Source organism: Nothobranchius furzeri, chromosome 5, assembly GCF_043380555.1.
Source record: "Nothobranchius furzeri strain GRZ-AD chromosome 5, NfurGRZ-RIMD1, whole genome shotgun sequence".
NCBI lineage: Eukaryota > Metazoa > Chordata > Actinopteri > Cyprinodontiformes > Nothobranchiidae > Nothobranchius > Nothobranchius furzeri.
This window is the reverse complement of record NC_091745.1, coordinates 76,964,767-77,028,700: the sequence shown is the minus strand read 5'-3', so window position 1 is coordinate 77,028,700 and position 63,934 is coordinate 76,964,767. Positions and strand designations below refer to the sequence as shown.

At 44.7% G+C, this 63,934-nt stretch overlaps 1 protein-coding gene across 2 annotated transcripts; it reads left to right on the top strand.

The window, feature by feature from the left end:
- The first annotated feature begins 4,789 nt into the window (after window positions 1–4,789).
- On the top strand, window positions 4,790–41,879 carry pitpnc1b (phosphatidylinositol transfer protein cytoplasmic 1b). Of its 2 annotated transcripts, none has more exons than XM_015950365.3 (10): window positions 4,790–5,566; window positions 17,066–17,214; window positions 23,488–23,576; window positions 23,744–23,751; window positions 23,868–23,939; window positions 31,005–31,097; window positions 37,049–37,204; window positions 37,644–37,707; window positions 37,867–37,953; window positions 39,717–41,879. In XM_015950365.3, the coding sequence occupies exons 1-10, from the start codon at window positions 5,519–5,521 to the stop codon at window positions 39,872–39,874; spliced, it is 924 nt and encodes a 307-aa protein (XP_015805851.1). In that variant the 5' UTR covers window positions 4,790–5,518; the 3' UTR covers window positions 39,875–41,879. The 2 variants fall into 2 exon arrangements, with proteins under 2 accessions (XP_015805851.1, XP_070407265.1); XM_070551164.1 differs by lacking the exon at window positions 39,717–41,879 and adding an exon at window positions 38,299–39,039.
- Window positions 41,880–63,934: the final 22,055 nt, after the last annotated feature.

Sequence of the window (63,934 nt, the reverse complement as noted above, 5' to 3'; positions counted from 1 at the left end):
ATGATTGGAAACTTTCCTGGAAGTTTTAGGGCCAAGAAATAAAAAACTTTAAAAAAAGTTTTAATATGAATGTCAATGACAAAACTTTCAGATTTAATTAATTAGATAAATCATCTGACTTCGTTGATAGCTGGTCATCTTTAGCTTAACAAGCCATCCTATATCTGCCCATGACCAATAGGGAAGAGCTCTGTTGTGGAGCAACATCTGTGGTTGACTTTCAGTCTGTGCATGCTATTGGGCAACAAAGAACCGCTACAGATGTTAGTCACGAGTAGGGATGGGTACCTTTGACATTTGAATCGATCCGGTACTAATTACCGGTACCTACGAATCGATACCGGTACTTAACGGTACCAATTTTTGATACTTTTGAGTGCTTATTATTTTAATTATCTTTTATAATTAAATATATATTTTTCTCAATATATAACAATATTTGATAAATATCACGATAAATAACATTCAACTGTTTGTATTTTAACATCGTCCTTGTAGTTTTATAAGCTGATAATTAAACTGAAGCAAGCATCTTTACTGTGAACTAAATTTACTGTGTATCTTCATCCCTTTTGCCGTCCTTTTTCATTTGATTTTTCCTACTGGGAAGTTAGAATTTCCGAGGAGAAAGCGAACGCACCATTAGCTGATAACAATGGTAGCAATGGAAGCTAACATATCAAGCTAACGTTATCTTAAACAGTTTATTTAGCTGCTGGAGCAGATTAAAACGATGATGCCTCACACTTAGATCGTTGTCACTGGTTTCGTCTTCACCCGTCGCATTTAGTAAAGTGAAGCCAAACTTTAGAGCGCGTTCATGTTGTTCTATTTGGAAATTCGGAGTACCGAGGAGAAAGCGAACGCACCATTAGCGAAACGGAAGCTAACAAATCAAGCTAATTGTATGTACCTACCGGAGCAGATTAAGATGAGGATGTCTCACTTAGATCGTTGTCGCTGGTTTCATCATCACCCAGTTACCCATCAAATTTAGTGAAGTGCACCCAAGCTTTAGCCCGCGTTCTCTCTACCATGCTGCTCTGTTTACAACTGGTTCACAGCGACGACAAAACGCTCTTGCGCATGTGCAGCTGTCTTGGCAAGTTCTCGTTATGATGGACGGGTACCGAAACGAGGCACCGTTTCAAATGACGTGAATCGGTGCTCGGTCGGTACTATGGAATTCGGTCGGTACCTTAAAAAGTACCGAATTCGGTACCCATCGCTAGTCACGAGGCAGTCCGCCATAGACCCAAATACAAATAAAGGACCTCTATCTGCTCTTAACTCAAAGGAAATCCCAAGTCTAAATAGTCCAAAGTTGACGCCAAAGCCGTTTCCAACAAGCTGTCTCCATCTTGTTTCACTCCATTGCATCATCCCTCCCAGGAAACCAACAGATCACTTTGACTGGCTCACCAAACCAATAGAGTGCTGTTATTTGTATGACACAACTCAGGCCAATGGTAAGTCTGCTGAGGATCCTGCTGACGGTCTGGATTCCTAGGCTAGGTCATCTTCTTTTAATTCCTAACGGCATCATCTGCAGAGAGAAATAAACAGAACCAAGCCCAACACCCTGTGGAACACCACAACTATTTTATCACTGATTTAAAGAACACGAGAAAATGAAACACTTGAAATTTATCAGATGAATGATTTAAATTTTTAAAGCATGAAACATTAAATAACACAAATAACTAAACTGAACTATTTATTGACTTATTGTAAATAAACAAAACTACAGTCTGTTTAATTTTATGTTGTGATGTTAAAAGTTAACAGTAAATAGATTAAATTTGTCCTAACCACCGGGGTTGATGTAGGCATGTATAGGACTGAACATGGCAGTTTTCTGATGAAAGTACAAATCATAATCCTCCATCTGGGTGATTTAAGGCCAGACGTGGTGTGATACAGCTTTAAAACAAAACATCGTTTATAATCAAAAGGGAGATTTTTCTTATGCTTTTTGAACCCCTGGGGAAATGTTTCTCTGCATTCGATCCATCCCTACATTGGTAAAGATCAGTGGGCTGCAATTTGTATCCCACCCCAACACATTCTCACACTCAAAGCGTCAAAAAATGATGAAGAATGACCAAGCGTTTGTGCCGGAGCGTCACTTTCTGACGGCCGCGGTAAAAACGGATAATTCACTGATATTTAACCTCTAACCTCTAGCAATTTAACATTCCCCTCACCCCCATCCTAACCTTAACCCATCTTGTCGTTCTAAATTTGCCGTTAACCATGTTTGAGAGGAACGATGCAACAAGAAACAAAGTTTTTCATGCGCAAGTGGGTTGAGGTTAAGATGGGGGTGAGGGTAAATAAAGGTCACAGTTCGCTAAAATCTCTGTTTTACCGCGGGCGTCAGAAAGCGACGCTCCGGCACAGCGCGTTGCCTCCCGACGCATTGGGGCTCCCAACGCGTCGGGAACAGACACTTGGTCACCCTTCGTCATTTTTACGCACTTTGGGTGGGAGAATGTGTTGGCGGCCAACTTGGTTCAGCATCTTGCCCAAGGATGCTTCGGTATGTGATCACCCAGAAATGGGAATCGATCCCACGACCTTTCAGACGGGACAACCGCTCCATCCTCTCAGCCATGGTGCCACGCCCCCATTGGAAATCAGCCTGTAGTTTGATGAAATGATGATATCAAGAGATTGTTTTCTCTAGGTCTGTGGTGCCTAAAGCCTGAGTCATGCTTCTCCGTCAGCTCCAACAGGGACAGACACGCACGGACGGAGACGTTTAGCCCTCATACTTCTCCGTCTCCTGGGGAGTGTTGCAAAGCAATTCCCCGCCAGGACAGCAGAGGGCATAGCGCTGTTCTGTGGTATCCTGTCATGTATCGGTCCAAGATCGTGTGTTTATATTGTGTTTTTTTGTATATAAGAGACTTTTTAACACGGACAAATGTGTCCCTCATCCTCCTCCACCTCTTCATGCACTCGCCACCTCTAAACCCACGTTTCCTGTCATTTCCGTCCACAAATAAAATGCTTGCTGCGCATCTTTTCACTCCTCCAGTCACGGGGAATTAAACGTTCCCGTTTTTAGAGTTTTATCGCGAGGTATTCTTCAAGCTCCTCCGTGTCTGCCGCTAGTTATTCTCGGCTCTTGTTATGTTTTTGAGGGCGCAATGGCGGCGGTGTAGATGACAGCGGTGCCCTGACCAATCACAAGCTTGCGTTCTCCGTCTCGACGGACAGATGTTTAGAAAAGAGAGCTCGACTCCGTCCGCCCTTGCGGAGCTCTCCAGCAGGCCCGCAAGGACGGATGATGGTGTTGCGTGTCTCCGCAGTGACGCAGACGCAGAAGCATGACTCGGGCTTAATGCGTTTAAGGCTCAAGGTGTGCTTCTCTGTTTGACTCATTTGCATTTACACACTATCACAGCACCAGTGGATTCAAAACAACTGCTTTAAATATCAAATTAAAGCGGTAAATGCAAATGATGTTTTCTGTGTAATGCATTCAAACAGAGATCACATCGTGCGCTTGTCCACCTCCGTCTCTCCTTCTTCATCTTTATGTCAAACTCTGACTTTGGTTGGTTAAAAAATCTAGAGGATCAATGATTAAGAGTGCAGCAGACCCTTTCTTCTCAACCTTTACAGTAATCAATCAAATCCATTTGATGATTAGTTCCATGAGTCATCCGAGAGCCTCAGCAACCGTTTATTCGCAATCCAATAATCAAAGCAATCAGTGATTCTATTAGCTGCTTAATACACATCTAAGTCCTCACCAGTCGTCCTTTAAACAGCGCCGCTGCGCGAGCTGTCAGAGCCGCGTGAATCTGCGGGAAAATTGAGGCCGAAGCGAGCAACGCACACCTCGGCTCTCTGAAGAGACTTCCCTTTTCCAAACACCGATCTGATAAGATAGCAAAAAACCCCGCAAAGATGAGCGTTGACAGTCTGACACCAGGGTGTGTGTGTGCGTGTGTGTGTGTGTGTGTGTGTGTGTGTGTGTGTGTGTGTGTGTGTGTGTGTGTGTGTGTGTGTGTGTGTGCTCTGTCTTCTCCATCCCCAGTGAGTCGTGGTGGATGGCTGCTTATTCTGAGCCAGGATCCTCTGGAGGTTTCTTCCTGTTAAAAGGGAGTTTTCCTTTCCACTGTCGCTAAATGCTTGCTTAGTATGAGGATTGCTGTATAGTCACTGACACTCGTCAGTGACTTGATGCAATTTGCTGGGTTCCTTATATAGGAAACATTATTTCTGATTGGCTTAATGAACTGACCTGAATAGGAATGTTTATTATGTGAAGTGCCTTGAGACGACTCTTGTCGTGATTTGGCGCTATATAAATAAACTTGAATTGAATTGAATTTCCACCGCTCATTCAGAACAGCGCAGATGATAGCAAAGACATGTGGAGGAGAGAGCTGCTTTGGCCTCGTCTCAAGGTGCAAACCAAGTGAGTTCTGCCCGAGACGATTAATCCAGTGGAGGTTATTGGTTTTGGGCCTCACCGGGCCGACTCAGAGAAACCAAACATCCGCTTCTCTTATTTGATAGCGAGGCAGCGGTAATCGCCCAGCACGGCCTCGTGGATGGACACACGGAAGATATGCTACCACCGCCTCAACTCCACCACTCATTGACTGAAAGTGGATTCAATTAAACCCAGCTGAAGGTCACGAGGTAATACAATGTGAGCAAGTTCTGCGCTGTGCTTCACTGAAGCTCTCTTGGCTCGGATAATGTTTAATCCACAGGCCCACTCGTCGTTCACACACACACACGCACACACACACGCACACAGAGGGAACTGAAAGTGAGCCGTGAAGGAGAGAGGAGCCTGTTGGAGGAAACCCGAACAACGGTGACGCAAAAAGTTTCCTGCTGCCAGGAAAAAGAAAGCTGTTGACAGGATCCTGTGTGAGAGTGAATAACAGATAAAGATCAAAAGCAGGGGAGGTGGTGCAGGTGGAGAGGTACTAAAGTACAGTGGGCGGGGAGCGGATACTATTAGAGGCAAAAAAAGACAAATAAGGAAGGAGCCGGCAAAGGAATTTGTGAGGAACTGAAAGCTGTGGTTCAGGGAGGAGCAGCTCTGCAAAGTTCCACATGAGGAGGAATTAGACAAAGCTCCGACTGGGTCAGCTCGATTTCATTTTTATCTTGGCTCCTTTCCAGTTTGTCCTCAACAAGCAAACAGAAAGTAAAAGGGGGGGAAACGGAGCTATCCGAGGCAGGAAAGGGACGTGGAAGGTGGAAGACGGCAGTTAAGACGTGGAGTCTGAAGGATTAATTGAGGACAAGAAACAAAAAGCAGAGCCTGGCCTCTGAGGACTGAGGAAAGTGAGAAAACAAGAGTGATAGAAGGAGCTGGACTGGACTCCGCGGATCACTGGCATCAGCACACGGGGAAGGAAAGCGCTGAAAGGAGGTCACTGTGGTGAGGGACTGCGTGCCTGAGCTCGTCTGCTATGCAAGCCAGAGACAGCTGGGATAAATAAACTCACGTTCAGGCGCGTCTTCCACGCAGACAAACACAATGTTGATGAAGGAGTATCGCATCTGCATGCCACTGACGGTGGAGGAGGTGAGTGTTTGTCTTTCCCACGCTTCACACACACTCACTCACACGTCCACTCAGGACAGATGGACAAAGTGGGGGTGCATTTAAAGTTGTGGACATGCCTTTTCAAACTTAAAAGATCCAGAGAGCTGCTCCAGGGGGGCTTTGGCACTTTGGATAGTGAGGCGTCGTCTGCAAAGATGAGCGATGACAGCCTGACAGCACCGACACACAACAGCTGATCGGCCTCCTTAAGGTTGGTTTATGCTTGACGCGTCCGCGAGGTCCGCACGGCTCTGCGCGGAAAAGTTGCGTCATTTTAACAACCACGCCCCTCCACCGCATCTCCGCATGGCCCAGAATTTCCGCAACGCGGACCTCGGAAAATTTCTAAAGACGCGGACGGACGGACGGACGCGGAAAAACATGGCGGACCGGCAAGAACTAATATGGCAGAGGTTCGTAAATACAGACATTTGTATGATTCAGCTCTCAGAGATCACCGTGATCAACATGTTGTTAATAATTCTTGGAGAGAAATAGCTCGCACTGTCGGAAAAGACGAGAACGCTGTTAAAAATGCTGGAATGTCATGTTGTAAACAACAGTAATTTCTGCTTCTACTATGGTGTAGTGTTGGATGCATGCCGTACAGCTCCATGCTGCCCCCTACAGTTTGGGAGAATATTGGCTCACCGCAGAGATGAGCCGCACGAACTATAGAAGCTGCGTGTTGTGAAGCGCGTTCCATCCGCGAGCCGCATCACCGTGCGGAAAGTGAATGCGTCAAGCATAAACCAAGCTTTATGCCTCGCTGTCCCCCTCGCTTTTTTTTTATTTTATTTGTTTCGTCCTTGGAGCGCCTCACAAACTCGTCCAACCAGTTCCTGCTGTGGAAAACCTGAGCTCAGACAAAGCCTGCAGATTTATACACAAACAGATCCTGTTAGAGGAAAGAGGCGAGGAGGAAGTAATTCCCTAATGTCCTTCAAAAGGAACGCCCTCACCCCCCAACCCTCACCTCTACCTGGTACCACAACAACGAAAGTGACAAATAGCAGTCCAGAACGGGATGTGCCGTTTCAGCGCAGGACACACATCAACTTGAGCGTGCAGCAAATCCTCTTTCGCCTTGAATGTGCGTGAAGTGAAAACGCAGCTTACTGGAGGATGCATCCAGTGAAAACAGACACCTGAACACGTACCCGTGGTGCCGGTCTTCAGCGGCTGGTTACCCAGCTGCACTCGTCCTGAAGGGATGCGTTTATGAGGGATGCTCATGAGGCAGATGGTTCGCTTCCATCCTCTCAGCAATTACCCAACGTGTCCTCGGGCGACTCCAAGATTCACACACACTTAAGTGTGTTAGTGGAAGATGGCGCTTCATTTATCTTCCAACCTTTAGTCTCACAGTGATCTAGAGTCTGTAAAATGCATTCGACTGCTCTTTGAGTTTTAAAGACTCGCCCCGAGTGAATTTTCTAAAGGTTCTGATCAGTTTTCAGATGACGGCAATCTCCAAAAGGTCATGATGTCATAATTACCCTCATGAACACCACTGTTCACTTTGACTGAACAAACGCTGACAAACTAATTAAACTGTGTGTGGATGAAGACCATACGCTACAGGTGGAACACAAGAAGTAGAGTCGGGCTAAAATGATAAATGGGCTGTATTTGTATAGCACCTTCTAGGGTTCTACAGCCCCCCCAAGGCACTTCGCAACGTCATGCACCAACGCACCCACATTCACACGCTGGTGGTGATGAGCTACCATGTAGCCACAGCTGCCCTGGGATGCACTGACAGAGACGAGGCTGCAGAACGCCAGGCGCCACCAGCAGGCAGGTGGGTTACAACCCGCTCTACCTCCTGAGCTACTGTTGCCACAAACTTCATCTGCGCCAGTAATTCAAATTTAAAGGTGAAACTAATCTATGAGATAGACTCATTTCATGCGAAGCCAGATATGTCAGCCTTTATTTTTAATAACTGTGGTGATTGTGGCTTGCAGCGTATTAAAACCCCACATCTCAAAATCTCAAATAATCAGGGTAACACTTTACTATAAGGTACGCAAACTTGTGCTTCGTTACTAGGTAACGACTAAAGCTTGGGTTTATGCTTGACACATTCACTTTCCACGCGGTGATGCGGCTCGCGGATGGAACGCGCTTCACAACTCGCAGCGTTTATGGTTCGTGCGGCTCGTCTCTGCGGTGAGTCAATATTCTCCCAAACTGTAGGGGGCAGCATGGAGCTCTACGGCATGCATCCAACACTACACCAGAGTAGAAGTAGAAATTACTGTTTACAACGTGGCATTCCAGCATTTTTAACAGCGTCCTCGTCTTTTCCGACAGTGCGAGCTATTTCTCTCCAAGAATTATTAACAACATGTTGATCACGGTGATCTCTGAGAGCTGAATCATACAAATGTCTGTATTTACGAACCTCTGCCATACTAGTTCTTGCCAGTCCGCCATGTTTTTCCGTGTCCGTCCGTCTGCGTGGTTAGAAAATTTCTTAAGTGCGCGGTGCGGAACGTTTGGGCCGTGCGGAGGCGCGGTGGAGGGGCGTGGTTGTTAAAATGACGCAACTTTGCCGTGCGGAGCCGTGCGAACCTCGCGGACGCGTCAAGCATAAACCAAGCTTTAGGGGGTAATGAGTAATGAAGCAGGGGAGAATAGGTAGTTAACCAGTAGTTACTGGTGAAAACGCTCATCAGTCTTGTTTCATGGTCTAATAGGTAATTATCCAGTACTTACTGGTAAACACCCAGCAGTCTTATTCAGACACTAATAGGTAGTTATCTATTCGTGCTTCGTTACTAGTTAACGACTTAGGGGGTAATGAGTAATGAAGCAGGGAAGAATAGGTAGTTTTAGAGTGTTTTTACATGTTGATTTGAAAGTTTATAAATGCAAAAGTTTATTTTTGTGTACTTTTCTGATTATTTAAAAAGTACCCTAAACATTGAACATTTTGTTAGTGATTGATTTGAGCCGGGTACCGCTGTAACCTGCAGGATTTTGGTCACCCATCTCTGGAATATTACCACACACACGATGAAATAAAACGATGTGTGAATGAGCTCAATGTCTTCATGGTAAATGGCCGTGTAACAACACATAAGTAATGGTTAAATATTGAGTAAGTACAGATTAGTTCCTGAGTAGGTACTTGGGAGGGGGCTTCACTTTCCATCATCTCGAGATGGACGGATGCTGACGATGGACGACAAAGTGACAGACGAGTGAAATCAAGATGAAACAGGGATGTTAAATCACTGTGATGTTGCTAATTATCTGCATCCTTCATGAAGTTTACAAAAGAGAGTCCACAGGCACCACATTCATCTGGGATTTGTTCCTTATTGCTTTCATAGATAACTACCTATTAGTCCCTGAATAAGACTGCTGGGTGGTCACTAGGGCTGGGGGTAAACGATTATTTTTAAAACGATTATTCTGACGATTATTTTATCGAATAGTCGACTATTCTAATGACTATTTAGAAAATTAATCTAATGATTATTTTTCTATTGCACAATTAACAAAAACCAGAAAATCTCAAATAAATTCCTCAAAAAAATTGATAAATTCTTACTGTAAGAGAATAAACACTACAGGCCTTCCATTTTGTATAACACTGCGTTTATTGTGTTGTTTGGTTATGTTCTGGTGACGTGTAGAACTTGGGAGTGCAGGCTGCTGCCTGAGAGGTGGTAGAAGATGGAGTGTCTCCATGCTGCTTTGTTTTGGTCACTTATGTGCGGGAGGCGAGTGGTCTTACGGGTTAAACCAAACTCAGGTGATATTTTACACTAAACCGAAAACCCACAACACTCTAAATGTAATAAAAGGGAGATCTACACCACAAAAAAGATGAACTCTAAACCAAAACGTAACAGCTTATCCCAACGCAAGAAGCTGTTAGCGAAGATGCTAACAGTAGCTTTACCAACATTAAGTTCAAGTTACCAAGTTTAAATAAACCAAAAACACCCAGCAGCAAACAGACCAGCACGGAGGAGAGACTGCTACCACCAAAACAGCTCTCCTAATGTCTGAAAGAAGCTCCTTAATGAAGGGAGAAGCGCTCCCAGTGATTTTCTACATCTGCGATAGACATGAAGCAGCGCATCTGACCCCGGAAGTTGTTGTCCGTTGCCGGGAGACGAAGGCGGGCAAAACAGGAAAATAATCTAGTAGTGGACGGACGTTGTTCCGGGTCTTCGGTATTTGGCGGAGATGTTAGTGAAGGCGGAGAAGAGGGCGAACTGGAGGAAAAACAGGCAGATTCCTCCTCTATTTACAAACTCCTGGGGATGCAACAAGTGGGCGCGGTGCGTCGACTACCGGATCTGACGTCGACAAATTTTTAGAATCGAGCCGTCAACTTCGTCGAGGCTTCGCTACAGCCCTAGTGGTCACCAGTAACTACTGGTTAACTACCTATTCTTCCCTGCTTCATTACTTGTTACCCCTAAGTCGTTCCCTAGTAACGAAGCACAATTTTGCGTACCTTATCGTAAAGTGTTACCATAATCAGAATATTGTGAAAAGGTTCAATATTCTAGACTCAAATCAGCTGATGAATCCAGAACAGCTGCAATTACTGAAATCACTGGACTTTTGCTGTGTTCTCCTTAAAATCTACAATAAATAGAGAAAAATGACCACACTTGGTCGGACAGAGGACTGCATGTGGGCCCGTAGCCACAGGTTGAACACATCTCTGTTTCAGCACGGGTCAGTTTCAACAACCACAACATCAAAAGCAGAAAAACAAGCTATCGTTTAGGTGTGCTGAACTCCTGATAGCAATGGTTAACAGGGTTAACTGGAGTGGTTAATATTTAGCATCAACGGCGATGTACTGATCAGCACTTTTCTCTTTGAACGGTTAGGGCTCGTGTAAGTCCTCCCGTTTTATTCGCAGCCACACTGACGCGGTCTCTCTCTTGATATGTTGAGCTATATTTACGCATCTCTAGAATTCATGACAAGCCCAATGCTTTTAGACGAGACTAAAAAAGACAAAAACTGAAGGAGAAAATTCACACCAACATGCCAAAAACTGTCAAGCTGTGACTCACAGCTGCCATTGGGTCCGTGATGAAGATTCAAGCCCCGAAACGTCGTTTTAAACTTTACACTAGAATCTGATGTAGAAAGAATAAAAATTAGATTCAAAAGACATCCAGGGTGTCTTTTATCCCAGCCATAAAGCTATTTGAGTCATTAAGTCCAATGGATACCCAAGGTAAATATTGAATGTTGACATTCCTCTGTAATTGGAACAGGAAGGAGTGTCACACGATGTCAGCAGTGAAGGATGTCGGGCACTTGTCTGCCCTCCTCTTTCTGTCTTTGCTTGCTGCTGCTTGTAATTGAAACTGTGCTTTGGTGCCAAACTGGTGTAGGCCAACTAAATCAACTGCTTTTCAGTGGTGTTTCTCTACAAAAGGTTATTAACCCTCTAAAGGCAAACACATCTAATGGCGGTTTTACCATTAGGCACAGGTCGGCGGACACCTGGGGCCCCCTTATGTTGGGGTCCCCTAGCCCTGACTGCTGGCACCCCTCTGTTAAGTAATTTGCTGCCAGCGTTTCTCACCGTTTTTACTGTTTTTTTAAGAGTGACAGAACGTTGCGCGCTAGGAGAATGTCGACGCCAAAACAATCAAAACAAAGCGGAGACTCACCTCTTACATCAGGAAGAATCCGCGTGTTTCGAGCGTTTTCCGTTCTTTCATAATCAGTTTTTGAATTGTGATCGGCAGATGCTTTTCCGGTTCGCGCCTCACTTTTTTTTACAGCAGCGGCCCAAAAACAATCTCCAAACACATGGATTTTCTGCTTCCTGATCACGTGAAGTGTGACGTATGCGGATGAAGATCGGCTTTAGAGCCGGGATGTTTGCTCTCACGGTGTGGGGGCTCGTCCGACGCCCACACAATAAAAGTATGCAAATGACGACTTCAGTCGTCATTGGCAGTGAATGAGTTAATGCCACAATGGATTACTCCTTTGATACTCGATGCACAAACAGGAAGTGATTGGTAGTCATTCCACTCCAATCCAGTTGGTGGCAGTAATGCACCAAATTGTTGTTTTTCAAGTGCTGTATGACCACAAATAAGAAGAAGAAGAAGAAGAAGAAGAAGAAGAAGAAGAAGAAGAAGAAGAAGAAGAAGAAGAAAGGCGGGAGTATTCGTAACAAACTCGAAGCGGTAGTCAAAACATTTATCATGAAATGGAGTTATCCTAGTGGCTCCAATAGGAGAAAGAAGCAGTTTGCTTTAACCCTCCCACTGTCCTAATGGGTGTGACCCTGCAAGGAAAGTTGACCATTGAGCAGGGTTGATGGTTTATCCCTTGGGTCCACGCGGCAGGGGTGAGGAGTGAGCACCACCTCACCCCTGCCACGTGGACCTCAAAGGATAAATTATCAATCCTGCTCAATGGTCATCTTTCCTCATCGGGTCACACCCATTAGGACAGTGGGAGGGTTAAAAAAGTTTTTATCTTCACTTCCAAAAGGGACATCATTTTTTTATGTAAACTTCAAAAGGAAGCAGAAAAGGAAAGACAATGGAAAATGTTTAAAGGGAGAAAAATATAGACCAAAATGGAAAATAGAAGAAGAAAAAAAGAAAGGCAAAAGCACAGGAGCACTGACAGGAAGAAGAAAGCACTCAAAGGGAGAGAAAGACAGGAAAAAGAGGAGGACTAATAAAAAGTGAAAATAACTCGTGTCAGAAGAGGGGAGAGTTTCGCAAATCCCGTTAAAGATAAGATTGTCGAAAATTTTGTGTAAGGGGGCCCCATGTCTGTGTTCGCCTTGGGCCCCCAAATTGCTAAATCCGCCACTGAACGCATCATATGTATTCTGTATATTACTGGTTTTTAGACCTCTATCTCTTCATCAGGATTTGTACATTCCTCAAACTGCTCCATTAAACTCTGAAGCCTCCTTGTGGGTAGGGATGGGTACCTTTGACATTTGAATCGATCCGGTACTAATTCCCGGTACCTACGAGTCAATACCGGTACTTAACGGTACCAATTTTCGATACTTTTGAGTGTTTATTATTTTAATTCTCTTTTATAATTAAATATATATTTTTCTCAATATATAACCATATTTGATAAATATCACGATAAATAACATACAAGTTTGTATTTTAACATCGTCCTTGTAGTTTTATAAGCTGATAATTAAACTGAAGCAAACATCTTTACTGTGAACTAAATTTACTGTGTATCTTCATTCCTTTTGCCGTCCTTTTTCATTTGATTTTTCCTACTGGGAAGTTAGAATTTCCGAGGAGAAAGCGAACGCACCATTAGCTGATAACAATGGTGGCAATGGAAGCTAACATATCAAGCTAACGTTATCTTTAACAGTTTATTTAGCTGCTGGAGCAGATTAAAACGATGATGCCTCAAACTTAGATCGTTGTCACTGGTTTTACCTTCACCCAATCACCCGTCGCATTTAGTAAAGTAAAGCCAAACTTTAGAGCGCGTTCATGTTCTTCTAGTCGGAAATTCGGAGTTCCGAGGAGAAAGCGAACGCACCATTAGCGAAACGGAAGCTAACAAATCAAGGTAACGTTATCTTAAACATTTTATTTACCTACTGGAGCAGATTAAGATGAGGATGTCTCACTTAGATCGTTGTCTGTCGCTAGTTTCATCACCCAGTTACCCATCACATTTAGTGAAGTGGACCCAAGCTTTAGCGTGCGTTCTTTCTACCATGCTTGCTCTGTTTACAACGGGCTCGCAGGGACCGGCGACATAACGCTCTTGCGCATGCGCAACTGTCTTGGCAGTACCGAAACGAGGCACCGTTTGAAATGACGTGAATCGGTGTTCGGTCGGTTCTATAGAATTCGGTCGGTACCTTAAAAAGTACCGAATTCGGTACTCATCCCTACTTGTGGGAGATCTAAGTACTGCAGGACACATGTGCCAATTATATGTTGTTATTGCTGTTGAAATATTGTTTATTTACCTAATAAAATGTTTGCGTTAGGCATTAAAGGGTTATTGACAGGAATCAGTGAAACACGAGGAGTTTTTGTTTTAGGAATCCTTGAGATAACACGGATTTGGTCGGGTTGAGAGCAACAAGGGTGACGTGACATGTCCAAAGGCTTTGTCCTCTTCAGGCTCACTAAAATAAAAAACTGCTGTCTAATCAGAATCAGCAGCAAAGAACTAAGTCCGCACCCTCGTTGCAACACCAAACATCCACATGACTGATCAGATTCAATTTGCAGAAATGGACATGAGGGAATTTGATTTAAACACAGACAGCGAAGCCCAAAAACCAAGTGTTTAAATAAGGATCCAAAGCTTTATTTTCTTCCATCTTCCTTATTTGGTTTGATTCATTCTTTCACTGTTAATATCCGCTGAAAGGACAGGACTTCATGTCATCATCGTGGTCATTTAGAGCTAATCCTGGAGGCATCTCGCGTGGAACACAGTCATCTTTTCATCAGCGTACGGCAGAACCAGAAACGTTTGGCAGTATTTGATAGAAACTGGACTGGATGAGAGACCTGACGATTATTGTTGGGCTTAGGGTAACCCTAACCAGGGGCGTGTCCAGGGAGTGGCCTGGGGTAAGCCACGCCACCCTTAGAATCTGATTGGCCACTCCAGGTGCCACCCTACCAAGTTCCAGTTTAAATTGACTTTACATTGTCGACAAAAGGCGTGGGTTGTAAACTCCAAAATAGTGTGGTAGCATGCACCTTCAATATTGTTTACAAGCCCAGGCCTACAGAACATTTCTGTAGTATTAATATTATTCATTATTTTTTCATATTTACGTAAATAGTATTTAGAGTCCTACTCAACGCCAGTTGGTGGCAGTAATGCAACAAGAAGTGACTTGCTAACCACCACAAAACTAGAAGATGAAGAGGAAAAAATGGTGATTGTGCAATGTGAAACGCAAAAACTCACTAGAAAGTAAAAAAATAACTAAATTAACGATTTGTGTAAATAAAAATAAGCATAACCATTGGTGCCACCCATGCATAAACAAGCGCCCCACATGGGCCACCCCATTTTAAAAGTCCTGGACACGGCTCTGACCCTAACCTGAGAAGCCTGAGTTAAAGGTTTTCTCAAAGATTCCAGATTATCTAGATTTAGATAAAACACCAAAGAGCCCAAGGGCTTGCTTTACTTTTGTTTCCCCCGGTGCAAAGACAATTATTTTATTATTTCCTGACACAATCACCTAAATCATAGTTTGTTTAATCAAAGCGGTGAGCATAAAATGAGAACACAAGTAAACAATACTTTGCTAAATGCTGAAGTCGTATCAGTACAACCCAAACGTCTAACCCAGATCGGCCATAACTATGTTCTACCTCCAGCAATCCACCGCCCAGGATGTCCTGTGATGTTTGGCACTGGATGTTTCACTCTGACGTATTCCTGGTTGATCCACAGACCCAGTTTGGAATTAGGAAAACATTTTGCTTCCCCTGAGCAGTTTTTGCTCCTGTACTCGTCCTGCTGAGGGAGGGCTGATGAAGCAGCGGGGGGTGGGGGCTGCTTGGTCAGCAACAATGCTAAGACGGGTGACATGTGTCAACAAAACAGGAACATGAATTCAGGACGTCAAGGTTTACCGCTGCTAAATGTTGCATTTTAGCAAGAGGAAGTGTTATTAGACATTCCACAAACCACACATACTGTGGTTCCTCATCTGCAGAGTGACTATTCCACCAACCAGAGGTGAAGTTGTACAAAACCAAGTTATAACACCACTCTTGCTGTGCACTTTATGACCCGAATCCCAAATCTATGAAGGTAGCTGCAGACAAAAGGTCTACGAAAGAGACTTTCAAGAGGGAATATCATGCAAAACTTTCCTTTTGGATCCTTTAGTGCTGCCATGTGAGTCTCTACTGCTTCTATAAACACTCCCAATACGTAAAAAAAAAGGTCTGGTTTTAGGATTTACGGGCCTAAAAAAGCTGTTTTATAAAGTCCCTGTTTGTGATGTCACAAAATACAGGACCACCTCCTTCTTGCTGTAAGAATTTAATATACATATTATTTAATGAGCCATAAGACATAAGATTCCATAGGAAATATGAACTCAATCTTATGGATCGTTGGGTACTTTTAACCAGAAGATTGGGACTTTTTATTGCAGGGATTATGTAACACTTCGTATTCACTCAGAGACAACAGAAAGAGAGTTAAGTTTTAAAAGTTTAAAGATTTATTACTAAACAAAGTAAAACTAGACTAACTTAAACACTAAATGTATGGTGTAACTAAGGTGAATGAGACGGAGAATGGTGTAGTGTGGAATGTTGCTCAGAACCAGCAAATCCGGAGAAACGATTAGTTCTGATGGGAAGTGAAGGTGATGTCTTCGCACTAAGCTTTGGTTAGGAGATTCATAAACACATTCTATGCCATTCTGTCGGTCTATGTACCCTTGGCGGAAGTCCCCGTCTAGATCAGGAAGTGTAGAGGTCCAGCTTGGACCTTTCTGAAGCCGAAGCCTGTAGAACAGCCGCGGCCGCCGGCCAGTCCAGTCTTGAGATACTCATGGGTTACGACAGTTTGTTGGCATCTAGCGAGACCCAAAACGGGGTCGTGATGGTTCAGCTTTTATTCTGAAAGGAACCGTTGCTTGGTTGGAACAGCAACAGATTTTATCCAGCTTGTCGTTGGTTCTTTCGGCTGAAGAGGAAAGTTATGGATTGGCCACTCTGACAACTTCGCTAGAACGCTGTGAACTGGCGTTAAAGATGACGTGGGCATAGTTTTATAATTCGGATGTTTTGGTTTACGGTCGAATGAAAAGAGGACAGATTTACCAAGCACCACCAATACCACGCCTCCGTCAGATCTGGCAGATTCTGACTGGATCAGTAAAAGCAATGTGTCGTCTCTTAATGCTACGTGTGATCAGTCTCTAGTGGAAACATTTCAAGTTATTTTACTCATTATATTCTGTAGGATTATAATATCAAGTAATTTATATTTTCATTTCACAAACTGGGTCACACTTTTGTTATTTACTAACACTTTGTTTGATTAGCTTATTAAAAATAGAGTTCTTTGACAGAGCCCTGAAACGGCGCATTCTGGATGGTACTGAAAATGTCAAGAATTAAAGCAATCTAATCACTAATGTTAGAGGGACTTTTTATAAAGAACTTCATAAACGTGTTTGGTTTAGAAATTAGAACTATTTTAACCTAGGAAAAAAGGTCAGATATGTCCCCTTTAACATGAATATTAATTTTATTGAGGAGAGAGAAAAATAAAAGTCTGGACATTTAAGAAGACCCATGGCAGCAAAGATCTGCTGACTCTTCAGCTTTGATGTGACGAAAGACAGGTCACTCTTGAGAAACTAGAAAGATGATGTCACCGTTTTTCAGTCGTGATTTCTAACCACTTTTTCGCCGTCTCTCCGTGTTTTTCCCACCGTGACCGTCATGATCTTCTCCGTGGTTCCAGTACAGGATTGGGCAGCTCTACATGATCAGCAAGCACAGCTGTGAGGAGAGTGATGGGGGAGACGGGGTGGAGGTGGTGAGGAACGAGCAGGACACTCACCCCCTGCACGGCGTGGGACAGGTGACCGAGAAGAGAATCTACCTCACGAGGTAAGTTCGTCGGCCTTCGTTCAGTCCTGTCCTGAGGTTGTCGGTTCTATCGTTACGATACCTGATGCCGTTTGGACCCTGAAGCTTCGCGTCTGTCCCGGTCTCTGGCTACAACACATGAACACCCATCATGCCCGACTTACGTCACAGTCCTTAGTGTGAGGTTGCAACCTAACATGCTTCTGTTCCCACAGCTCATGATCCAGTAAACCTTTAAGTGCTCTAATTGTGTAAATACAGGCTTTCAGCTGGAGGGGGGGGGGGGGGGGGGGCACCCCTCCACGCCATCATGATGGCGATAATTGCAGGATGCAAGAGAAATTTTTTGCCTCTCATTATTTTCCTTTGCAGCACAGAAATGTTTGTCAGCAGTCAGAGCCTAAACAAACCACCACTCCAAAAGGAGAAAATGATCAAATATTAGTCATGATAATAAAACTTTTACCCAGATTATTAACTGTTTAATCTGATGAACTAAAACGTTGCTACAAAGATAAAAGGTTTATTATACGTCAAGCGTGCTTATTCATTAATAATTACATATTTTAGATACTCAAAAAAATCTGCTGGGTCGCAGCAACATGAAAGATTCAAACCACAACATCGGTCTAGAGTAAACTAAATAGTTTTTATTGGTAAATGTTGAACAACAAAAGTATTTTCTTTTCTTCTGTTTTAGTTTATTCTATTAAGGTTTAGGTATTTGGCAGATGCTTTTATCCAAAGCAAAGGAGCTATATGTACAAATCAAGCCGTTGTGACATCACAAAAGGGGAAATCAGAATAAAAATACCTCTCACCTGTTTGGGCAAGAGGAGCAGTAGCTCTACTCTGAGCCCCTCCCAGATTGCAGAGCTTCTCAGCTTATACAGTCAGGTCCATGAATATTGGGACATGGACACAATGCTAACACTTTTGGCTCTATACACCACCACAATGGACATCTAATGAAATGAACAAGATGTGCTTTAACTGCAGACTGTCAGCTTTTATTTTAGGGTATTTACATCCAAACCAGGTGAACGGTGTAGGAATTACAACAGTTTGCATATGTGCCTCCCACTTGTTAAGGGACCAAAAGTAATGGGACTATTGTCTTCTCAGCTGTTCCATGGCCAGGTGTGTGTTATTCCCTCATTATCCCAATTACAATGAGCAGATAAAAGGTCCAGAGATCATTTCAAGTGATTTGGAATCTGTTGCTGTCAGCTGTCAAGATGAGATCCAAAGAGCTGTCACTATCAGTGAAGCAAGCCATCATTAGGCTGAAAAAACAAAAGAAACCTATCAGAGAGATAGCAAAAACAGTAGGCGTGGCCAAAACAACAGTTTGGAACATTCTCAAAAAGAAGGAACGCACCGGTGAGCTCAGCAACACTAAAAGACCCGGAAGACCACGGAAATCAACTGTGGTGGATGACCGAAGAGTCCTTTCCCTGGTGAAGAAGACGCCCTTCACAACAGTTGGCCAGATCAAGAACACTCTCCAGGAGGTAGGTGCATCTGTGTCAAAGTCAACAATCAAGAGAAGACTCCACCAGTGTGAATACAGAGGCTTCACCACAAGATGTAAACCGTTGGTGAGCCCCAAAAATAGGAAGGCCAGATTAGAGTTTGCCAAACAACATCTTAAAAAGCCTTCACAGTTCTGGAACAACATCCTACGGACAGATGAGACCAAGATCAACTTATACCAGAGTGATGGGAAGAGAAGAGTCTGGAGACGGATCCTAAGCATACCACCTCATCAGTGAAGCATGGTGCTGGAAGTGTCATGGTGTGGGCATGCATGGCTGCCAGTGGAACTGGTTCTCTTGTATTTATTGATGATGTGACTGCTGACAAAAGCAGCACGATGAGTTCTGAAGTGTTTCGGGCGACATTATCTGCTCATATTCAGCCAAATGCCTCAGAACTCATTGGACGACGCTTCACAGTGCAGATGGACAATGACCCAAAGCATACTGCAAAAGCAACCAAAGAGTTTTTGAAGGGAATGAAGTGGACTGTTTTGCAGTGGCCAAGTCAATCACCTGACCTGAATCCGACTGAGCATGCATTTCACTTGCTGAAGACAAAACTGAAGGGAAAATGCCCCAGGAACAAGCAGGAACTGAAGACTGTTGCAGTAGAGGCCTGGCAGAGCATCACCACGGATGAAACCCAACGTCTGGCGATGTCATGTGTTCCAGACTTCAGGCTGTAATTGACTGCAAAGGATTTGCAACCAAGTATTGAAATGTATACGTTTGATTTATGGTTCTTATTCTGTCCCATTACTTTTGGTCCCTTAACAAGTGGGAGGCACACATGCAAACTGTTGTGATTCCTACACCGTTCACCTGGTTTGGATGTAAATACCTCAAATAAAAGCTGACAGTCTGCAGTTAAAGCACATCTTGTTCATTTCATTTGATATCCATAGTGGTGGTGTATAGAGCCAAAAATGTTAGCCTTGTGTCCATGTCCCAATATTGATGGACCTGACTGTAGCAGCCAGAATGGGGTATCTGCGGCCACAAACTTTTTACATCTGAATGACGCTAAGGCCGAAGTAATTGTACTTAGCCCTGGCACGTCTACACGCCCGTGCGATGCTGTGAATCTGGGCCCTTTAGCATCCAACATGAAGACCACCATCCGAAATTTGGGAGTGCAACTGGACTCGGCCCTTAAATTCGACGCGCAAATCAACCAGGTTGTGCGATCGTGTTTTTTTAACTTACGCCGACTAGCCAGAGTTAAGCCCCTGCTGTCCAGAGTATATCTAGAGACTGTCACACATGCTTTTGTTCTTTCAAGGCTCGACTACTGCAGTGCACTGTGTGCCGGCCTTAGTCAGGGTGTGGTAGCACGCTTGCAGTTAGTACAAAACTCAGCCGCTAGGTTCGTGACAGGCACTAGGCGCAGGGAGCATATCACCCCTGTGTTGGCATCCCTTCATTGGCTTCCTGTGCAATACAGGGCAAAATTCAAGGTCTTGGTACTGGCATACAAGGCCTTACGTGGAACTGCTCCAGCATATCTTGGCAACCTTTTGCATAGGCACGCCCCCTCGCGGGCCCTTCGCTCAGCCGGCAGGGAGCTGTTGATCGTTCCACGCACTAAGTGCAGGTCACGGGGGGACCGTGCGTTCTCGGTGTTGGCACCTGCACTTTGGAACCAGTTGCCTTTGGTGGTGCATCAGTCACCCTCATTGGGGGTTTTTAAGACTCGCCTTAAGACCCATTTTTTGTCAAGGCATTTCAGGATTAGCAAATTTTACCCGGTTTCGAAGCCCCGGCCTCTTAATCTTTTTCAGGATTTTATTTTTTGCTTTTACTCTCCTCTTTTAATTGATTTTATGTTGGTTTTACGATTGTTATATTTTATTCTGATGGTTTTAAGTTTTTATTGTGCTGTGTTCAGAACCTTGGGCGTCTGCATTGGTCGCAGAAGGGGCTTTATGAATAAATGAAATGAAATCTGTGGGTGTGACCAGCTCCAACATGCTTTGTTAAAAGTGACAGAACCCTGAAGTGGATCATTCATTTTCAACAACATTTTGATGGATAATTCTTGTCATGTGTCTATCTATGCATGTATGTCTGATCTCAGAATTGTGTGTACTGAAACTCTAATTTCCCTCTGGGATTAATAAAGTATCTTTGAATTTGAATTCCAGAAATTAATGGTAAAACTACAGATTGTCTCTTCAACCATTCAGCGAGAAACACTAATCATTTAAATGATCTCTTTTCTGCTTAAATCACATTTTGTGTTCCTTTTTTATTGCTCCTGTTTTAGAAAGCGGGTCACAACTTAAAACGTTTCCAATGAGCCAAATGGATAAAGGGCCAGGAGGACTAGGGGTATGAAATTACTATGATTACGATCTCATTTTTAGTTCATCAAGTCAAAAGCATGGCTCAGGGCGTCGCATGCCACTCGGCGTTTTTATGCTCAGTGTTTCTAGTTAAGCCTCACATTAGTAGTTTAGTAACTTATCAGAGCTTAATGTCACTCTCAGAGATCTAATCTTGAATCCAACAACTTCATATCAAATCACAGGATTGTTTTACTCTTTAAGCATGTGCAAACAAAGACATAGAAGGCCTTAGTTACGTATTGACCGGACTTAGTGGTTTCAGTGGCATGCTACTAAATTAGTGCGTTTCAAAAGTCAAACAATCATAATTTAACATCAGTATTTTGGGTTTTTTAACCTAAAAGAAAATGGAAGTTTATTTCTTAAAGTCATGTTTTCACCATGTTGTTCACACTTGCATAAATGGTAAAGTTCCCAACAAATTTTTCATTTAGCAAGCTAAATATTTAATTTTGAGTTAAATATTTATTTTCCAAACAAAATATTTAGGTCAAACCTAAATATTTTGTTTGTAAAATTAATATTTTGTTGGGAGCAAAATATTTAGATTACAAACTGAATATTTTGCTCAAAATTAAATATTTATTTTACTAAATAAATATTTAGGTCACCTGCGATGGACTGGTGACCTGTTCAGGGTGTACCCCACTTTCTTGCCCGGAGACTGCTGGAGATTGACACCAGCCCCTCGCGACCCTGCCTGACGGGTGTAGAAAATGGATGGATGGATATTTAGATCCAAGTCAAATATTTATTTTTAGTTAAACATTTAATTTTCTAAATCTAAATTTAGGTTTAACCTCAGAATAAACATTTAACTGGAATCTAAATATTTTTGGGGGCAATAAATACTTCAATTGGAGCTAATTATTTTGTTCTTAAACTAAATATTTAGGTCAAACCTAAACATTTAATTCGTGTAATAAACATTTATTTAGAGGAATAAATTGTTTAATTTGGAGCTAAATATCTAGTTTACAAACTAAATATTTAGCTCAAAATTAAATTTTTATTTTCCAAAAGAAATATTTATATCCTAGCACAATGTTTATTCTGCAGCTAAAAATTTTGTTAGCTAAATCTGTATTTAGTTTTAGCCCTAAAATAAATTTTTAGCATCAATCTAAATATTTTTGGGGAAAACAAATATTTATGTGGAGCTTAATACTTTGTTTGGAAACAAACTATTAAGCTTCAAATGAAATATTCTGTAAGTAAATTAATTATTTATTTTACAAACTAAATATTTACGCTATAGAGTAATTGCGCTCATGAAATGTTTAAGATTTTTCATTCTCGCCCTTGTTTTTCTTCACATCTATATAATAAAAAATCTCCAATTTGATCCAAACTGAACTAAATATTTAGCTCAAAATAGGATTTTTATTTTCCAAAATAAATATTTATATCCTAGCACAATGTTTATTTTGCAGCCAAAAATTTTGTTAGCTAAATCAGTATTTAGTTTTAGCTCTAAAATAAATATTTAGCATCAATCTAAATATTTTTGGGGAAAGTAAATATTTATTTGGAGCTTAATACTTTGTTTGGAAACAAACTAGTAAGCTTCAAACGAAATATTCTGTAAGTATATTAATTATTTATTTTACATCTATGTAATAAAAAATCTCTTAATTTGATCCAACCCCCCAACCCCCACCCCACCCCCACCTCACCTCCACCACCACCACCCCAAAAAAAAATAATAAAAACTATTTTATCTCCTCAAAGCTGGAATTTCAGCCTCTTGTTCTGCTGAGTGGAGCATTTATGTCACCGTGCCCAACGATGTGCTTTATTAGCTCTGTGTTCCGAATGTAATCGTCGCTCTGATGTAAGACCGGTCTAAAATAACAACCAGAACTCTTATTAACTCATTTCCTAACCCTGGGATAACCTCACTTATTACCCTAATATAACCTCGAGTCTCACTCCAATCACCGCTGCAAACCCAAGGTCTAATCCTTAAATATACTCTTGAAGGAGTGAAGACATGCTCTCACTCGGGAGGATTTTTCTAATCTTAATACGCTCATGGGACATTTGGTCCTTGTTAATAAAGAGTGCAGGAACACACACACACACACACACACACACACACACACACACACACACACACACACACACACACACACACACACACACACACACACACACACTGACGGTTGGACTTCAGCTGTGTTCTGAAACACGACTTTGAAGCTACAGTATCGGTTTATTGCCACAGGTATAATTGAGAATGAGTCATACAAATGAACACTGTGCTGAAAGTAGCCTACAGGTAATCTTGCTATAAATGGGACAATAAAACACTTTGGATTTCTTTCTTGTCTCCTGTAATCTCCCTCCTGCTCTCCTACACCTTCACTCGCTCTGATTTCTTCCTCTTTTCTTTTGTTTTTCAGTAAACTGCCAACGTGGATAAAAACCTTCGTCCCACAAATCTTCTATGTGACAGAAACAGCCTGGAACTTTTACCCGTACACCGTCACAGGTGTGTGTTTTACTCGTTGCACTCACAAGCCCATGTCTTATTTATCTAATGCATGATGTGTTGCTGGTGTTTTGTACCGAATGTGTGTGGCTACAGTTCAATGCACCTGCAGCAGAGTAACTAGTGCTGTTCTTCCTCTTCCATGTTGAACGTCTCTGGTGTTGCAGAGTACTCCGTAAGTATTCTCACACGTCATTTACTTTGCATGAAAGCAACAGGGTTCATCTGTTTTCAGCATCGTTGACTTTAATCTGCAGTCTGCCTTCACTCTCTGCCTCTTCCCCTCGCTAGGTATCGTTCCTCCCCAAGTTCAGCGTTCGCATCGAGACCAGGTTCGAAAACAACAACGGCTGCAATAACAACGTGAGTACGGGTTTAAGAGGTGAGAAAGTCGGGAGTGATTAGAGAAGAAGGGGGTGGGGTGGGAAAGGGGAAACAGGAAAGAGAGGAATTGCACTTTTCTCTGCAGCGCCGTGAAAAAGCGTTCGTCAGATTGATGCGGCCATTACAGGAAAAACAAGCAAAGCACAGAATGCGGTATTGGCAGATCTATTAAGCAGACATGCAGTGTGCTGCTGATCGTGGCTGCCGTTCTGCATTCTGTGCAAAGCCAGTGCACGTAAACACACCCAGACCAACGTTCACAGGAAACCGTGAGTCTGTCTGGTCCCGTTTCTGAGCGACGCAATCGAGGAACGTTGAGAGACAAGACTCAGCATGTCAGAATTCAGATGGCTCTGAGGGAAAGGGTGGGGATCTTGCTATGACTTCTCCTTTTACAAACCTACAATTTCAGGTCATTTGGGCCAAACTGGTCATATTTGTTTGATTTGTGTAATAAATAACTTCAGAAAATGTCTGTTTGTGTAAAACAGCCTTCCACCTGGGTGCCTGATAATGCACATCAAAAATGAAGATCGGTGTCCAGTTTTGGTGATGCTGTGTGGGTTGCAGCTTCAGTTTTGCAGCTCTTAGCTGATCGGAGAGGCACTTTGGTTCGAGGTTTTATTTGTGGAGGCTCGGAGGTTTTCTGCAGACCTTGAAGCTCGTAGTGCTGTGCATCTACGAGTGTCATCTGTTACCACTCTCACCATTTTCTGACTTCTGACATCATCGAAGCATTTTAATACAAATAACTGAGGTTCACTGGATATTTTCTAGACTTTGGATCGCTCTGTGTAAAGACTATAAAGGTTGTGGAAGACATTTAAAATGGAAATATTCAGACTAGACCAGTGGTACTCAACCTTTTTTCACTGATGTACCCCCATGAAATATTTTTTTCAGCCAATTACCCCTAATCAGCGCAAAAACATTTTTGGTTGTAAAAAACAAAAGACCTTAAATAGAGCACGGTGCCTTCAGTGACTGATTTATTAAACTTTGAAACTGATAAACAAGTACAAAATTCAACCATTTGGGGAAAAAAAACTATTTTGAATATTTTAAATGTTAATACTCCATAATTAAATGTATTGGAAATATTTTTCATCACTAAAATGTGATTCTAATTAATTAATTGAAAACAGTCACCATAAAACTATTTAAAACCATAAGATTACCCATTGAAAAATCCATAAATGTGCAAAACACTGCACATTTTTTGTAGTATCTCTTGAACTATTTGGAAAAATATATATATATAACTAGAAATATAAAAATATATATATCAAATACAGGCCAAAGAAATGATTAAGCTAATTATAATTAAAGATTTGTGCTCATAAAAAGCATGTCAACGTAAAGTGTTCTCTTTTGGGATCATAGTATATCTGTTCTCTAAAATAAATCATCAACGTCATTTTAAATAACAATTGCTAAAAACAAATGTAAATCTCAAAATATATTTTTAAAAATCAAAAAGAAGACTGAAATCTTAACATTACTGCACTGATCGGAGTGTTTTTACAGACTTTTTAGTGAGACACCTGGGCTTGTGCTTCACCGAGGATCTTTTTCATCCTTGGTGGCAGGGAGGCAACTGCTGTGATCAAGCTCTTTTCTAGACACAGTCTGCTTCTCTGATGTACCCCCTGGAGTTTCTTTACGTACCCCCAGGGGTACGCGTACCCCCATTTGAGAAAGGCTGGACTAGACCATCTGGCCCCAACAGTCAGTTAGGACTTGTTGACTCGTATGAACGTCTATGAGCTGCTGCTATGGGGGCGTCTGATTAGATATTTGTGCTAACAAGTATCTGATCTGCTGATGCAGTAATCAGCGCGTCTAGATCGGGGTGTCCGAACTTTTCAAGGCGAGGGCCAAAGTCATCAGGTTGCAGGCACTCTCGGGCTACATAAATATAATTTGTATTTATTTAAAGGTACAAAATGTAAGAATTTTACTGTGATAAACACACAAAACAGTCTAATGTTTCAATCATGTAGGAGGGAAAGTTACAGCAAGCTGGGAGGGTGTCAGTTTTTCTTCTTTGAAAATGGCCGAAGAGGGACGTTGCCCTCTAATTCCATTTTTGGTCCTTTTTTGAACCCTCTGGGGTCCGTGGACGCGTATCCGCGTCTTTTGAACAGGCCTGATTTGGGACGCTGTAGCAGCAAGACTCCGCCTCCCTGAGTTTCGTTTTCAATTCAGCTTTAAAAAGGAGATTATAACCTACACCCCAGTTTTTAAATTGTGTTAATAGGCAACGTAAAAGCGGAGTTATACTAAACTAAAAAACTACCTATTTTTGGACAACTTGATAACTTGTCAAAACAGCAGTTTAGTAATCCATGAGAGGGAATGTGCTTGTGAACATAAAAAACCCACAAAAACATGATTCTTTTGCTGTTGGTGGAAGTCTCACATATTCAGTTGATAAAAAGCATCATTATGTAGCTGAGAGAGAGAGAGGAAGGCCGCACGAGTAACGAGATGTGCGTAAAAAGGAGCCGCTTGGCGGGGAAAGGAGTGGCACGCAGGGGCGGCGTTAGGCTCAAGCCCCGAATGTTTTATGAAAAGCTCCGGATCTAAAACGTGGAAGTAACATGCAGTACCAAAGTCCAACAGAGAGGGAGCAGCTGGCAGTAGTTTGTATACAGCCTGCCTGAACCTCCACCACTGAAGAAGAAGCCCTTCAGCAGCCGGCTTCTTCTACACTCTCTGCCTGAAAAGTATGAGTGAAGATGGACATGAGGACGTTTTTTAGACCAAAAGTACGGCAACAGAACCCCAGCTTTGATGAGACTGGTGTTGACTCAGGTTTGTGAGTCTTGTTTGAAAATATTTGTGATTTCTAATATATATGATGTTGACTAGTGCGTGTCACGTGTGTGTGTGCGCGCGCACGTGTGTTAAGCCCCGGATCTTCTTCAGTCCTAAATCCGCCCCTGGTGGCACGAACGGAGTAACGACGGTAAACTTCGTATTTTGGAGCGATCCGGAAGCAGGGGAAGTGGATGGAGACTCACAGCCGGAGTCTGAGGCAAATAGCGAGGATGTTGATGACGATGTGGCGGATCCATCCCTCCTCATAGAAGAGTTGGGTCATGATGAGTTAGAGGATGAAGGCAGAGATCCAGCTCCTCGGAGATCCAACAAGAGGAGTTGGCGGCGCCGCGCAGCTGACAGCGCCACTCCCCACTCCAAAATGCATGTAGATTATTGCCAAATTAATAAATAAGTAAAAATTCAGATAGTCCCGGTTGTCCTGAAAAAAATGATACCCCATAAGGCAATATTTATTGTTTTTATTAGAAAATACAAAAGAAAAACCAAAATGAGTCAAAAACAGTGATTTACACCCTGGACCCCAGAGGGCTAATATTATTTTTAAAATTGTGTTATTTGCTATATTTATTCATATTTTTTATTAATGTACAGTCTAGATTACCATTCTAAAGTATAAAAAACATTCGTCATAAATGTTTGTTGGTTTCACAGTAAAATAAACAACTTTTTTCCCATTCGGATTTTATGTTTTTGAGTGATTTAAGGTCTAATATGCAACCCCTTTATGTCCAAATGTAAAAAATAAGTATAAATTCATAAAGTCCAGGTTGTACTGAAAAGATTGATAACACATAAGGCAGTGGTTATGGTTTTTATTTTGAAAATACAAAGGAAAACTCTAAATGAGTCAAAAACGGCCCCCTGGACCCCAGAGGGTTAAAACACAGATAAGGTTTACCTTGCTGACAGGTTCGTTTGCGGCTGCAAACATCATCAGGCTGACGCTGATGGTGGCGTCACTTCCTACTCTGTTTATCCGCGGGCAGCAGAGGACGTTGTCGCCCTCTGCTGCCTGGCCCGCCCTCCCCTCTCCGATGATGCAATCCCATGCACGATCCAATGTGTAAACTCCATCGTCTCTGTTCATGGTCCCTCATCCACATCTCCTTATATCTATAGCTTCCTTTATCCATCTTATCCACAAGGATCATAAACACCGAACAACAGAAATACAAAAGATGCATAAAGGAAGCTTTAATTAAAGGCCAGTCGCCCCCTGTGGCCAGAATATCGCACTTGCAACATCACAGTAGCCAGTCCGGTCTGTTGGGACTTAATCCTGGTTTATGCTTCTCCGTCAGCTCCGCAAGGGACAGACACGCACGGATTGACGGAAGCGTTTTGCTCTTTTACTTCTCCGTCTCCTGGAGAGTGTTGCAAAGCAATTCCCCGGCAGGACAACAGAGGGCGTAGCGCTGCTCTGTGGTATCCTGTCATGTATCGGTCCAAGATCGTGTGTTTATATTGTGTTTTTTGTATATAAGAGACTTTTAACACGGACATATTTGTCTCTCATTCTCCCACCTCTTCATGCGCTCCCCACCTCTAAACCCACGTTTCCTGTCATTTCCGTCCACAAATAAAACGCTTGCTGCGCATCTTTTCACTCCTCCAGTCACGGAAGGATGAAACGTTCATATTTTTAGAGTTTTTTCGCGAGGTATTCTTCAAGCTTCTCCGTGTCTGCCGCTAGTTATCCTCGGCTCTCTTTGCAATGGCGGCGCTGTAAACAACTGCGGCGTCCTGACCAATCACAAGCTTGCGTAATCCGTCTCGTTCGACGGATGTTTAAAAAAGTGGGCTCGACTCCGTACGTACTTGCGTGCCTGCCGGAGCCCTACGCAAGGACGGATAATGGCGTTGCGTGTCTCCGCACTGACGCAGACGGAGAAGCATAAATCAGGCTTAAGAAAACATTGGTCTGACCAACCTGAGCCGTCTGGCTTCGGCGCGTTTCTTGGATGCTTTAGATCATGAACACAGCTGATTTGTTTAACTAGTGATGAATCACTCCCGTAGACACTTAGGAACGCTGGGAGACATTTCTGCTTCAGGTGTTACAAAGACGAGCGTACAGCGAGGAGATCATTGCTTTTCTACAAACGGACGCTAGAGGGTGCTAAAAGCAAGCAAATCAGCTAAGTATCCCTAAGCAGTTAAAAAACCCTTAAAAACAAATAAATGTATCAAAGTGGGTCTCTTGTCTGAAAACCTCCACCAATAACACCTCTTGGACCGAGAGCAGCTGTTGGACCATCTGCCGCACTTCTGCTGGTTCCGACAAAAGCGTCGCTGGGAAGATACCCAAGGAGAGGGGTAACTGGGGGCGGGGGCACGTGGGGTCATCACAGCTTTAAGTGAAGCGTTTGTGTTGCATGTACTTAAATCTTCACTGAATTAACTACTTAAAGAGCAAGTCAGCCCCAAAAGAACGTTAACTGGTACCATGTGATGTCATAATGTCGTTGTGAGCCTGTGTGTGTGTGTGTGTGTGTGTGTGTGTGTGTGTGTGTGTGTGTGTGTGTGTGTGTGTGTGTGTGTGTGTGTGTGTGTGTGTGTGTGTGTGTGTATTTGTTAGCGGCTCCGCCCTCTCGGTCTGCTAGGCAACAGCATTTGCTGCATTTTTCAAACAGGAAGTGGGAGCGGTGTAATACTCTGGTAGGGGGTGACTTGCTCTTTAAGAACAAAGGACATTCAGATAAACTCTACAGGGAACCTTAGTTTCTGTTGGTTTTGCCCCAGAATGTCGTCGTTAACTTCCTAAAAGTGCAGAAACTTTCAAACGGTGCTCGGCGCTAACTTTTCTAATTGGTTGAGGGCTCTGCTTTCTCTGCTGCTCTCTCGTTTCCTACGTTGACGCCAGTTGGTAAAAAGTACATTTCACTCACAAGCAGCTCGACTTTGACGTCGCGCAGACCTAAAAAAAATTAAATGAAATAAAAACGGAGCTTTTCCTGATTAGAAGTGTTTGTCACACTTGTGTGTGGAGTCAGTGTTTCACCATCAGTCAAAATTTCTGTTTAGTTCATCAAATAAAAGAGCAAAGTTCCAACAAAGCACTTTGCTGTGGACTTATAACTTTTGCCTCTGATAGTAACACTTGCAACCTGCGTGTTTTGTGTCGCAACAGACTGCAGACCAAAGGGGCCGCATGAGCACAGCTGACAAAAGAGAAGAGCTCTGCTGCACGCTAGAAAAGTCCCGCTTGGTTAACATCACTGTGTATGACACTCATAGCTGCAAAGCCTCATCCTTCTGGACCGAGGAAGGGAACAACTTTCTATAGTCACACACAAATCTGACAAGTCAAAGCAATCCTTGTGTTTATGATCACATTTGCATTTTGTGGATTTTATCAGGATGTTTTAGGGACATTTTCAACACAAGAGCCTTACAAAGACCTCCAGGCCACCAAAGACACCAAGAGAAAGTTGGCGTGTGTGTGTGTGTGTGTGTGTGTGCGTGCGTGCGTGCGTGCGTGCGTGCGTGTGTGTGTGTGTGTGTGTGTGTGTGAGTTTTCCGTCCAGAGCACACATTAAAACAGTCCGAAACCGCCAACTCATTCGGCACATGCCGGAGCGGGAACTTGGCGGGACACAGCAGAGGAACAGAAGCTGCTATCTTACCCCACGTTTATCTTATTTGTTTGTTTCGTGCTGTGAAATAAACAACGTCGGTGTGGCGTTAGAACTCATTTAAACAAGGTCAGGCAAAAGTGCAGCTTTTCTGACTTTATTCCAACTCTTTCAGGAAAAAATATGTTTTCTGCTTTCATAGCACCTCTTTTACCTGCTTTTTAATGTCCCTCTGGTGTCCTTGTTGTTTCCCCCCCGTTCCCTCCACTGCTTTTTCTCTCTTTATCTGTTCTCTCATCTGTTTGCTCCAGTGTGATTTCCTCCAAAGGCCTCCGGGTGGGACGTACAGTAGTGAGGGGTGTTGTGGTGTGTGACCTCCGTTCTCTACACAGTTACTTATCTACTCTTATCCTGCTCTCCGCTGAGTAAGGAGAGGGTGTGTGTGTGTGTGTGTGTGTGTGTGTGTGTGTGTGTGTGTGTGTGTGTGTGTGTGTGTGTGCGTGCGTGCGTGCGTGCGTGCGTGCGTGCGTGCGTGTGTGTGTGTGTGTGTGTGTGTGTGTGTGTGCACTATCATTGCTCTGGATGAACCCCTCCACCACCACTTAATCTGTCTTGGATGCAGGTATTTGGGGACGCGCCAACACCGGCTGACAGCGTGAGTTTCCTGGATATCCTCAGTGACCCGATCCCGGAAAAGCACTACAAAAACTCAGAGGTGCGTCCTGCACCAAAATAAATAAATAAATAAATAAAACATGTAGCCGCTGCTGCTAATTATGCTAGCAAATATTCACAGAGACGTTTGGAAATAACCAACTGATGTGGAACTGGCTGCAGAGTAAACCCTTTAAAGAAACATCCACAGTAGCTGTGATCATTTTGTTTCAGAGCTGCAATCGTTTACTTTGGTCTTGGGGCTACTTGGACTAGCCGTTAGCTCGTCGATCAAGTGGTTAGATACAAACAATTTCTTCATAATGACGCTGTTCAGACAGACAGCAGAGAAGTTGAGATTTTAAAGAAGACACATTTAAAAATGGGGTTCATTTATTTAACCAGTACACCTGCAGTGGTCTCTAGTAGGAACGAATGCCTTGTAAGTCGTATTCAGTGGAAAAAAAAAAAATAAATAAAGCTCCGGTGCGCCTGTTTCAGGAGCTAGAAGTGAGCCACATCACAGTCGAGCTACAGACAACAAGATTTTGAGTCTTATTTCCTAGTCTCTGATTGGCCAACAGCAACACAACTTCCACTGACTCTGATGTTTTATCTCTACAAATAACACAAGTGTGGAGGAGTTCTGCTGTGTGGTGGGGTTGCTAATGCTAACAGTTAGCTTCCACTAGCAGAGACGTTCTCTGCTGTTTCCTGGACGCTAAACCAACAACAGCCTTCTCCGTCGTGAGTCCAGATGGGTGAGTCCATGAATGTTAGTGACAGTGTGACGTAGATCCGTCAGGCTTTTCTAATCCTAGAGTTTCACCGTCTGTTTTCTATCAGAAGCTACTGCGGGAGATAGGCGTAGGAGACTATTTTCATGTTCAGCCTGCATGTTTAACTCGGAGTGACCCGTTAGAATCAGAAATAATCATTAAAATGTTTTTTTTGTGTTCCACACCTTTAATAAAGATGTTCAAAGTGTGGCTCTTGATGTGTTTCAAGAATAAATGAATAAAATTCAGATAAATTTAAATGGAAAAGCCTAAAGACCAAGTTTACTGAGAAGCCGTTTTTATTTGTCGTCGTCGTCGTCTTCCTCCGCTTATCCGGGTCCGGGTCGCGGGGGCAGCATCCCAATTAGGGAGCTCCAGGCCGTCCTCTCCCCGGCCTTGTCCACCAGCTCCTCCGGCAGGACCCCAAGGCGTTCCCGGACCAGATTAGAGATGTAACCTCTCCAACGTGTCCTGGGTCGACCCGGGGGCCTTCTGCCGGCAGGACATGCCCGAAACACCTCCCCGGGGAGGCGTCCAGGAGGCATCCTGACCAGATGCCCAAACCACCTCAACTGGCTCCTTTCGATCCGGAGGAGCAGCTGTTCTACTCCGAGTCCCTCCCGAATGTCTGAGCTCCTCACCCTATCTCTAAGGCTGAGCCCGGCCACCCTACGGAGGAAACTCATTTCGGCCGCTTGTATCCGCGATCTCGTTCTTTCGGTCATTACCCAAAGCTCATGACCATAGGTGAGGATTGGGACGTAGATCGACCGGTAAATCGAGAGCCTGGCTTTCTGGCTCAGCTCCCTCTTCCCCACGACAGATCGGCTCAGCGTCCGCATCACTGCAGACGCCGAACCAATCCGCCTGTCGATCTCCCGATCCCTCCTACCCTCACTCGTGAACAAGACCCCAAGATACTTAAACTCCTCCACTTGAGGTAGGACCTCTCCCCCGACCCGGAGGTGGCAAGCCACCCTTTTCCGGTCGAGAACCATGGTCTCAGATTTGGAGGTGCTGATCCTCATCCCAGCCGCTTCACATTCGGCCGCGAACCTACCCAGCAAGAGCTGAAGGTCAGAGCTGGATGAAGCTAGGAGGACCACATCATCTGCAAAAAGCAGAGACGAGATTCTCCTGCCACCAAACTCGACACACTCCACACCACGGCTGCGTCTAGAAATTCTGTCCATAAAAGTGATGAACAGAACCGGTGACAAAGGGCAGCCCTGGCGGAGTCCAACCCTAACTGTGAACAGGTCCGACTTACTACCGGCTATGCGGACCAAACTCACGCTCCTCTGGTAAAGGGACTGAATGGCCCTTAACAGAAAGCCACCCACCCCATACTCCTGGAGCGTCCCCCACAGGGTGCCCCTGGGGACACGGTCATAAGCCTTCTCCAAATCCACAAAGCACATGTGGATTGCTTGGGCAAACTCCCATGCCCCCTCCATCACCCTTGCAAGGGTATAGAGCTGGTCCACAGTTCCACGGCCAGGACGAAAACCACATTGCTCCTCCTCTATCTGAGATTCAACTATCGATCGGACCCTCCTCTCCAGTACCTTGACGTAGACCTTTCCAGGGAGGCTGAGGAGTGTGATCCCCCTATAGTTGGAACACACCCTCAGGTCACCCTTCTTAAAGATGGGGACCACCACCCCGGTCTGCCACTCCCTAGGAACTGCCCCCGATGACCACGCAATGTTGTAGAGACGTGTCAACCATGACAGCCCTACAACATCCATAGCCTTGAGATACCCAGGACGAACCTCATCCGCCCCCGGGGCTCCGCCGCTGTGTAGTTGTTTGACTACCTCAGCAACTTCTGCCCCCGAGATCGGACAGTCCATCCCCAGGCCTCCCAGCTCTGGTTCCTCCTCGGAATGCGCATAGGTGGGATTGAGGAGCTCCTCAAAGTATTCCTTCCACCGTCCGACTATAGCCTCAGTTGATGTCAGCAGCTCCCCATCCCCACTGTAAACAGTGTGAGGGAGCTGCTGCCTTCCTGTCCTGAGGCGCCGGACAGTTTGCCAGAACCTCTTTGGAGCCGATCGATAGTCTTTCTCCATGGCCTCACCAAACTCCTCCCACGCCCGAGATTTTGCCTCGGCAACTGCCACTGCTGCACCCCGCTTGGCTATCCGGTACCTGTCTGCTGCCTCCGGAGACCCACAGACCAGCCACGCCCTGTAGGCCTCCTTCTTCAGCCTGACGGCTCCCCGAACCTCTGGTGTCCACCAGCGGGTACGGGGGTTGCCACCACGACTGGCACCGGCCACCTTACGGCCACAGCTAGCAACAGCCGCCTCGACAATCGCAGAGCGGAACAAGGCCCACTCGGACTCAATGTCCCCCACTGCTCTCGGGACGTGGTCAAAGCTCTGCCGGAGGTGGGAGTTGAAGACCGTCTTGACAGGTTCTTCTGCCAGGCGTTCCCAGCAGACCCTCACTATGCGTTTGGGTCTGCCAGGTCTACGCGGCATGTTCCCTTGCCATCTGATCCAACTCACCACCAGGTGGTGATCAGTTGACAGCTCCGCCCCTCTCTTCACTCGGGTGTCCAAAACATACGGCCGCAGGTCAGATGATACAACTACAAAATCTATCATCGACCTGTGACCTAGGCTGCCCTGGTACCAAGTGTACCGGTGGGCATCCTTATGTTCGAACATGGTGTTCGTTATGGCCAAACTGCGGCTTGCACAGAAGTCCAATAACAAAACACCGCTCGAGTTCAGATTAGGTGGGCCATTCCTCCCAATCACACCCCTCCAGGTCAAGCTGTCATTGCCCACGTGAGCATTGAAGTCCCCCAGCAGGACAATGGAGTCCCCTGATGGAGCACTATCTAGCACTCGTGCCAGGGACTCCAAAAAGGGTGGGTACTCTGAACTGATATTTGGCCCATAAGCACAAACAACAGTCAGGACCCGTTCCCCGACCCGAAGGCGCAAGGAAGCTACCCTCTTGTCCCCCGGGGTAAACCCCAACACACAGGCAGAGAGTCTCGGGGCTAACAAAAAGCCAACCCCAGCCCTCCGCCTCTCACCCGGAGCAACTCCAGCAAAGTAGAGTGTCCAACCCCTCTCCAGGTCTCGGGTTCCAGAGCCAATGCAATGTGTCGAGGTGAGTCCGACTATATCTAGCCGGTACCGCTCAACCTCTGCCACAAGCTCCGGCTCCTTCCCCGCCAGCGAGGTGACGTTCCATGTCCCAAAAACTAGTTTTCTTGTCCGGGGATTGGAACGCCAAGGCTCCCGCCTTGGTCTGCCACCCGATTCGCATTGCACCGGACCCTTCATGTTCCTCCTGCGGGTGGTGGGTCCACAGTTGGACGAGCCCATGTATCCGGTTCGGGCTGGGCCCGGCCGGGCCCCATGGGCGAAAGCCCGGCCACCAGGCGCTCGCTCACGGGCCCCAACCCCAGGCCTGGCTCCAGGGTGGGACCCCGGTAACCCTCCGGGCCGGGTACTCCGACTCTTCGTTTTAACCGCCATGAAAGATCCTTCGAACCGTTCTTTGTCTCACCCTTCACCTAAGACCAATTTGTCATGGGAGACCCTACCAGGGGCACTAAGTGCCCCAGACAACATAGCTCCTAGGATCATTAGGGCACTCAAACTCCTCCACCACGATAAGGTGACGGTTCAAGGAGGAGGTTTTTATTTTGCCGTTTTTATTTGTCATATTTCAAATATGATTGTCACGCTGAGTTTAACATACAGGATAAACATGAAAATAGTTTCTATTCTATTCTTTTTCTTCCTGCAGCAGCCACCAATAGAAAATAGACGTGGAAATGCTCGGATTAGAAAATTAACATTCTTGAACTCATCCGCCTTTGCACAGCTAGTAGAAGCTATGTTAGCATTAGCAACTCTACCACACAGCAAAACTCCTCCAGGCTTGTGCTATTTACAGAGATGAACATTGCAGAGCAAACAGAGTCAATGGTAGAGTCATGTGGCCAATCAGAGGAGAGATGTCCAAATACCAGGAAGTAAGACTCCAAATCCGGCTGTCTTCTGCTCCCCTATCCTCCTGCTCACTTCTAGTTGCTGAAGCAGAAGCGCCAGAGCTTTACTTCCACACGACTCACGCAGCACTCATTTCTGCTAGAGAGCACTGTAGATGAGTTTAAAACCAGTGAACTTGGTCTTTAAAGAGCAAGTCACCCCCTACCAGAGTCTTGCTCCACTCACACTTCCTGTTGGAAAAATGCAACAAATGCTGTTGCCTAGCAGACCGAGGGCAAAACCGCTAACAAATACACACACACAGGCTCACAACAACATTGTGACATCATAATGTACCAGCTAACATCATAGTGTACCTCTTGGCCAATTGCGATGGCAGATTAAATTCAAATGCAGTGCACAGTTTTTGCCTGACAACAGCACAAGGCTTACAGTTTTAGGCACAAATTTAAAATTTTAACTAAGATGCGCATAAGTGCAAAATTATTGTCTCCACGTGTTTAGGCATGATTAGTCACTCATTCACATAGTTTATCAGCAAAAAAAGGTCGATTTGGGGGGTGACTTGCTCTTTAAGTACAAATCTGTCTGTACTTAGCCAAAGTTTTTTGCTTTTGTTTTGTGTGCACCACTAAATGTTTAGTAGTTTCTCTAAATTATTTATTTTAGCTCTTATAATGTGCACCAGCCCAATCCATTATATATATATCCTTTTTTCATTCTCACATAAACATAAGTGTAAACACATCAGTTCCTGTTTTTTACGGGGACTTTCGGCTGGAAATTGATTATAGAAGCAATGAAACTGGACACCCAGCACACAGTCGTTAAACTCTTCCTTAAGGATTTATAATCTATAAATATGTGGACACAAATTATAATCCACTACACCAAATCCTTACTGGCTTTGGGTTTTCTCCCCTGAAAAGAAAACACGACTCAGCCTCTCTTCCTTTTTCCGTTCCTTCTCATCCAAGATTTCACACTTCTTTAGTGCCTGCAAGCCCTTAGCAACAAAGGTGGATTCATAGGTTTGCGTGCAAAAAAAAAAAAAAAAGCATGCACACAAGCACTTAGCACCGCTGCAGACAAGCGCACATGCATGCTCAAACAAGCAAAGAACACAAACACGCACCCTCGTGTATAAACAAGCTGGCAGCACGTGTACGGACATCCGTAGTCCACGCCTGGGAAGACTTCATGAGTTCCTGCAGACTCAGCTCTAACCCTTCACTGCTTGTTGTGTTCAGGATCTGAGTCTCTGGCGGTCAGATAAAACCAGCCGAGGGCCTTTGGAGCGAGGATGGAGAGACGGCCACGAGCCCATCATGTGCTCCTACAAAAGAGTGTGGTGCAGCTTCGAGGTCTTCGGCTTCCAGAGCAGGACGGAGGGCTTCGTGCACAAAGTGAGCGTTGACCTTCTCGCCCTTCGCTGTTGATTTGGAGAAGCTGTTTGTTTGAGGACAAAGCGGCAATTCTCATTCGCCGCAGATTGTTTTTTATTGCACTAGTTTGCCTTTTGTGACGTGTTTGCACAAATAAATCACCACTGCATTAATTTCCGGACATTAGCTTAATTACTAACACCACGAGGGAGGCGAGTCTCACACGACCTCTGCGCCGCGTCTGGTGTAGCAAAGAGAGGACATCGGCTAGCTTTTGACATGATTCATGCCGTGAAGCAGAACTAAATCTTCATGTTTTTCTTCATGCGTGTTCAAGTGAGACTGGATTTCTTTCCCAAACTTTACAATTCCTGACTCGGATTAAATCTAAATGAAGCCGGCTGCACACAGCGGGTGTGTTTAAGGTCCTGACGTGGTCTTGTTGCATTCATAATTTCAGAACATCAGAGACGTTCTTCTAGTCGCCCACAGGCAGGCGGTGGCGTGGCTCGACGAGTGGCACGGTGGGTCAACGTGTCGCAATCCGCAAAAGCAAATGATGGAACGTGTGCACTCTGTGAAAATCTGAGCGCACACGTTCCACTTTGTTTCATGCTTCCTGCATGTGTGTGTGTGTGTGTGTGTGCGTGCACGTGCATGCTTGTACTTTGCTCTCCCCACAGGGCTGAGCTTGGAAGAGGTGAGAAAATATGAGAAAGCAATGCAAGAGACGACCAACAGCAAAGTCAAGTGCAGCCAGAACAACTCAGGTGAGGTTTCCGCTGCTGACCTGCACCGTGCTGCAAATACCTGAGAGAGGGGGGTGGGGGGATGGGGGGGGGGCTGCATGGGAGAGCAGTGGAGGCAAAGAGAGGTGGAGGTGGAGGTGAAGACGGCAAAGGCAATGAGGCGTGGATAGAAAGAGCAGCGGGTCTGAAATGTATATTTGTGCTCGGCTAATTGTCCTTATATTTCACTGCTCTGTAAAAAAGCAGGAGGGGAAAGAAGTAGAACCCATTTTTAGATCATTTTATGAATCTGATCAGGTTTTATTTTTCATTTATTTCCTGTTGATTTTTCTTTTTTCACAAAACGATACCAAATAAAAAGAGCAGCTACAAACTAGTGTGAGCAACAGCAGCCGGATGCTGACGTGCATGAAGAGAGCAGGTTGGACGATTAGTGGAGTCGCTGTGCCCAACAAGAACCCAGATGGCTGGAGAACATCTGTGGAAGGAAAACGCAAAGAGAAGAAGAGCAAAACACGGAGGAACAAACAGAGGGTGTGTGTGTGTGTGTGTGTGTGTGTGTGTGTGTGTGTGTGTGTGTGTGTGTGTGTGTGTGTGTGTGTAAGTTAAAGATGGACTGGTTTATGAAGTGATAATGCAGCCACCTGCTGCATCCTCCTCATCAGCAGACACCCCAACGTAAATAAGCAACCGTCACAGCTCTTAGCTGGAAATGTCAGACCTGGTTGGGGCACATGCAAGTGTGTGTGTGTGTGTGTGTGTGTGTGTGTGTGTGTGTGTGTGTGTGTGTGTGTGTGTGTGTGTGTGGCCGCCCTGCCCCCTGCTGGTTCATCTCTTGAAGCTCAGCAGCGAATGAGAGAAATCAAAGGCAGAATTCCCCATATGGTCTGTACCATCTTGTGCTCTCCCTCTCCCTCCCTCTCCCTCTCCCTCCCTCTCTCTCTCTCTCTCTCTCTCCTTCCCTCTCCCTCCCTCTCCTTCCCTCTCTCTCCCTCTCCTTCCCTCTCCCTCCCCCTCTCTCTCTCCTTCCCTCTCCCTCCCTCTCCTTCCCTCTCTCTCTCTCTCCTTCCCTCTCTCTCCCTCTCCCTCCCTCCCCCTCTCTCTCTCCTTCCCTCTCCCTCTCTCTCTCTCTCTCTCTCTCTCTCTCTCTCTCTCTCTCTCTCTCGCTCTCTCTCTCTCGCTCTCTCTCTCTCGCTCTCTCTCTCTCTCTCTCTCTCTCTCTCTCTCTCTCTCTCTCTCTCTCTCTCTCTCTCTCTCTCTCTCTCTCTCTCTCTCTCTCTCTCTCTCTCTCTCTCTCTCTCTCTCTCTCTCTTGATGATGAGAGACATCAAGCTGCAACCAATCTGCAGTCATTGCTCAACCTGCTGCAGCTCGCTGCACTGCCGCGACCCCCTGCAGGCCAGAAGCTGCTACAGCGCCCAGCCCTGCACAGACTCACCAACACTGTAGTTTTCGTTTCATTCATCTGCTGTAATAAAAGTAAATGGATGCCATTTACTCCAGAGAATCTAATAAGAACTTGGCCGCGTGAGCTGCATACCGATGAGGGATTAGACTAATGGGAGCTGGAGTGTATGACACAGGTCTTAAGTATTCTTAATGCATTAGGAATTCAAAGAAAGCATTCACCTTTTTCCTTTTAGATGTTCCTCCACATCCACCGTCTGTCTCATTTAGTCTCTCCCCGTGTTTTATTTGCACATTCTTAGTTTGATTTATACACAGAGACTGAAATACACTTGTTTTGTCAAAACATGAAGACTGTATCTGTCTCTCCACCTCAGACTCTCAGGGAGCCCCCCGTCCTGCCTTCTTTCGCTCCATCTCTGTGACAGACGAGCGTTCCCTGAAGAAGATGGGAGTGACGACGGTGGACGTGACTGACACGTCAACCCTGGCTGCGCCACACCCCCCCGTTCGCCTCAACTCAGTTCCTGAGTGATGCTTCGTGTACAACAAAAACCCGGATGGTGTCAGCACCAGCCGGGGTTCCCTGACGCACGCGCGCAGAGCAGCATGTGTCTAAAAGGGGATTGTTCAACATTCTCTGGGTTTGTTTTTTTCTTTAAAGGCGTGGAACACTGAAAAGTAATTTTTTCATCTGATTTCTGATTCTAACGGGTCACTCTGGGTGTTTCATGCAGGCTGGACTTGAAAATAGTCTCCTACACCTATCTCCTTCATTAGCTTCTGGTAGAAAACAGACGGTGAAACTCTAGGATGAGAAAAGCCTGACAGATCTGCGTCACCCTGTCACTAACATTCATGGACTCACCCATCTTGACTCACGACGGGGAAGGCTGTTGTTGGTTTAGCGTCCAGGAAACAGCAGAGAACGTCTCTGCTAGTAGAAGCTAACCGTTAGCGTTAGCAACTCCACCACACAGCAGAACTCCTCCAGGACTGTGTTATTTGTGGAGATAAAACATCAACGTTGCAGAGCAGACAGAGTCAATGGTAGAGACGTGTTGCTGTTAACCAATCAGAGACCCCTATTCCTATTTGCCTCTATTTCCCACATTAGCTTCTGATAGAAACTAGACGGAAAAACGCTCCGTACAGAAAAGCCTGACAGATCTACGTCACACTGTCACTTAACATTCATGGACATCTTGACTCACGACGGGGAAGGCTGTTGTTGGTTTAGCGTCCAGAAAACAGCAGCGAACGTCTCTGCTAGTAGAAGCTAACCGTTAGCATTAGCAACTCCACCACACAGCAGAACTCCTCCAGGATTGTGTTATTTGTGGAGATAAAACATCAACGTTGCAAGTTAGTGGTAGAGTCGTGTTTCTGTCATCAAATCAGAGGCGAGATGTCCAAATATCAGGAAATGGGAGTCCGAATCCTGCCGTCTGAAGCTCAGCTGAGACTTGACTCACTTGCAAATCCTGGAAACGGTGCATCAGTGTTTTTTTCCCCCCGGAGTATGACCTGAAAAGGCATTTGTTCCTACTAGACACTACTGCAAACGTATTGATTACACGAGCGTTCCACACCTTTAAAATAAGACAATCTGGGCCAATTTTATGTCAACACACTTCTCAGTGGGGACAGAATCCAGCCATAAGACGGTAACATCTATGGTAAATCACAAAGCTGCTGCTTTTGCATGAATTAAACGTACATTTTGAAGCTTTGGAGATCTCACTGGGAACATTTTGTCACACTTGGACAGAATCACACCCTTTCCGCAGTGTGTCTGTCTTTGTGAGGAGCTAAGCTAACACGGCTTCTGTTTACTGTACAGATTTTCTTAAAAAACAGAAAAAAGAAAAGAAAGAAAAGTGCGTTATTGATCCGTTTATCTAATTCTCTGCCTGAGAGCTGAAAGTGTTGAACAAACCCTTTAATGCAGTCAAACACGTGCAGTTTCCTTCGCTGTGTGCGATGAAAACGGCACAAATTTAAAACAACAGAAATCTTTTTCCTCAGATGTGACAGAAAAGAAGGAAAACCCCCGCAGGCTTCACCATCACCCCAACCTGCAGCAAACAGACAGATGCATGAGGAGATTAATAGAGTTGATCTAATGAGAACACAGGGGAGAGAGGAAGAAGCTGTCGATGCGATGGATCGGCTCCTCTCTGCGTCTCAGCCGATAGGTCGGACCAGGTGTATTGACAGAGGGTGGCGAGGCGTGCTATTGGCTCCTCGGTGGCTAAGCCGAGAGCTATGAATGGGTCAGCCCCAGGCTAAACCTCAATTATGTGTCAATGATGCAACTATTTATAATTATTAGCTTTGTATTTTACAGAAAGGGTTCTTGATATGTGGGAGCGGCAGCAATAATAACTGGCACAATCTTAACAAGCAGAGCTTCGAGTGTTATTATTTACAGCAATGATGTACTTATTGAGTGAATCAGGTGCAAATGTACAAATGAATCTTCCTGTATGATCTTGCATAGAAGATTTGTATCAATAAATACGTTTTATTTCTACTGAGATTGGCTCGTGGTGTGATATTTGCACAGATAAGCAGAAACTGGCATCGCTGTACGCGTTATCAGCCGCGTTTGATCTGTATTGACCTGTAAAGAGGAAGCAGCAGCTGGCATCAAAGGCACTCGCATAATCTACTCAGCAATTTCACACTCGTGTGCCACGTGGAACCTGCCGCGGCAGCGGAGGACATGATTGTTTGTTACAGTCTGCAAAACGGCCAGGGGCGTGTCCAGGGAGTGGCCTGGGGTGGCACATGCCACCTTTGGAATCTGATTGGCCACTCCAGGTGCCACCCTACCAAGTTCCAGTTTAAATTGACTTTACATTGTCGACAAAAGGATTGGGTTGTAAACTCCAAAAATAGTGTGGTAGCATGCACCTTTAACACTAGCCCAGGTCTACAGAACATTTCTGTAGTATTAATATTATTTATTATTTTTTCATATTTACGTAAATAGTATTTAGAGTCCCACTCAGCTCCAGTTGGTGGCAGTAATGCAACAAGAAGTGACTTGCTAACCACCACAAAACTAGAAGATGAAGAGGAAAAAAAGGTGATCGTGCAATGTGAAACGCAAAAACTCACTAGAAAGTAAAAAATAAATAAACGATTTGTGTAAATAAATAAATAAATAAGCATAACCATTGGTGCCACCCATGCATAAACAAGCGCCCCACGTGGGCCACCCCATTTTAAAAGTCCTGGACACGGCTCTGAAAACGGCAGATCGGAGATGCTGAACAGATGCGGCGTTGGGAGCTGGGCGCACGCGTTCGATGTTCAAAACTTTGGGACAAACGCTCAGACTCGTCACAGAGGGACTAGGAAGCTCCTGTGACTGACTGACATGGCGGCGGGCTTTGAATGACACGCTAAGCAGCTCATTATGGGGCTCATTATGTCCCCTTTTATCCATACAAATCAAGAAGCAGCATGACTGTTTGTTCCAGGCTTCCTAACAAAGGGCTGCAGACATGAATAAACACAGACGCATGCACAAAAACATAAATACATCCACACAAAAGTCTGCAGAGTCTCCTTTTACAGCAGCAGCGGGAGGCTGATATAAAAGTGAGTGCTCACCACAGCCAGGAGTGTTCACAAGTGGTGCAGAGGGAGCACAACCTGCAGGCTGCACCGCATTAACAATACCTCCTTCCATCTTTACTACTTTGTCTCTCCCATTAAATTTTCTCTCTCATTATCGCCACCTTCATCGCTCTCCCGCCTCCCATTCCTCCTCTTTTACTCCTGCGCGCTCGTTCTTGAAATATTCCTCCAGCCTGTCTTCCCTCCTCATCTGTGTGTCCTCATGTGTGTTTCCTCGAAAGGGTTTGTAAAGATGTAGCGTGTTCGTTTTCTAGAAATGTTCCCGGCGGTGCACTATCGTGGATTCTGACCATACGGAGCTGAACCACCCCGCTTGTTTACACTTTTCCCGCCGTCAGGCCTCTGAAATGTCTCCGTAGAGGAGCGGCGGGATGCTGCACTCGACTGTACCTTGGAGGTGGCACCTGTGGCTGCACCTGGGGAGAAGCTTTAAATGAGGCAAACACTTGTTATTTTGATAAACCTGCAGTGGTTTCTAGACTGCAGCCGCCTTTACATTTAAAGCTGCTTTCTGGAGTTTTCTCCTTTCAGAAATGATGCGTGACTTTTCAGAAACCTGTTAAAGTGATTATCTTACCGTGATATAACGTAAGCACGCCCCCTGCCCCGCAGAGCTCCGTCCAATAGGAAACTAAGCGCCGATCGGAACTAAGACCACCGCTTACTTGCTTCAAATTTAAGGAATACCTCGGCTGATGCGATTGATGAACTTTTCACGGACAAGAAAGCCTCTAACATGTAAATATATGAGAACACAACATGACATGAGAATAATACTCATAAAACGTGTTTTAGCTGTTTGTCGGCTACAGAAGCACATTTATGAACAGAAACGTGAAGTCGCCATCTTAAATGTTATCTCCTGTTAATAACACTTTACTCTCTTTGAAATTGGATGTGCTACTACTAGTTTACCCGTTTAGTTATAGATTCACTAGGATAAATACAATAAAGTTTATCTCTCGCCAAAGAGAATATTTACTAAGAAATTACAATGTAACCATAGAAACATGACTTGGTGCGTGCGTGCGTGCGTGCGTGCGTGTGTGTGTGTGTGTGTGTGTGTGTGTGTGTGTGTCGTGGTGGATGGCTGCTTATACTGAGCCAGGATCCTCTGGAGGTTTCTTCCTGTTAAAAGGGAGTTTTCCTCTCCACTGTCGCTATATGCTTGATTAGTATGAGGATTGCTGTAAAGTCACTGACACGAGTCAGTGACTTGATGCAATTTGCTGGGTTCCTTATATAGGAAACATTATTTCTGATTGGCTTAATGAACTGACCTGAATTGGAATGTTTATTATGTGAAGTGCCCTGAGACGACTTGTCGTGATTCGGTGCTATATACATGAACTTGAATTGAATTGAAAACTTGAATAAAAACAACAGAGCTAAAGCCTTTTTGTGTGATATGCTTGTCAGCCACTAGTTGGTGCCATCAGATAAGAGAAATACTCCAGAAACGAGCTTTAATACTTCACAAAAAGTGTCTCAGTTTCTGTTTTCGATTCACTTTTAGACTCAAAATAACTACTTTTGAAAAACTATTTTTACCGTTTTTTAACATTTTGACTTTCTACTGACCTTCTCGACACTTTGATGTTGCACCTTTTTTGCTCTCCTAAGAAGAATGCAATCATGCATAATAGATAGAAAAAGATGATAAAAGAAAAATAATAATTAAGAGGGTATTCACCCATTTTTAAATAAATTTGATGTTGATTGTAATATGAATGAATGCCTTGTGAGTTGTTTTCTGTGGAAATAAGCTCTGGCGCTCCCGTTTCAGGAAGTACAAGTGAGTTGGACAAGCAGTGAGAAGAAAACTGCAGGATTTAGACTCTTACTCATGATATGCAAACATCTCGCCTCTGATTGGCTCATGGCTGCACAACTCGTCCGCTGCCTTCTTTTGCTTTTTTTCTTGGGTATAATATTAACGTGAACCTCTGTGTTGTGGGGTGGCTATTGCTAACGGTTAGCTTCCACTGGCCGAGACACGCTCTCGCCTCTCCTGGATGCAGTCGTCTGCAAGCACAAGCCGAGGTGATGATGTAAAGCGGTGTCTCGTTTCCTGTCCTGATAGTTTTCCTGTCGGTTTCCTTTCGGCGGCTAATGCAAGCTTTAGGGGTTGAAGGCAATTTTCACGTTCTGCCTGCGTGTCAAACTCAGCATGATGGTTCAGATTTCAGAAAGAACAAGTATCGCACGTTACTCTTCTTTGAACTGCAATCAAATGGAAATCCTCGACTCCCCCTCAAACCGTGATTCACCGTAGCATAAAGACGCTATCGCTCATTAGTCATGACTTGTACAGTACAGCGACCACTGACAGTGATGGTCACTCTGTTGCTAGGATACATGATGGTGAGATTTAAAACGAGGCGGAGGAAGTCAACAGCACCAGTTGTTTATATAAGATGTAGAACGTATTGAATTTAAAGTAAACCTAAAACGTATTTTCCATGTTTGGAATGGGGGGGGGGGGGTTGAAGATTTCATCTTGATGTGCTGTTCATCACATCCTCCAAACCTGCAGGTGTTTTGATAAAAACATGGATGAGCGAGTTTGGTCATGAGCGACATGAAAGTCCTGCACAGAGTCCCGACCTCCAGCTGACAGAAGAGGTTTGAGATGAACTATGGCAGAGACCGAGCCAGGACTTCTCCTTATGTGGGCGACGGTGGCACAGGAGTTAAGCGCTCGCCCCGTAATCGGAAGGTTGCAGGTTCGAGCCCCGCTCAGTCTGTCACTGCCGTTGTGTCCTTGGGCAAGACACTTAACCCACGTTGCCTGCTGGTGGTGGTCGGAGGGACCGGTGGCACCTGTGCTTGGGAGCCTCGCCTCCGTCAGTGCGCCCCAGGGCAGCTGTGGCTACATCGTAGCTCATCCCCACCAGTGTGTGAATGTGTGTGTGAATGGGTGAATGACTGATTGTGTTGTAAAGCGCCTTGGGGGGTGCCAGGACTCTAGAAGGCGCTATATCAAATACAGGCCATTTACCATTTATGATATTAGTGTCTGAGCTCAAAAATGCACTTCAGGGAGAATGGTCAACATTCCTAAGGGGGGGGGGGGGGGGGGGGGGGGCTACTGCAACCCTACAACTCAAGAATCGAAAGTCATGCATCTAAAGGCAGTTGTCTCAATACTTTAAATGCCTGGTACACACACCAGGAATTTTAAATTGTAGAATGATTTTTAAAATATGTGACTCCACACCGGGCGATAAAAATCACGGATGAAATCATTTTGGTCCTACAGTGAAATCTTGCAAGATCAAACATGACTTTGGAGTAAAGAATTACGGCAGAGAAGGAGCTCACGGCGCGTTTTCATCACCTCGACTGGTGATTGGCTCACATTCAACAGACCACACAGTTGTGCGTCCTCGAAAACCAGACCGACCTTTCATAGCCTTGATTTATGGTTTAAGAGGTCCCAATGTGCTTCAGAGCAGACAAGAGCACTCTTAGCAAACCACACACAGCAGGATCTGATAAGATGATCTTGAAAGTCATTAGGGCCATCGAGTCCTTAAAGGTATTTTTAACGTATTTGAAGGTCTATAGAATGAATGCTTTGTGAGTCACTCTCCGGGGGAAAAGGTTTAGACGCTCCTATTGGAGGACGTGGAACTCAGCTGGAGGAGAAAGCAGCTTCCGACGACAAGATTTGAAGTCTTACTTCCTGATATTTGGACATCTTGCCTCTAATTGGATCAAAGCAACATGACTCTACCACTGACGGTCTGCTCTGCAACGTTGATGTTTCATCTCCACAAATAACACAAGCCTGGAGGAGTTCTCCTGTGTGGTGCAGTTCCTAATGCTAACGTTAGCTTCCTGGACGCTAAACCAACAACAGACTTTCCCGTCCTGAGCCAAGATGGGTGAGTCCATGAATGTTAAGTGACAGTGTGACGTAGATCTGTCAGGATTTTCTGTACAGAGCGTTTTTCCGTCTAGTTTTTTTTTTTTTTTTTGAGTGATTTTACATTTATTTAATCTCGCCGTGCACCAAATTTACACATGGGACTTTGTGCAAGCGTAGCAAATAAATAAGTCACCAAATAAAGGCACCAACCTCTGATAGACAGTCATCTGAAATGTGCTTTTCTGATTACAACTCGCTAAATGTCTTTGATCATTCTGTTTAAGAAAAGTAAAAATATACAAGCAGAAATATTCAGTGTAACAATAAATAATGTGTTTTCTAAAGAAAGGAGAGCAGAAATACTGACTTAAAGCTTAAGAATGTGAAGAGAAGGGTCTGGGTCACTTTTTAATAGATTTAAATGATAATTATCTTGTTTTGTGGCAAAACAGTGAAACTAATCGCAGTTGCAAATACTGAAATTTTTAAACCAGAAAAATAAAATCGAAACGCTGAATGTCGAAGTGTGTAATTCGAATAGTTCAGTGTATACAAAAACTAGTGTTTCAAGCTTCAAGTTTCTATCAGAAGCTAATGTGGGAAATAGGGGTAGCAGACTCTTTTCATTTTCAGCCTGCATGTTAAACCCAATGTGACTGATCGTTTTCAGAATTAATCTGGTCTCTACGATTATCGGAAGGGGGGGATCTTGTCAGCAATTGGCACGATTATCCCGCCCTGTGAACTGAATCTTGGACACAGGAAGCAAGACGAAGGTTCATCCTCGCTAGGCCGTGATCTAGTGTGTTCATTCACTTTCGAACTGCCTTACAAAGAGCTGCCATTTTCCACACAGGCAAAGAAACTGAACAGCAGACTTTTATTTGAGTGATAAACCCTCAAATGTACTTGTGCTTATCGGAGTCAACTGTTGAGGGGTGGGAACCCTAGCAGTGGGATACAGCGGTGTTCCCGGGTTATCATGGAGACAAAATCTTTCTGGGATGTCCGGTATCAGCTCCCACAAAAGCCCTTCACCCAAAACAACTCTGGCGACATTCAGGCGTCAGAAACTGGTCAGTAAATAAGTGATGATGACCCAATGAGGATGAAAAGGTTGGATCAAGAGATCGGGCATGTCTGAAAACTTGAATTTAGGTTTCATGTTGTTGAAGAAAAGAACAAAGGTGTGTGTTTGTCTGGAAATAACTTCTAATCCATCTTAACGCTACTTTGCTTAACCGCGCTGATAAATGAGCTTGTGCTCCAGATCAATACATGCTCTCCATTCACTTGATGGACAGTAATGCAGCCGCCTTGTTTGGTCGACCATTCGCTCCGCCCGCGCGCGCGTGCGTGCGTGCGTGCGTGTGTGTGTGTGTGTGTGTGTGTTACACTCCTGCTCCACACCCCCTGGCTTTGCAGCAACTTCCACTCTGCCTTTAAGACGAGGGGGGCCATTAAGCTACGAGGTTCTAGCTTAATCTCAGCCGACCTCGATGCAGATGCTGACCTGATTAAGGATTGATGTGGTCGTCAGCGAGCCTGGATTGTTAGGCAAATTAAAAGGCCTCTTGGTCAACACAGATGCGATAATATTGTTAGAATATTTACCTCCCATTAAGAACGTGTCTGGAAACAATGTGAAATGTGCTTTTGTGCACAATTTCTCTAAAGTACTGTGGTCCCCAAGGACTAAACAGAGAGGCCAAGACACTTATGTTCCCTCATTACTGTGCCAGTGATACAGGTTTTAGTCCACTCAACCAAATAAATGACTTAAAGTCCTCTTGTGCATTAAACCTCACCAGTGGGAACATAATTTGTAACCTCTGCCCAGTAATACGTTAACTGGACTTTATCTGGGGACAGGCAGGGTGTAAAATTCATAAAGTATCTGAGAGAACTAATTGAACCAATTAAGAATGTGAATATGGATTATGGTGGGACCGTGAGTGTGCACGTTCCCTCCAGAAAAAAGCTGCAGGCCACTGCTTCCCAGCGATAATGATTGTCATTGCGGGCGACTGGCGGTGTGGGGTCTCAGAGCGCCACGCTTTGCATTTACACTGATGTGTTTTCCATTTCTGCAGCACTCGATCCCAGGGCTGCAGTTTCAGGCGGTAATTAATTGCGTGCGAGTAAAGGATAAGTCAAGGATAAGTGTTAAAAATGTTCCTCGCAAAAGCCGCACACAAAGGCTGCGCTTGTACCCCCCACTGATGTACACACACACACACACACACCACATGTTTGCTTGAAGAAACAAAAACAAGAAGAACCAAAAAGAAATGCGGAAAGTTGCACAAAAACAAGAACCGGAGGTGCTTCGTGCTTTAAACATCTTAATCAGCAAGCCCATAAAGCCTCCAAAATTTAACTGCACCACCGTGACTATTAATTACATAACAGCCATTGCAGTCAACATGCCCACATGTTTGCTAATGGGAGAGGATGGATTAGAACAGTGAGTTAAATTCAACGTCTTTTATTGATCTACTAAAACTGAATCACAATTCTCACAGGACGTGCATTCAAACAACATTATTTTCCTCGCAAGCACCGAACAACGACACTAAACAAACGGGAGGAGACGTTTAATATGCTGTCGGAACAAAGCAGCGTCTGATTGTAAAAGAAGCGTCATTAGATGAGACAACGGTAGAGCAGGAGAAACTTTAGCGACTGCAGGGAGAAGGCACCGCGTTACTGTAAAACAAAAGATGCCCCACAGGCCGCAGGCAGGGGCGTGTCCAGGGAGTGGCCTGGGGTAGCACATGCCACCCTTATAATCTGATCGGCCACCCCAGGTGCCACCTGTTCCATTTCCAGTTTAAACTGACTTTAAATTGTCGACAAAAGGCTTGAGTTGTAAACTTCAAAAATAGTGTGTGGTAGCATGCACCTTTAACATTGTCTTCTAGCCCAGGCCTACAGAACATTTCTGTAGTATTAATATTATTTATTATTCTTTCATATTCACATCAATAGTATTTAGAGTCCCACTCAACTCCAGTTGGTGGCAATAATGCAACAACAAGTGACTTGCTAACCACCACAAAACTAGAAGATGAATAGAAAAAAATGGTGATTGTGCAATGTGAAACTCCAAAATTCACTAGAAAGTAAATAAATAAATATACAATTTGTGTAAATAAATAAATAAGCATAACCATTGGTGCCACCCATGCATAAACAAGTGCCCCACATGGGCCACCCCATTTTAAAAGTCCTGGACACGGCTCTGGCCGCAGGAAAGACACACTTGATTGTTTTGAAGCATTGCGTCTGTAACACACACACACACACACACACACACACACACACACACACACACACACACACACACACACACACACACACACACACACACACACACACACACACACACACACACCACTAGAGTCGAGCCAGTTTTCATTCAGGAGCAGGAAGAATTCCAATGCAGCTAGATCGTTTGTAAAGCGTGTGTGAGAGTTTCTGCCTCCTGCAACACAAACAATCTGTGAATGTCACAAAGTGAGTAAAACAATGGGAGAGCGCCGTTTGTTTACTGATCTAAAACCTTCTGCTCACCTGACTGCTGCTTTTCCAGTCAGGGAGCATCTGCTGACTCGGCGTTTTCACTCTTCCGTTTTAAAGCTTCAAGGATTTAAACGTTATGTTCCAGGTGTTCGCCACGAAGGCCGATCAATTCCTGAAGGAATGTTTAGTGGTGATGACTTTTGTGCAAGAGCTTAAAACCATGAATCTGAGATGAGAAAGAATGGTTTTATGGACAAATCACGAAAGAGCGAACTCTTGCAATGTTGCAAGATCTGGTGGCACGTGTTGTGGATGACTCTTTACAACTAGCGCATCAAATTTCACGTCAATATCTGTTAACTCATTCACTGCCAATGAAGACTAAAGTCGCCATTTGCAATTGCTTACTGTGTGGGCGTTGGACGAGCCCCCGCACCGTGAGAACAAACATCTCAGCTCTAAAGCCGATCTTCATCCACATACGTCGCACGTCACGTGATCAGGAAGCAGAACATCCGTGTGTTAGGAGATCGTTTTGGGCCGCTGCTGTAAAAAAAGTGAGGCGGGAACTGGAAAAGCTTCTGCCGATCACAATTCAACAACGGATTATGAAAGAACAGATAACGGTCGAAACGCTCGGATTCTTCCTGATGTAGGAGGTGAGTCTCCGCTTTGTTTTGGTTGTTTTGGCGTCGACATCATCCTAGCGCGCAATGTTCTGTCATTCTTTAAAAAACTGTGAAAATGGTGAAAAACGGTGAGAAACGCGGGCAGCGAATGGTTTTAGCGATCAGGAAATGGCTGGCAGTGAAGGAGTTAAACTGACTAAATTGTTGTGCCAATTAGCTGAGCTAACCCTCTTGAGTTGAGCTGACTCAAAAGATTAAGGTGATTTAAACTCGTCGACAGGTTTTTGTAAAACCAAATGCTCTCATCCGCCCATGTAGGTAAAAACTTGGGTTTTCAGCTAAAAAAGTCCAGTGCGGTGTGAAGATCGTTCATAGGCATGCCAAGCCTGTAGGCGGCAGCAGTTCCCCAAATCGTCTACATCTCTGTCAAAAAATGTTCCTTGGACATGGCGGGAAATAATCGTCCTTCGCCTGTAGTCTTCTACAAAGATCAGTACCTGGGTTGACTAAACAAACCAGTGTACAAATCGGTTGCACGTGACATCAGAACATTTGTGAAACCTAAAATCTCGCTTATTTCTGTCAACAAGCATACGCTGGCAAGGCAGAATTCATAAAACTATACTTTGAATTAGTTTCTATCGTCACTTTTGTGTGGATGACAGTCCAAACTGTAGAAAAACATCTTTGTAACATCAAGCAGGCGTCTATAGCGAGACTTTGGGTAGTCCAGAACTCTTGGCGGGTACCAGGCGGTCAGAGCACATCACGCCAGCACTAGTGGCCTTACACTGGCTTCCGGTTTCGTGTCAAATCACTTTTAAATTACTTTTGTTTGTTTTTGAGTCCTTAAATGGGGTGGCATCTCCTTATTTGGCAGATCTGACTCACCCCATCGCACCCCCTTCAGTCAGCTGAGCAGAGACTGAAGATGGCGTCCACGAATAAACTCAAACCACGAAGGAGTCACGCCTTCCGAGTCTTCGGACCAGTGATGGGAATAACTCAGTTTAAAATAGCAGCATTACTAAGAAAAATTTTTTTTCCAGTAACTTGTAATCTAATTACTTACCATAAGTTACTGATAAGAAAACACGTACATTACTAATTCAGCAGCGCGGTGTGTTTAAGCAGTCATCAACTGATCAGGAGCTAAAGAGGCGGATGTTTTCATCCATTTGCATCACGCCCCGTGAATAGTCTACGGTTTATCAAGAACTACAGTCGAACTGCCGAACCTCTCACTTCATTAGCCTCCATAAACAAGCCCTTCGTTTGGAACCCATCGGCTGCTGCCGCTTTTGCGGAACTAAAATCCTCTTCACTAACGCTCCAGTACTCACCCGTCCTGATCCCTCGAGGCAATTTACCCTGGAGGTGGACGCTTCTGACACCGGGGTGGGAGCAGTCCTATCTCAGATCTGTTCCTCAGACAACACACTGCACCCCTGCGCCTTTTTTTCCCGTCGCCTGTCGCCTGCAGAACATAATTATGATGTGGGAGATCGAGAACTGCTATCTATCAAGATGGCCTTTGAGGAATGGAGACACTGGTTGGAGGGTTCCGAGCACCCGGTCATAGTCTGGACCGATTACAAGAACCTTTCATACCTAAAGACAGCCAAGAGACTTAACCCTCATCAGTCCAGGTGGTCTCTGTTTTTCTCCAGATTTAACGTTGTGATTTCTTTCAGACCCGGATCTAAAAACACCAAGCCCGATGCATTATCCAGACAATTCTCTCCAGACACCAACACAGAGCCCACTACCATTCTCCCTTCCTCAGTCGTTATAGGTTCCATAAGCTGGGAGATTCAAAAGAAGATTGAGGAGGCTCGCAATACAGACCCCGGCCCAGGTACTGTGCCCCTCAATAGGATTTCTGTTCCGGTTTCTTCCAGGGGTTCCCTCGTACCCAGGGGTTGGTAGAACACTGGCCCTCCTACGCCGAACTTACTGGTGGCCCCTCATGTACCGCAACGTCAGGGAGTACGTCTTGGCTTGTCACACCTGCGCTTGAAGCAAAAGCAGCACACAAGCTCCGTTCAGACTACTTCGACCCCTTCCCACTCCGTCTAGACCATGGTCACATATAGCGCTGGATTTTGTAACTGGTCTTCCCCCTTCTCGAGGTATGGGCGTTATATTGACCATTGTGGACCGTTTTTCTAAGGCTTGTCATCTTGTTCCCCTCAAGCACCTTCCCAGCTCCACCGAAACAGCCCAGCTCATGATAAAGCATGTCTTCAGGCTCCATGGTATACCGGCGGAGATTGTATCTGACTGTGGCCCCCAGTTCCTGTCGCGACTCTGGAAGGACTTTGCTGCAAGCCTGGGAGCCCAAGTCGTGCTCAGCTCGGGATACCACCCCCAAACTGACGGTCAGTGCGAGCGCATGAATCAAGAGCTGGAAGACATGCTGCATTGTGTGTGTTCTTCTAACCCTTCTAGCTGGAGTCAACATCTTCCCTAAATTGGGTACGCACACAATACCGACACCTCCTCTTCCATGAGCTACTCGCCGTTTGAGATCACACTTGGCTATCAACCTCCTCTGTTCCCATCCTCTTCATCGGAGTCGCCTATCTCCATCCCGCAGTTCATCAGAGGTGCACGGCGCATATGGATGCACACGAGGTCTGCACTACAAAGGACGGCTGATCGCAACCGCCGTCTGGCTGACCGACATAGGCAGCCGGCGCCTTCCTACACTCCCGGGTCAACAGGTTTGGCTCTCCACATGAGACATTTCTATCAAGGGTGTTTGCAAGAAGTTGTTGCCTAGGTTCATAGGGCCCTACACCATCTCTGCCATCATCAACCCCACCTCTGTCCGACTCGATCTCCCTTCGTCTCTGAAAATCCACCCGGTTTTTCACGTCTCCCTACTCAAGCCTGTCGAATAGAGTCCACTGTGTCCTCAAGATGAACCCCCATCTCCGGTCCAGCTCGCCAGTGGGGGCTTGGGCTACAAGGTCCGACGCCTCCTGGACATCCGCCCCTGGGGTCAGGGGTTCCAGTATCTGACCGACTGGGAGGGTTATGGACCTGAGCACCGGCAATAGATTCCCCTTTCCTGGATTGACGACCAGTCGTTGGTGCGGTACTATCACGGCCTGAGGTATATTATTCCCCACATTAACCTCTTTCCTGCAGGTGGGCGGTGCCGGAGAGCCGCCAGGCTGCTGCCATTCAGCTGCAATCACCGGCTGGGTATATAAGGAGCAGTCTGAGACCTACACGGCGTCAGATGATTATCTCGTTTGGGTACACGACCAAATCTCGAGCTCTTTGTGTGTTTTCCTTGTACTTCTAGTGATCGCTAACTTTCCTCAGCAGATATTCACTCTCATCGCCTCTCCAGCCATAACCTACGGATTTTTTGCCCACCTCGTCTCGTCTGCTCTCGCCCACTTGCTCTCTCCCCCCGCCTGCCTCGCTCAACGTTTTGGGACTTATTGCCTTCATTCCTTGTCTCCAAGTCTGGACCCTGCTTCAGCTCCCCTCCACCTCAGGCCTGACCTACTCCCTCCTCAGCATCTACGGATCTCCACTCTAAAGTAAGACTGTTTCAGTTTGCACCGATTCCTCTCCCAATTACCATCTCCGCATCTCCCTGATCTTTTTCTCCCGTCAGATTCTGCCCTTACATCAGAGCTTCCTCGAGAGTGACTCTCCGTTCTCATAATCATTTCATAAATTTTATTTTTGTCTCTTACCTTCGTCTCCGGCTCTGATTCTGCATGTGGGTTAGAAAACTAAACTCCGACATGACAAATTCATCCATCCATCCATTTTCAGTCACTTATCCAGAGTCTGGTCACGGGGGCAGCAGCCTAAGCCGAGACGCCAAGACTTCCCTCTCCCCGGGTACTTTGGCCAGCTCTTCCGGGGGAATTCCAAGGCGTTCCCTGGCCAGCTGAGGAACATAGTCCCTCCAATGTGTCCTGGGTCTCCCTTGGGCCCCCTCTCAGTTGGACGTGTCCGGAAAATCTCATCAGGGAGGCGTCCAGGAAGCATCCTTACCAGATGCCTGAGCCACCTCAACTGGCTCCTCTTGATGTGGAGGAGCAGCTGATCTACTCCAAGCCCCTCCGGGATGACAAAGCTTATCACCCTATCTCTAAGGGAGAGCCCAGCCACCCTGCGGAGAAAACTCATTTCAGCCGCTTGGATCTGCGATCTCGTTCTTTTGGCCACTCTTTTTGGTCACGTTCCCCTCTGTAAGTTGATTTATTTCAAGCATCAATTTGCAGTCAGTTCAAAGTTTATTTATTTTTGACACAATGTCAATCAACTATCTCACTGTTTTCACGGCATTTGGAAAGCTTCCATTACTTTTCTGGAAACAGGTTTCTTTAGTGTTTCTGCTGACTTGTTTGACAGCCAGGCCTTGCTGACAGCTTGCTCATAAGTGACAGTGTGTGTGGAAATGGGCAGGAGAATGGCAGCTGGTGACTGGTTTCCACTGACAGTTCAGTGAAACAGTCAGGTACCAGTCGACCAATTTGTTGTAGCAGAATTATCCTTTCATTTTCCCGGGTCCACCTGTCACTTTGGTTCCCGTTACTTCCAGACTTTGCCTCCAACTGCACTCATACTTTTATTAACTCTTTATATTATTAACTCTTTTATTGTTGCTTAAGACATTTTCTTTCCTTTTATTTATCTTTTTTTTTTTTTTTTTTAGTTTTGGGGGGTTGTTTATTTTGAAAGTCTTTTTATCTGTTTTTTATCCATTAGGCAAGGGCCAAAATCATAAAGGTCTGCAGAAGCCACAATAATGTCTTTTTTTCTATTAAAAGATCTAATATTGACTTTTTTTGATGATGAGTTTTGGATTTGTACTGCTAATAGTTGTCATCATATTAATACAACTCCTAAATTCTAAAAATCAACTCCATTGAAGGCTGCACAAAATCACAAATGCCACAAATGGCCCCCGGGCCACACTTGGGACATGTTTGGCGTAACAGATGAAAGAAACATTTGACCTTATAAAGGAAACATTGTAATCTTTGGTCCGGACCTAGGTTTAAAGGTGCATTATGTAAAAATAAAGTGAGATTGACATCCTGTGGTCAAATTTGGTTACTGCAGCCCCTTTTCCAAAGTGTCACTGCCATTCTGTGAGTTGGCTGTTGCTAGCTACAGATCAGAGCCAGAAGATGAGTCACACACAGTAAGATGATGAGTAGATGAACACACTTCACTGTAATATTGAGTTGTTGCTAATTGAAAAAGTTGCTTGAGCGTTATTTCAGACTTGACTGTCTGTTTCTAATTCACCATTGGCATTGTTAGTCCAACGTTAGCCTCTTGCCTTCTTTATTCAATATTAGAGTAAAACAAAAAAAATGCTGTGGCCTCTTAACTCATCCACTGCCATTAACGACTAAAGTCATCATTTGCATTTTTTTACTGAGTGGGCGTCGGACGAGCCCCCGCACCGTGAGATTAAACATTGCAGCTCTAAAGCCGATCTTCATCCGCATACGTCACGTGATCAGGAAGCAGAAAATCCATGTGTTAGGAGATCGTTTTGGGCCGCTGCTGTAAAAGAAGTGAGGCGCGAACCGGAAAAGCATCGGCCGATCACAAGTCAACAACGGATTATGAAAGAACAGATAAAGCTCGAAACGTGCAGATTTTCCTGATGTAAGAGGTGAGTCTCCGCTTTGTTTTGGTAGTTTTGGCGTCGACATCATCCTAGCGCGCAACGTTGTGTGACTCTTAAAAATACAGTAAAAACACTGGCAGCGAAGGGCTTTAGCGATCAGGAAACGGCTGGCAGCGAATGAGTTATGGGTACAAGAAATAACTTCTAGGTCGCACCTGTTTACTGGATGAGGACCTTTACAAAATGCTGCTGCCTTTTGCCAACCCGTTTTTAATTACAAATGCAGGGGCTTGCAGCATTAGCTTGGCGCAGATTTGGCAGACAGTCAAACTCAGATTGTAAACAAACACTACCGTCCTCTTTAACCTTTAACTAACAACAACCCCCCCTCCCTCAGCCAAGAGTGAAATCTGTTTCAATGCAACTTTCTTTCCAACATGATAAAGACTTTCAACTCTTTTGAGATTGTTTTCACTGTATAATTCTTACTTCCTGTAGCTTCAATTTAGGTTTAATTTGCACGTTTGACCTCATAATTTTCTATATTATTTGTCTTTTTCAAACAAAATTAGGATTAAAACAATGAGACCTTTAAAAAAACAGAAGCAGAAATTACTTTTAATAATATGCTAATGAAAGACAAAGCTCTAGCTCCATATAAATGCCTACATGTTCACATTTTCCTCCCACTCATATAACATCTATTACAACTTTCTATAGCTCGGGGCCAAGCTTCTCCTTTCTTTTCTTGGTCTTTTTCTCCTTCTCATTTCCAACTTTGCCACCTCTCTCCATTTTATTTCCATATAAATAATAAAATGGATCATACATTTGAGGAACGTGAACAGGATGCTGTCCTTACTGTGTCATGGGGGGTGATGAGTGAGAAAGGAAGGAGGAATAGAGCAAAGAGCCTTTCTGACTTACGCTTGCTTCAGATTTCAGCAGCTTCCTCCACATAAAACGTACCCACGGATTTTCTTACAGCGTTATAAGAAACCAAGTGCTGTTCAGTGAATTTCAGGAGTTCATTTGTCATGAGGTGTTGGCATTTTTACTGTATGATGCTTTTTTTCTTCTGTGATTGTGGAACAATGGTGCCTAAATCTTTACATCTAAAGAAAATTCTTATTTTCTGAGGGATTGTTGCCATGACTAACAGCTTCCTTCAGACAGAATGTCAGTTTCTTCCTTTGTTCAACCAAATCATTGTTTAGCAGTGGACAGTGATTTATGGGAGCAGCCAGTGAGGACACACGTGCAAAAGATTTACTCTAGAGATGCAAAAAGAGTCCAAATATTTGAAAGTGGGAACAACGATTGGACCAACGCCAGTTTTGGTGGATTGCTGTCGTAAAAACGAATCCTAGCTGCACAGTTGGAGTGAATGCTAAGTTAACCTTACAATCTTTTTTCTGGCTTTCTACTGGACATGAAAGTGTTGCAAAAATGGGCGGCGTTGTAGTGGACGGGTTCCTGTCCACCTGCAACAAAGTCCCAGAAGCTACGCTTCCAAAACAAGTCAAAGGCCACAGTTTAGACAGAGCCAGACAGGAAATTGAACCCTAAAGCAGTGTAAAACTTCTAGACACTTTCAAAATAAAAGTTATGTTCCGATAAATGTATGTCATTTCCTGTGAAACCTCCGTAGCCGATGTGAACAGAACAGAAAATAAACCACAGAACTTTTCGGCTACAGGCAGCAGTCTTTCTCCTTTCTTGTTATTGCGTTGACTTCCGAAATCACGCGTGGTGTTGCAATTCTCAAGTGATTCTGTGACTTTGCGGGACAAGTGATGTGGAACACTACGCTCCCGTTTCATGGTTAAAACACTGCTATAACGTTATACACCGCTTTCACATACGGTAAACAGTCGGGGCTACGATGTGTGATAATTTTAGCTGAAGAAGGATGACATTTCAACCAAAATAATTTACTTGAAATAGAAGTACAGCAGCAAGCTGTTTGCAAGTTAGCTAGCTGCAAATATTCCCCCAAATCCCCATAAAATAAATTCCTTTAATGCAAATATCACACCAATGTGGAGGCTTTTAACTCATTCACTGCCATTGACGATTAAAGTCGTCATTTGCATGTTTTTACTGTGTGGGCGTCGGACGAGCCCCCACACCGTGAGAACAAACATCTCAGCTCTAAAGCCGATCTTCATCCGCGTACGTCACACGTCACGTGATCAGGAAGCAGAACATCCATGTGTTAGGAGATCGTTTTGGGCCGCTGCTGTAGAAAAAGTGAGGCGCAAACCGGAAAAGCTTCTGCCAATCACAATTCAACAACGGATTATGAAAGAACGGATAACGCTCGAAACACGCGGATTCTTCCTGATGTAAGAGGTGAGTCTCCGCTTTGTTTTGTTAGTTTTGGCGTTGACATCATCCTAGCGTGCAACGTTCTGTGAGACTTAAAAACACAGTAAAAACAATGAGAAATGCTGGCAGCGAATGAGTTAAAGTGGTGGTTTACATAAATGAGATTTTTTTTAACTAGCCATTAGCTTGCTAATCCAGTACGAAATAATTTCTCTTTCTGAAAGCTGAGGTCTTACAAAGACCAATAAACAACTGGTTAGATGATGCATTGTTTGTTATTTTCACACAAAAACTGACATCAAAAGATCTGAGTTTTTACTCTAAGATGCTTTAGCCCAACAGCTTTTTCTGATTAAATCAAACACCACGTGTCGATGAAGAAGGAAATGCCCCCTTAGAGTTAGTCCAGATATTCCATATTTCTATCAAATGGATAGACAGGATTTTAGATTATTTTAGATTATACCAGCAGCGGAATCTGCACCAGTTAATCAAATGTTTATAAAAGTTGCCTCCCAAGGCTCTAACTTTCTAGTGGCACTAGACTCCGGGCCTTTGTGTTTGGGAAACATCATATTGTCACATATTATGTGTTTGTCACATAAAGTGAAAACTTCTGCCTGAGGTAGAAGGAGAAAATCCAAGTGACATTGAGGGTGAATTAGATTCATCCTCAGGAGACCACAAATGCCAAGGCAATCTAGCCATCAGTTTATCCAATACTGTAGCAGCTGAAAAGTCCTGACAAGTGCTCTATGGACCAAACCGGTAGTGTGGAAACTCCGAGGGCAACAAGCCACTCAGGAGTTCCTGCAGAGCTACATACACTCAGAGGCTTTTTCTGCTTGCCTTTACACTGCCAATGGGATCGCTGACATCTGTCACAGTAGGTGACATATTAGTCCGTTCACACTTCTGCTTGACAGACAACAACAATAATGAGACGGAGGACGAAGCAGTGGAGAAGTCCAGGCTAAATATAACCTGGACTCCTTTTCAGAGATTTAAAGGTTTTTAGCTGTGCACTCCTGGATGTGACTTCAGGTGCTAATTCTGCATTTATTCACCTGTTTGATCTATGAACTATTGTGCCGATCGAAGTCATGTGATCTACAAATGTCAAAAATGAACGAATCAGTTCAAAAGCCCCAAACACACTTGTTTAGGGGGCTTAACTTGTGCAGAACCAAGAAGAATGACTGCCTTCCACTTGAGATTAACAAGTTATTTTTGTTCAGTGCAACAAAAGAGTCACCAGAGACGTTTGTGCTTGTTCAAAAATGTTTCAGATGCAACAAATCCTTTTAAAATGTTGTTTACTTAAAATAGCACTAAATAGTTTTAGCTAGAGGTTTAACATTGATCTCAGTGATTGCTGAGGTAGAAACTTTCATATTTGACACCTCTCTGCAACCCTCTGCTGACCAAAAATGCACTTGATAGATTTGTAAGGCAAGTGGAGGGGTCGGAGGAGCTTTTTACCCGCTTTACGACTGTTAGCTGTATTGCTAGCGGTTAGCACGTTAGACACGCCGTTGCTGTTATATTACGCTGATTTGCTGGCAAATGTGTCTTTAAAAAAACTTTAATCGTCAGTTTGTCTCACTCTGTTTCTCTAAACTGAGGCTGTTCAAATCATAAAGAGGGAAGGCATGAACTGATCTTCACCTTTCCAAAGAACGCATTAAAAAAGAACTGAAGTGCTGCGAGCCCGTCTAACTAAATTATGATGAAACCAGTTAGATTCAATCTAAATGCAGGAGCCTGCTGGTCAGAAGTGTCCCTGGGGGTTAGACTCCCAACAAGGCTCCAAACTTATTTCTCAGAGGCCAAAATTGACTAACTTGTATTTCATTTTTCATTATTACCATTTCTGTGAATTTCTCAAAGTTATGGGGGCAACATGAAGCCAGGGAGCGCCTGCCGTGTCTACCTGCTGCAGAGGCCTATTACAGAGGCATCAGGGGAGTCAACAGAGACAAACAGGTCACCCCTACCTGGGTCAGGGGTAAACGATTCCCCCCTCAACCACAACCGTTCTCTACTCTGCTTTTCTTCTCCTCGCTACACCTCCACTCAGCATTCCTTCGGCTGTCCTATCTTCTTGTCTTCTTGTCAACCATCTGTCCCCCCCTCTGTCCCCCTCTGTCCTCCCTCTGTCCTCCCTCTGTCCTCCCTCTGTCCCCTGGTTACAGCAACACTCCCTTCGCCACTCTTCTCCACATCATCTCAACACCATCTGATCCCTCCCTTCCATTAATATTAAAACATTAGCTGTGTGTGTGTGTATGTGTGTGTGTGTGTGTGTGTGTGTGTGTGTGTGTGTGTGTGTGTGTGTGTGTGTGTGTGTGTGTGTGTGTGTGTGTGTGTGTGTGTGTGTGTGTTTGAAGGAGGTTGGATGAGAGGAGGACTTTTTTACAATGACCTTTCTCACAAATTGTTGCCTCATTTACAGCAAGTGTGTCCTTGTCAAGATGCCATAGCTCCAAGCCCTAGACCTCAGCGACCCATAAAAACGCACGCACATACACACACACACACACACACACACACACACACACACACACACACACACACACACACACACACACACATCTAACCTCCTCCTTGGTGTTTTGTTTCTCTGCTCATTATCAATGAGCATTTTAATACACACTGTAGCCTCTTTTATGAGACAGACCATCGCGTCATTACAGAGTCATGAATCCAAATCTGTGGATCTCGTAAAAGCGGCAAGGAGCCAAGGGGAAAGGTGATTAAACTGGATTCTGATGCGCTTAGCCTAGTAGTAATATTGCCGCATGAGCCCCTCACCTCTGACGGCTAAACGCGTGTCAGCACCGCTAACCCCTTTGGAGCGACTGTGGGAGGCCCCCCGCAAAAGAGGGTCGTCGCGTTAGCGACGTATACTTGCTGGCCGGTATCCTTTAAAGGGGCATTATGGAAGTTTGACAGCCAGAACATTTATAGAAATAATAAATGTCTTCTTCATACATTCTCCTGCAGTGCCCTGGTCCTGTAGAATGAGCCCTGGCATTTTTGCTGTGATTGGCTGTTTTTCTGTAAAATCACAGAAAAAGAGAGATGCTCGGGTCGAGCAGGCTGCTTCATGCGCGTTCACGCTCAGGCGTCGCCCGTAGCATTTGCTATCCGTAGCTTTAGCAGCAGAGAGAGAGGCAGTGCCACTTTGTCGCTGTTCCTAACGCCTAGTGACAAAGCTAGCTACATTTCTGAGGACCCTTAGCTACTTTCTGTAGAACTTTCTTCTAGATATTTCCTGCAAATTAGCAACAAAATAGCCATTTTCGCTCCAAACCGTTCTTTGAACGTTGTTTCAGCTGTCATCAAGGATATAAATGTTACAGATACAAGAGATGTCACTGTTGCTTTAGCTCACGCAGTAAGATGTTGGACTCTCGTACAGAAGACCTGGGTTTGATTCTGGGTGTGAACATAGTTTATTTAGAGTTTCTTTTTTACATTAATGGTATATTTTTTTACAGTCAGATGCCCAAATTTTTATTTGAGACTCGCCGAACGGCATTGAATTCACAGATAAAAAAGATGTGGGTTCAACTTTCATTTTGGAACAATTTTTCAAGCAAGGGAAGGGAATGATCTGAGCATGCAGGAGGACTGACCCATCATAAACCTTTGTCGGCTGTGCTGAAGAGAAAGGTACAGAACCAAATTATTTCATTAATTAGCTGCACGTTCTCCTGTCCTCCGGGCCACATACACACACGGAACTGTCTCAGCTGTTATTTTCGTTAAGGAGTGTGCACGAGCCTACTATTGAAGCTGCCATTATGCTTTTGGCCTGAGGGGGCAATCGCGAGCATAAAAATTCAAAACTCCGTAAAGTCCCTTTAACCACCTACAACATGGCAAACTGGACAAACGCGAAGACCATGGAGCCTTTAGCTTGGTTTATGCTTGACGCATTCACTTTCTGCTTGGTGATGCGGCTCGCGGATTGAACGCGCTTCACAACTTGCAGCGTTTATGGTTCATGCGGTTCGTCTCTGCGGTGAGCCAATATTCTCCCAAACTGTAGGGGGCAGCATGGAGCTCTACGGCATGCATCCAACACTACACCATAGTAGAAGTAGAAATTACTGTTTACAACATGGCATTCCAGCATTTTTTAACAGCGTCCTCGTCTTTTCCGACAGTGCGAGCTATTTCTCTCCAAGAATTATTAACAACATGTTGATCACGGTGATCTCTGAGAGCTGAATCATACAAATGTCTGTATTCACGAACCTCTGCCATACTAGTCCTTGCCAGTCCGCCATGTTGTTCCGCGTCTGACCGTCCGCGTGGTTAGAAAATTTCCTAGGTGCGCGGTGCGAAAAGTTTGGGTCGTGCGGAGGCGCGGTGGCCAACCTTTTGGACATGCGAACGGATGAACAGATTGGTGAGAGACAGCCAGCTGTTCGACAGAGTGGTGAAAACACTGGCTGAGTGGGGCGTCAAGCGGGACAAAAAGCAGGTCACATCAAAGCTAAAGGTCCTGAAAAAGAAATTTCATCAGTCTGACGTGTCTTCCGTCTGACGCTGAATGCGCGACTCTGTACGTCACAACCTCTCTATATCCCATCTTGGTTTGAGAGGTGCCTGATGGCAGTTTATTCTAGCTTCAGCTTTGCTACTATGAATGCCAAAATCCTCCCCAGGGAGCCGCGGCTAATCCCATTTTGCAAACGCTACGGTCCTGTAAAAACAGCTTTTGTTTCGACTCTTACCACAAACTTCATCCCACTGTAGTAAGCTGCTGGAGCCAACATTCTCATTGGTTTTTGCACTTGTCGATGTTGTTGACGCTGCAGTCAGGTGGACTACGGGAGGAAGGATGCTCCTGCTGTTTGTTCCTCTTTAACTGTCAAAGAAAAAGACAAATTATGTCAGACTCTGCTGCCACTGCTTCACCGATGCACGTGTCCTTTTAAAAAAGGCTTCAAG

What these genes read in the sequence shown, in the direction of transcription:
- pitpnc1b (XM_015950365.3), top strand. Translation starts at nt 5,519, where the DNA reads ATGTTGATGAAGGAGTATCGCATCTGCATGCCACTGACGGTGGAGGAG. An exon ending in AAGAGAATCTACCTCACGAG is followed by an intron (nt 17,215 to 23,487) that starts GTAAGTTCGTCG and finishes TTTGTTTTTCAG; the next exon opens with TAAACTGCCAACGTGGATAA. An exon ending in CGGAGGGCTTCGTGCACAAA is followed by an intron (nt 37,205 to 37,643) that starts GTGAGCGTTGAC and finishes TCATAATTTCAG; the next exon opens with AACATCAGAGACGTTCTTCT.